Genomic DNA, 72089 nt, shown 5'->3' with positions numbered 1-72089 from the left:
GCCCTTGTTATCTCTTCCTCGTGTCCTAAATATTTTTGAGGGGAAGTTGCTCTTACTGCTGTCTACACTATCAATTGTGTTCCCATTCCTACTATCCATAACCAAACTCCTTATGCACGTTTAGATGACACTAGTCCTCCATACATAAATCTTCGGGTTTTTGGGTCTGCATGCTTTGTTCTCCTCCAACCTCAAGAACACACCAAACTTGAACCCCGTTACCGTCTTTGTTGCTTTCTTGGGTGTGAAATTAAACATAAAGGCTATCGTTGCTGGGATCCTATCTTTAAACATCTTCGTATCTCTCGTCATGTAATTTTTTGGGAGCATAAAGTGTTTTCATCTTTATCCTTGTTCCACTTATCATCACTTTTTACTCCTATTCTATTTATTAATTCTTCTATTGATCCCTTCTCCAATGCCTTTGATGCAGGTTCTTCCTCTCTAGAGACGCCTTTGCCTACACCTGATCTTGTCCCGACTACTCCCTCTAATGGTCACGTTGCGTCTCCTATCACCCTATCAGATCCTCCTCCCACCAATCGTCCACATCAGGTAACTCAACCACCTGTTCATCTTCGTGATTATATTGTCAGGTCTACTGCCTTTTCTACTTAAGAACCTACCTCCTATTGTGAGGCTTGTATTAATCCTCTTTGACAACAAACTATGACTGATGAATTACAGGCTTTAGACAAGACTCATACCTGGGATGTTATTGATTTTCCTCCTGGAAAGATTGCGATTGGCTATAAATGGGTATACAAAATCAAGACCCATTCTGATGGCTCTATTGAGCGTTACAAAGCCCGTCTTGTTGTAAAGGGTTTCACCCAGGAATATGGCATTTATTATGAGGAGACTTTCGCTCCGGTTGCTAGGGTTACCTCTATGTGTAGCTTACTTGTTGTTGCCGTTTCTTGCCACTGGGATCTCTTTCAAAAGGATGTCAAAAATGCCTTCCTTAATGGTGATCTTCTTAAGGAAGTCTACATGCAACCTCTACTCGGGTCTACTTATCCGACTCAAAAGGTTTGCAAACTCTAGTGTGCTCTCTATGGTCTCAAGAAAGCCCCACGAGCTTGGTTTGCAAAATTCAGTTCCACCATCCATGACTTCGGCTTCACCTGCAGCTCATATGACTCCGCTCTATTTGTTCAAACCACTCATCATGGCACTACTCTTCTTCTTCGTTACGTGGATGATATGATTATCACTAGTGATGATGTACCTGGTATTCTTAGCCTCAAACAATTTCTCAATCATCAATTTGAGATGAAGGACCTTGGTACTCTTAATTATTTCTTAGAGCTTGAAATCTCTCATGATTCCACTAGTTATTATTTGTTGCAAGCCAAATATGCATCTGATCTTTTGGTACATGCTGGTCTTACCGATTGCAAGACTACCTCTACTCCCGTTGATCCTCAGACTCGTCTCACTCCTCTAGACGGGGATCTTCTATCGCCAGCTGGTCGGTAGTGTTGTCTATCTCGCTATGACTCGTCCTAACATTTCCTATGTTGTCCATCTTATTAGTTAGTATATGTTGGCTCCCCGCACCCCGCATTACACTGCTCTACTTCGCATACTTCGTTACCTCAAAGGCACTATGTTCCATAGACTCCACTACTCTACTTCCTCTTCCTTCGAGCTTTGTATAATGGCTTGTCCCACATTGATTTGGTAGGAAGTTTTGAGTGGGTTTATAAGGCATGGGATTGGAACTTGGGTAGGCCCCAAGGGGCACCCAAGTTTTGTAGAGAGGGAAGTTATGGGCAAAATGGTCTAGACCCATTGGATCCAAAAATAACCATACGCATGCGCCGCGGTCCGTTCGAGCTGGGCGTGGGTGCATGGTTTGTCGTTGGGTTGGGCTTGTCTAACCCCATACTAATCTTTTTGGGCAAAAAATATTTGAATTTAATTTTATTTTTTGAAATAAAATATGTCCAAAGAATTCGAAATTAATTATGAATTTCTGTCCAGGTTAATTTCAATTTTTGAAATTCAAAACAGTTTGCTCCTCTGTCTAACAAATCCGAATCTGTTACAAACCCAGTACAGGTTTTGTTCAAAATTCAAACACAAACAGATTCATATCTGTTTGAATTTAAACCCAAACAGTATCAATTCAAACCCAACAAGTTCAGTACCTGTTCAAACAAGTATGCTCCCTGTTCAACTCAAAATAAAAGGGTGCCACTACATCTATAAATATACTAGCCCTCATTTGATGTTTTCATTCAATTTTTTCATCCAAATAATTCTGCAACTATTCTCTACATATTGCTGCATTATTCTCCTGTGAGAAAGAGTATAAACACTTTATGTGTTCGTTGTACAAAAAATTTGTAATGCTACTATTTTTCGTTGAATATTCATTTTATCCTGGCAGATAGATGTCCATATTCTGCAAGTACTGTGGGGAGGACGAATTTGTCTTAAGGACACAGTGTCAAACACTGGACTTGATCAGAATATTATTCAAGAATTAATCAAGTAAGTTATTTATTTATTTTCTGTTTTTATTTAAATCAGATTTTGTTTTTATTTTGTAACAAAATAAAAATCTGTTTTTATTTATTTATTTCTTTGATTTTTGTAATCAGAAAAATTATCTCCTTCCTTTATTTCTTCTATATTATGTTTGTTGTTATACACAACAGAATTTATTCTTCAAATACAGTGAAGATTGTCCAACAATCTTAAAATAGAATAATTTGTGGTGTCTCCATTGTATTTAATTTTCTGTGTTTTCACAAAATGATATTCTGGTTGAAAAACAAGTAGTAGTAATATACTATTTGACAAATAGTAGTAATATACTGCTGTCTTTAACAATTACAGAATATTAATTTGTTACAGAAAATTATTGTGGTATTTTATTTTTCTAGTTTTAGTAACAAGGAAAATAAAATTATTTTGTGTTTTAATTTATTTTCTGATTTTAGTAACTAGAAAATTAATTTGTGTTTTTGGTTTTTTCTGATTTGTGTAATCAGATATTATGGCTACTGCAACTAAAACTGCAACTGGAAGTGGTACTCCAATTGTTACACCAACTCTGGTCCCTATCCAGAACCATGTTCAAATTCCAATAAATCATGGAGAAAAACAGAAAAATGTAACGGTACTGAGTTTAAGAGATGACAGCAGAAAATGTTGTTTTATCTTACAACTCTAAACTTGGCCTGGTTTCTCCGTGAAGAGGCTTTAGTACTGAGAGATGATGAAAATGATCGGCAAGTTGTTGCCTGCTTGGAAGTATTCAGATTTCCTGTGCAGAAACTACATCCTCAATGGCCTTGACAACATGCTGTATAATGTTTACAGCCCTCTGAAAACAGCAAAAGAATTGTGGGATTCTTTGGAGAAGAAATACAAGACAGAGGATACCGGCACGAAGAAATTTGTTGTCGGTAAATTTCTGGAGTTTGTTATGGTAGACTCCCAAACGGTAATTTCTCAAGTTCAAAATTTTCAGATAATTTTGCATGATATTCATTCAGAAGGTATGTCTCTTAGCGAGTCTTTCTAAGTCGCTACTTTAGTGGAAAAGTTACCACCGGTTTGGAAAGATTTCAAAAATTATTTAAAACATAAACGCAAGGAGATAACCATGGATGAGTTAATTGTAAGATTGAGAATTGAGGAAGATAACCGAAAGGCTGAAAAGAGGAATGAGAAAAATCCCATTGAGTCCAAGGCTGATGTGATTGAACAAGTTCACAAACCACATAACAAAAAGAAGAAGTTTACTGGAAATGGTCCTAAACAAGGTGACAACAATGACAACAAGAAGTTCAAAGGAAAATGCTATAACTGTGGCAAGACTGGTCATCGAGCTTCTGACTGTCGCCGCCCTAAGAAGGATCGCGGAAGTACAAGCAAGAAGACCACCAATCAGACCAATGTGACAGAATTAGATTACATTTCTGGCGGGGTGAATGACATCAACCTCTCTACTGTGGTGTCTGAGGCTAATTTGATTGGAAATCCCAAGGAATGGTGGATTGACACTGGGGCAACTTGTCATATTTGTGCGGACAAGAAGATATTCACTACCTACAAGAGGCTGCAAATGGTGAACAAATTTTCATGGGAAATTTTTCTACTTTTACTGTGGCTGGACAAGGAAAGGTGATCTTGAAGATGACATCAGGAAAATAACTGATCCTCAACAACATACTGCATGTACTTGACATCCGGAAGAATTTGGTTTCTGGCTCTTTGTTAAGTAAAAATGGTTTTAGGCTTGTATTTGAGTCTGATAAATTTGTATTATCAAAGAGTGGTATGTATGTCGGTAAGGGATACATGAGTGATGGTATCTTCAAATTAAATGTAATGACGGTTGTACCAAAAGTTGCTATTAATAAGAATAACACATATTTTGCTTATATTCTTGAGTCGAATTTATGGCATGGTAGATTAGGACATGTGAATTTTGATGCTTTGCGTAGATTAATTGGTTTGGATTATATACCAAAGTTTTAAATTGATCCTAATCACAAATGTGAGCTTTGTGTAGAAGTGAAACTAACTAAGGCTCCATTTAAATCGGTTGAAAGAAAAACCAAACCTCTAGAATTAATTCATACAGATGTATGTGATCTTAAATTTGTTCAAACTAGAGAAGGCAAAAAGTATTTCATAACATTTATCGATGATTGCACAAGATATTGTTATGTTTATTTATTTAGAAATAAAGATGAAGCCTTAGAAATATTTAAACTCTACAAAACTGAAGTTGAAAATCAACTTCGAAAAACTATTAAAATGGTTAGAAGTGATAGGAGTGGTGAATATGATGCACCCTTAAATGAATTTTGTGCACAACATGGCATTATTCATCAAAATACAGCACCCTATTCTCCACAACAAAATGGAATTGCTGAAAGGAAGAATAAAACCCTTAAAGAAATGATGAATGACATGTTACTAAGTTCGAGCTTACCGCAGAACTTGTAGAATATTGTCTGCTAATTATGTTCTTAACAAAATACCCCACAAGAAAACTAATAACACTTCTTATGAATTGTGGAAAGGTCGACCGTCTTCCTACAAATAGTTAAAAGTGTAGGGGTGTTTGGCAAAAGTTGAAGTTCCTGTTCCTAAAAAGATTAAGATTGGACCAAAAACAGTGGATTGTGTGTTTATTGGTTATGCTCAAAATAGTAGTGTATATCGGTTTCTGACTTATAAATCAGAAATACCTGATATAAATATGAACACTATTATAGAGTCAATGAATGCTGTCTTTTTTGAACATGTCTTTCCTTACAAGAAATGACAGGAATTAAGTTCACAGAAACGAACTTATGATTGTACACAAAGTCAAGAGACTAATGACAATCAAACACAAGAGACTAGTAATGGTATTGACCAATAGGATTTAACTGATGATAAACCAAGACGAAGTAAGAGAGCAAGAACATCAAAATCCTTTGGTCCAGATTTTCTAACATACCTATTAGAAAATGAACCTCAAAGCTTTAAGGAAGCAATGATAGGTCCTGAAGCACCTTTGTGGAAAAAGACTGTTAATAATGAAATTGAATCCATTATGCAAAGTCATACTTGAGAATTGGTGGATCTTCCACCTGGTTCTAAACCTCTTGGATATAAGTAAATATTCAAGAAAAAAATGAAAGCAGATGGTTCAATAGATAAGTATAAATCAAGATTTATAGTAAAAGGTTACAAACAAAAAGAAGGTCTCGACTATTTTGACACATATTCTCCTGTGACAAGAATAACATCCATTCGCATGCTTATTGCTATAGTAGCGTTGTTTAATTTAGAAATACATCAAATGGATGTTAAGACAGCTTTCTTAAACGGTGATTTAAATAAAAAGATCTATATGAAGCAACTCGAAGGGTTTGTAGTACCAAGGCAAGAAAGAAAGTTTGTCGGCTTGTAAAATCTCTTTATGGATTAAAACAAGCATCTAAGTAATGGCATGAAAAATTTGATCATACTATGCTTACTAATGGGTTTAAGATAAATGAGTGTAACAAATGCATCTATGTTAAAAACACTGACCAAGGATATGTCATAGTTTATCTTTATGTGGATGACATGCTTATCATTGGAAGCAGTCAAAATATGATCAAATCAACTAAGCAAATGCTTAATAGAAGATTTGATATGAAAGATATGGGGGTCACAGATGTTATATTAGGAATGAAAATTACTAAAACATCTGACGGATATGCATTATCTCAATCACATTATATTGAGAAAATTCTTGATAAATTTAACAAGGATGATATGAATGTAGCTAGAACACCTGTAGACATCAGTCTTTATTTAACGAAAAATAAAGGTGATGCGGTATCTCAGTTAAATACTCCAAAATCATTGAAAGTCTAATGTACCTAATGAATTGTACTCGTCCTGACATAGCTTATGCAATCAGTAAATTGAGTAGGTACACTAGTAATCCCAGAGAAGACCATTGGAAAGCAATCATTCGGGTTCTTAGATATTTAAGATTTACCCGTGATCATGCTTTGAACTTTACTCGATATCCAGTAGTACTCGAATGTTATTGTGATGCCAATTGGATATTGGATACCAAAGATTTAAAATTCACTAGTGGATATGTCTTTACTCCGGGAGGCACTGCGGTTTCTTAGAAATCTACGAAACAAACATGCATCGCACGATCCACAATGGAATCCAAGTTCATTGCTTTAGACAAAGTAGAAGAAAAAGCAGAATGGTTTCGTCACTTCTTAGAAGGCATCCCAATGTGGCCAAAACCTGTGCCAGCTATTTGCATTCATTATGATAGTCAATCTGTAATAAGCAGGGCACAGAATCATATGTATAATGGTAAGTCACGGCATATTCAATGTCGATATAATACCGTAAGGCAATTGCTCTCAAATGGAATAATCTCAATAGATTATATAAAATCTAAAGAGAATATTGCGGATCCGTTAACAAAAGGTTTGACAAAAGAGCAACTGTATAGTTCATCGAAGGAGATGGGATTAAAGCCTATTACATAAGAGTCATCATAATGGTAACCCTACTTATATGACTGGTGATCCCAAGAACTAAGTTCAAAAGGACAACTAAGTTATGTGTGGCTCGCCAGAAATCACCAAGGGATTAAAATTCCCTACCCATTCCTATGGTGAGAGTGATATCTGCAACATGTGTTGTATACAAGGATCTAAGGATAAGCTTTGCTTTTAATGATTACTTATACCATGATTTAGGCATAAAAAATCAAGACGAGGATAAGGCGATACTCAAAATAAGAATCACTTATATGAGTGTCAAACTAGGGCTGGTTCTATAAGAATGAAGAGGCTATATTTTATAGAAGCATTCATGAAAACCAGGAGCATTCAATGCCAAAATGAATACAACAGTAAGAACCACGATGTGTTAGAAGATATTTTGTGTGAAATCTATTGTCTTGGCTTACACAAACGGCTGAACAATTCAAGGCATCGCGTCCATTGGTTAGCTAGTAAGTCCGATAGGTTATCACTAGGAAAGGTTCAAGGCCGAAAGTTACCTATCCTGATGCAAGATATTTTCGATTTATACTCTTTCGACAAATTCTGCATATTGTTGTATTTCCGTTGTCATCAAATTCCATTCAAGTGGGGGATTGTTAGAAACTATTTTTGAAAATTCTAGAAAACAGAATTTTTTCCAAACTTTGGTCTATTTTTTAGATGGGACCCATGCGCCGAAATTGGCGGGTCAAAGTGGTAACGCGTTCTATGTCGCGTTGTGAATCACGTGGTATATTTGGTTGCTCAAAACCATTATCGGGTGAATGGAAATTGAAGCCAAAGTAAGCTCCATGGAAATAGGGTTTTGGTGGAAATTCCTTAAGGTTTGTATAATGGCTTGTCCCACATTAATTTGGTGAGAAGTTTTAAGTGGGTTTGTAAGGCATGGGATTGGAACTTGGTGTAAGCCCCAAGGGACACCTAAGTTTTATAGAGAGGGAGGTTATGGGCAAAATGGGTTAGACCCATTGGACCCAAAATAACCACACACGCGCGCGTCGCCGGCGTCCATCCGTCCGATCGGTCAGGCGGGCTGGGCTGGGCCTGGGCGCAGGTGCATGGTGCGTGGTTAGGTTGGGCTTGTCCGGCCCAATACTAATCTTTTTAGGCCAAAAATATTTGAATTTTATTTTATTTTTTGAAATAAAATCTGTCCAAAGAATTCGAAATTAATTATGAATTTCTGTCCAGGTTAATTTCAAATTTTGAAATTCAAAACAGTTTGCCCCTCTGTCCAACAGATCCGAATCTGTTACAAACCCAGTACAGGTTTTGTTCAAAATTCAAACACAAACAGATTCATATCTGTTTGAATTCAAACCCAAACAGTACCAATTCAAACCCAACAGGTTCAATACTTGTTCAAACAGGTATGCTACCTCTTCAATTCAAAATAAAAAGGTGCCACTATAAATAGACTAGCCCTCATTTGATGTTTTCATTCAATTTTTTCGTCCAAATAATTCTGTAACTATTCTCTACATATTGTTGTATTATTTTCCTGTGAGAAAGAGTATAAACACTTTGTGTGTTCGTTGTACGAAAAATTTGTAGTGCTGCTATTTTTCGTTGATTAATCATTTTATCCTGAAAGATAGACGTTCATATTCTGAAGCACTGTGAAGAGGACGAATCTGTCTTAAGGACACAGTGTCGAACACTGGACTTGATCAGAATATTATTCAAGAATTAATCAAGTAAGTTGTTTATTTATTTTCTGTTTTTATTTAAGTCAGATTTTTATTTTGTTAACAAAATAAAAAATTGTTTTTTTTTTCTAGTTTGATTTTTGTAATCAAACAAATTTTCTCCTTCCTTTATTTCTTCTGTATTTTGTTTGTTGTTAAGTATACAACAGAAATTATTATTCAAATACAGTGAAGATTGTTCAACAACTAGTTATGTGGCATGGACCCAAACTCAATCCCTAGATTAGCCAATGTCTAAAAACATGCCATCCATGAAGAGATCCCACCTAATAAATCACTGTTCAACCATATCAACCTATGGTGTTTTTGTTTTAGCACAAAAGGTGGGCATGAGAGCCCTCAAAAAATGCTAATGCTTCAAGCCATTACCCTGGCACAAATGAAGCAGTGGAACAAGATCAACAACTCTAAGACAAATTATAAGCATTACTAGCTTAGATTCTTTCCTTCTTCCTTTCTAATTTTTTCTTCTTTTGTATCAGAATTAGCCATAACTAGAGCCATTCTACCATCATACCACCATTATGACTTCACACATGAGCATTACATTGATTATAGTCTATGTCTACTATTGTAGACTATCAAGGGTACAACCTTGGCACAATTTTCATTTATCAACCATTATGTTACATAATGGTAGCTATTTTACAATCTTGGTCCCCAAGACCAGGGACGAAGGCACACTTAGGCCAAAGGGGGCCATGGCCACCCCAACCCTTGGTGCATGGAATTTCCCGCTCCCCTCCTCACTCCAAGAAGAGAAGCTACTGACATGCACTAATTTGCTTCTTTTTCTCTTCGCATTCCTTTTTTTCTCTAAAAAGAAAATGGGATTATTTTATTTTATTTTATTTTATTTTCCTTTTTCAATCTTTCATTGTGTCTCTTTCACTTCATTTTGCCTGCATTACTTCTAGGGGATTTTAAATAAAAAGGGAAAAAAAACTAATACAAAAAGGAACCACATGGGCTCACAAAAAAGCCTCTCTTGGCTCTTTCATTCACACACCACATCTGACATCCACATCCCTCGTGTTCTATCTCTAATTCATAGAAGAGAATGAGTCTCTCTCCATTTTTGAGTAATCCAATCATCAATAGTTTAGTTTTATTTGGGCTTCGAATACTTGATTTATACACTTACCCCTTCTGAACTTGGGGCTTTGAATTGGTTGTCACATAAACCTGTGTTTTTATTGCTTCAGTTTTTCGGTTCTCTCCCTTCTGAACATGATTTGATCATCAATAGCTTCATCTACTATCAAACCACGCATTTGTCATAAATAGTATATCTGCCCGCCCCTTCTCCCTAAAACACAGGCCTTAGAATTCGTCATCCGTCTAGTTCCTATTACACAAATTAGAATTTTTTTTTTAAATATCATTGCTTCAATTTTTTTTCTTTCTATTGCTAGAAATGTCCTTGCTATTTTTATTTTGGTCTAATAAATATAGCTTGTATTATTAGTTGTAATTCTTTTTATAAACATGTTCTTGCCACCACAAAAATAAAATTCTAGACTCGTCCCAGCCTAAGACTCATTCATTGTCAACAAAGCTACTTAGCCCATCAAAAGCACATCAAGCATTCAAGCCAACATCTGATTATTATGTCACAGATGCATATCCAATGTGCACATATCTTTCAATATGCTCTTAAAAGCTTTTTCCTAAAGTTATTTAAGGAAAACTAAGACAATGACCGTAATATATTACAAAGATCTACTTAAAATATAACATGAGCAATGAACATACTATGTGTGAACTGTTAACTGTGATTCAACATGTAAAGTATACAAGCTTACAATTAACTTCCAAAGCCATGAACATTGAATGTCTTATTGAAAATTGAAACATAAAAAATTTACAAGTACCAAATGGCGATTGCTTATGCCCCATCAAAGGCCAACCCAAACTTTTTGCCAGGTTAGAGGTTCCATCAAACCAAGCCACAAGTCTAGAAACTTCAATACAAGAATAGATGTTGAGAAAGATGGCATGGACTTGAAAGTTGGACCCATCCAAATTGCAACCACAAATTAAAAATAAAAATGATAAACATTTGTTTCAAAGAAGCCAACAAACAAAGCAAATATCAAACTTTACTATACAACGAAACTTTTATTCAAACAACAAATATTAGAAAATGTGTGCACAACTTAAACCATAAAACTAAGAAGAAAGTACTGAAGATCTTGCCAATTGTGGAACTAAGTTCCAAATTACTTTCAATCTATAGGGCTATGTATGCAAAAAGGATTAGGCCAGATACCTTAACTTATCCCAATGAGGATGTTTTAGTTATTTTGTGACAAAAGACTTAATCCTGAGATAAGTTGTTCCACCTCCCACATATGCTGGATATAGAATGGCCCTCAAATAAGTTACTCGAGGTCACAAAATCTAAACCAAACATGGGATAATTTATCTCGGAATAAAATAGCCCTATCTTGTCCCCTTGTCCATGAATCAATCGTTGACATGTATGGTGAGTCGAGCATGAAGCAATTAGAGAAATTCCTTAAGAACTGCAGTCTGATTTTTATATTCTAGTACTATCATAATGTCATGCAATAATTTTCCATGGTAAGAAATAAATGCAATGGCATGAAGATGACAGTAAAATGGCAGTAATCATGACGTTAAAGGATGAGAAATGCTATAATACTGATAAGCGCTGCAAAAGTGATGGTCATAAAAGAGGCCAAAAAAGCAACAATTACAAATAAATTGATACCTTGCTGAAAACATTCCCAACATTGGGTCGATGATCCAGTCAGCTTGTGTCACATTTTCTGCAACAAGATAGCGTTTAGTAAACTCCGTCCCTTCGGACAATTCAACTGAGTCAACTTCAAATACGCATGCCCGAACGTGACGATTGCGTCCTCTGGCATTGCGAGATGTGTAGATGCAAACTAGGCAAAACACGTTGCTCCTAAGATGAACCACAAACCCCACAGTCGACTTTGAAGCAGTGACTGTATCGGTTACATGATTCAACCCAAATAGTGGGACTGTAACCAAACTATCATCATCTGGAAGAGTATCATCATCAAATGTTTCAGCTTCTTCTTCAGTCTCTTGTTCTTCGTCATCCTTTCCTGCAGTCAAATCATACGCATACACCTTCATGATCTTTCCAGGTTGATCAAAGACAGTCTGATACAACAGATAGTCTACAACCACAGCCTCAAAGAACCATGGGCCTGCACTTAAATTATGAAGTATCATATCATCTGATCCAGCACCGGCAGCGCCACTACTGTCACCGCCATTATGCATCTTCCATTTGTTTTCAATAACATTAAAGGAATACAAGTTACACGATGAGATGAGTGAAGGAATAACACATAATTTTTAAGGCCAATGACTGTGCCCGCGAAATTGCATGCCGGAAGAGTTCTTATATAAGGAATGGGGAATGGAGGATTGGGCAGAGGGGTCCAAACATTGGCAATTTCTGGATCAAGGACCTCGAACACATGGCATATTGTCTCAGTTTTTCCACGGTCAAATATGGAATTGCCGGCAAGAGCATATATTTTTTTATTCACAGTAACAACAACCGGATTTGGCTACTTGGCGTTCAACCGAGGACCCTTCTTCCACTGTTTCTCATTGCAACTGAAATCCCAAATATATACTTCCCTGGGGTAATTTCCAGTTTCCTGATCAATTTCACCACCAAGTGCATAAATTTTAGACCCTAGCGAGGCAAAACCCACTCGCGATGTTGAACTGGCATGTTCCAGTGGGCTCAGTGGACAAATACAAAGTTCTTCACTTGTATCAATGGCCAACACATTGATACGCTCTTGCAGAGGCAATTCAAACAACAGGCATAGACATGCACTCGGCTTAATCTTGCTTCCTTCGCCGTTGCCGTTGCGCTTCTTCTTGCTGTTTTGATTCCAACCTTCATTGTCACTGGCAACTCACTGAACAGGGCACAAATCAAATCAAACCCTACAACGGGCCGTAACATCTCTCTCTCTCTCCCTCTCTCTCTCCCTCTCTCTCTCTCTCTATATATATATATATATATATCTATATAAGATACATGAAATTAACAAACAATCTCACTTATGAAATCAATGACTTCATTTTCTTGATTTAAGACTCATCATGAACAGTGCACTAGAAATTCTAAATAATTTCACAAATAAGCCAATTGATATCAGGATTAAAAAAAAAAAAAAAAAAACAATTCATTGCTCTGCCTGAGCATCTATCACAATGTTAATTATGATGTAGCAACAATCTTTATTTTTATAATGTTTTTTTTGATTGGACACAGGTTGTAGCACTAGTGTATGAATAAATAAATAAATAAAATGGCGAATGAGATGAAAACTTGTTGAATGGAATCCAAAAATAAGGATTATACTTAATAAATAAATAAAAATCTTAAACATTGCGAAGAGCTTCGTGTAGAGGAGAGCAAGAAACCTTAACCTTTATGAATAGCGTCGGAGTTCTGGCGGGGATTGATCTTTGACGATAGTCTCTCTCTGACGGTACGGTACTATCGGACAAGGGAGTGGAGGAAAGCGTTCTTTGCTTGAGGACAAAAATTGGTTTCGTGTTTTTTTTTTTTTTTTGATCGGAAAATTCGTTTAGCTGTATTTTAAATTTTAAAAAGAGTTTTCAAAATAAAAATTTTGTTTGGTTCTAAATTTTGAAAAAACAATTAAGGCTCTGTTTGGTGAAACTCTGGAAAGTTAGTTCCAGGGCTTCATTTGAACATAATGTTTGTTTAGGATTTTTAAAAATTAATTCCACACTCATTTTTGAAAACGCAGTCGGACGCGGGAAAATTTAGGCTACCAGTCGTCCCACCGGATTCCCACTGGTTGTCCGGCCGATTGACCAGAACAGTGCAAATTTTTATTTTTATTTTTTTTTTGCAATTGATACGTGTTAATTTTTATATATTTAATAAAAAATATTTTCTGAATTTTTAAAAATTTTTTATGACTTTTAATAGAATTTTGAGTTGTGTGTTTGGTTATGAGTTGGAAGTTTTTGTATCAAATATCATATGTTACATCAAAAATTCTCAACTCAATTCAAAACTCTTTCACCAAACAAATTTTCTACACTCAAATCATAATTTCAAAACTCACAAACTCAAAACACAACTCTATTCTCAAATCATATTTAGAAAACTCTACCAAACGCAACCTAAGTTTTGAAAAGAATTTTGAATTGTATTTTGAGCTTGGAGTTTTTGACTTGTTTTTTGAAATTATTTTTTTTAATATTTAAATTTTTTTTAATTTTTTTTTAGAGTAAATATTTTTTATTGTAAATATTAATTTATTTTTTTTAATGTGTGTTGTATTTACTACACGCACCAATTGATATATCAATTAATGTACTAACACATGTCATACCATTAAAATTTCAACCCTACCCATTATGCAAAGAAATAAAGCTATACGCATTAATTGTTACATACCTACCAACTTAGCAATGATGCAGTTTTCACCCAAAGCAATTTTAACCCGTCAATTGATATACCACTAACACATGCTATAGCATTATAATTTCAAAATTATGAATCCAATCCAATATACAAATTATAAAAATTTAAAGTCAATAAAACTATCACACATCATTTGTTAGGGTTGTTTGGAATGACTTAAATAGGTGTACTTTTTGTCTTTTTACGAAAAGATATACAAAAAAGTAGAGAGGTGAGGTGATGAAAAAAAAATAAAAAGATAAAAAGATTAATTATTTTTAAGTTGTCAAACTTGATCTAAATAATATGGTGCCGTTTGGTAACACTTACGTTTTTAATTTTCTGTTTATATTTACAAAAATTTTAAAAACTCAAATAAAAACTTGTTTGGTAAAATTTTTGATTTATAAATCAGTGGTCTCAGTTTATAAATTTGGCTAAAAAATGAAAACACAAAAAATGTGTTTCCATTTTTAGTTTTCAGTTTTTTTTTTTTACCACCCAACACTAGCCACCACCCGCCACCATTTTCCACCACCGTCTTCCGCCTCCGCCACCACCACCCCACCACCACCACCCACCTGCCATCCAATCGCCACCACCCACCACTCACCACTACCATCCACCGCCCGCCACCACCACCTACTTGCTACCACCACTCACCACCCACCTGCCACCACCACCATCCACCACTTGCCACCACCCGCTGCCCACCACCACCAGCCACCTGCCACTCACTCGCCGCCGCCGCCACCACCACCACCACCATCACCCACCACCCACCCACTTGCCACCATTACTCGCCACCCGCCACCACCACTCACTCGTTGCCACCTATCACCCGCCACCGTTACCCACCCACCCACCCACCACCACCACCACCATCCGCCACCTACCCGCCACCACCCACCACCACCCGCCATCCGCCACCCACCTGCCACTACCACCCGCCGCCACCACCACCACTACCACCCGCCACCGTCACCCACCCACCCACCATCACCACCCGCCACCACCCACCACCACCCGCCATCCGCCACCTACCTGCCATCACTACTACCCACTACCCGCCACCATCACCACCACCACCAACTCGTTACCACCCACCACCTGCCACCGTCACCCACCCACCCACCTACCCACCCACCATCACCACTCGCCATCACCTATCGCCACCTATCATCCACCACCCACCTGCCATCACCACCCACTTGCTACCGTCACCCATCCACTCACCACCACCACCCGTCACCTGCCCGCCACCACCACCACCACCACCCGCCGCCGCCACCACCACCACCACCACCTACCACCATCACCCACCCACCCACCCACCGTCACCACTTTCCACCACCGTCTTCCGCCGCCACTTGCCACCACTCAACATTTCTCACTCTTTTTTATATTTAAAATTTTTTTTAAACATTTTGTCAATTACCAAACGCATTTGTAGTTTATGTTTTTCTAAAAATAAACAAAAACCAGTTTATAAAATTTTTGTAAATATAAACTGAAAACGTAAACGTTACCAAACACACCCTATGTATCTAAAACCTCATTTGTTTTCGGAGGTAGTGAATGATGTGTATCTAAAACATCATTTGTATCTAAAACTATCACACATCATTTGTATCACACATCATTTGTTTTAGTTATATCATGTCTAAAGCATGTTCATTATTGGCTTACATCCGCTTTTTATTGTCTACAGGAAAGCAAGTCTGTAGGTGCTGAAATAAATTGGGGTGTGAGGTTCCATGATCTGAAAGATGATATTTTGAATGCATTATAAAAACATTTAGGTTCCGTTTGTTTTTAGATGTAGAATGTAAGAGATTGATAGTGAAGAGATTGATAGTGAGAGAATTAAGTAAAATTGTGTTTGTTTTGATGATAGTTGTTAGTGTAGGGATTGTTAAATTATTTTTATATAAAATAATAAAATAAATAAAAAAATACAAAAATATTAAATATTAATGTTTAAAAAAAATGCCCAACACGTAAAAAATTTAAAAAAATAAAAATAAAATAAAAACTTTCCAGAAAAAAATAAAATAAATAAAATAATAATTTTTACTTAACACAAAATTAAACATTAGTGTCCAAAAAAAAATGTCCGACATGTAAAAAATAAAATAAAAAATAAATAAAAATAAAAAATTTCTAGTCCGCCGGACTATTTTTCTAATATCAAGTTCTGGAGACCCATCCGAATCCTCTTGGGAAGGCCCATCCTAATCCGGGACTCACTATCAATCCCCACCACATCTCTCAAAACAAACACAATATTAATAGGTCTCACCTCACTACCAATCCTGATCTCAATCCCTCCTCTAACTCTCCAAACAAACGGCCTTAACATTCTCCTCCCTGATTTTACTGAGTGAAAGTATTGATGCCTTGTTATTCTAGTGTCACATTTTCTCATGAACCTTTGCATGGAGATCTCATTGCGTTTCGGTTGTGTTGAAAATAGAGTAATTTTGAATTTGTTGTGGTAGTTTTAAAAAAGTTACTATTGAATTGCATGGATTATTGTTATTGGTTAATTTTGATGTTTGCTTTCAATAGTTAGTGAAATATTTGAAACATTTTTTTAAATAAAAAGATTATTACATATGTGTATATGTATATATATTGTTTGAAGTATTTATCCAATACAAAAGCAAAAAGCAAAAAATATATATACATTAGCAATCCGCAATTATATTTTAGGGCAAATTACACTATTAGTCTCTATAGTTTGGGCCTTGTGTCAACAAGTCTACGCAAAGAATTAAAATTAACATGTTCTAATCTACCATGCCATAAAAAAGAAGACTCAACAATATAAACAGAAAATATGTTTTTATTATTAATAGCCAAATTTGGTACAACGGTATTTACATTAAGCTGGAAAAGCCCATCACTCATATAACCTCGCCCCACATACATTCTACTCTTGGAGAGTATAACCTTATCAGATTCAAAGACTAATTTAAACCCATTATTGATCAACAATGGCCAAGAAATCAAATTCTTGTGAATCTCTAACATATGGAGTACATTGTTAAGTGTGAGTTCTTGCCCTGAGGTCATTTTTAGCATAATCTTTCCTTGTCCTTCTACAGTTGAAATGAAGGAGTTTCCCATAAAAAGTTGTTCCCCACTTTCCATCACTTTGTAGATTGTGAGCATCTTCTTATCTGCACAGATATGGCGAGTTGCTCCAGTATCCACCCACCACTCCTTGGGATTGTCCACCAAAGTTGCTTCAGAGACTACTGCAGCAAGATTGATGTCTGTCTTTCCATCGGAAAAATAAAAATCCTTGGCTATGTTGGCTTGTGCTGGCTTTTTGCTTGAACTCCCTCTGTCCTTGCGAAAGTGACAATCCTTAGCGCGATGCCTATCTTTGCCGCACACAAAAAATTTGCCTTTAAACCTCTTGTTGAACCCGTTGTTAATCCCTTTATTAATCTTACTAGTGGATCCTTGTTTGGGACCATTGCCATCATGCTTCCGCTTCTTGTTGTTGAACTTTGACCCTTGTCCATATTCAATAACATTTGTTTTAGCCTGCATGACATGGTTTCCTGACTTCTTGTCGGAACCACGGTTGTCCTCCTCAATTCGGAGCCGCACTATTAGTTCCTCCAATTTCATCTCCTTGCGCTTATGCTTCAGATAATTCTTGAATTCTTTCCATGATAGTGGCAACTTTTCAATGATTGCCGCTACTTGGAAAGATTCACTGAGAACCATCCCATCCGCATGTATGTTATGGAGAATTAATTGGAGATCTTGAACCTAGCTAATAACCGTCTTGGAATCTATCATTTTAAAATTCAGAAAACGGCCGACAACAAATTTCTTTATACCGGCATCCTCTGTCTTATATTTATGATCTAAAGATTCTCACAGTTCTTTAGCAATACTTTTGATACTATACACATTGTACAGTGTATTGTCCAACCCATTGAGGATATAATTTCGACATAGAAAGTCACCATGTTTCCATGCATCGACTGCGGCAACCATTTACTAGTCAGTTTCTCTCTCGTTCAATGTCGGAACTTTTTCATGGGTGAAGCAAGCCAAATTCAATATGGTAAGATAAAATATCGTTTTTCGTTGCCATCTTTTAAAATCATTTCTATTGAATTTTTCTGGCTTCTCCCCATGATTTACCGGTACTGCCGGAGTCATCACTCGCACAACAGGTGTAGGGGTTGGAGTAATAACAGTCTCGGTACTATTTATTTCAGTTGTCATAATTCTGGAGAAATATTAAGACACTAATCACAAATTTATACAAAAAAGAATTTACACACAAAACATACAGAATAATATTTTGTAAGAAAATTCCAATGATAAACAGTATATTACTACTATTTAAGAAATTAAACAGTATATGACTACTATTTAATTTTTCAAAACAAAATATTCGTCTGTCTAACACAAAAAAATAAAAAACCGAAAATGTACTTTAAGATTGTTATTCCCTCAGTGATGTGTGTATGTAAATTAAATGAATAAATTAAATAAACAACAAAATAAAATAATTATACAAATTAAATTCCGAATTAAATGCTTATAGAAATTTTAAACGTCAAGGCTTGTATTGGACACAATCTCCTTAAAGTAGACTTCGCCCTCGCTTCGGTGTTTCGAGTTATAACGGCGTCTACTTCCCAAGATATAACAACTAACAATTGAATTTTGCAGCACTACAAAACCAAGCCTTGTGAACCAAAATATGTTGTAACTCCTTCTCTTTCTTTTCCTAAAAATAAATGCAGAAACAGATACAGGAGCAACAGGAGGACGAACAGAAGGAGAAAGGGAAGAGATTTGGAAATTTTCCTATTCAAATGTATTGCAGGAAGCAATCTATTTATAGAAGGAATGAAGGTTGTTCCGAACAGGTGCCAACAGATAGGCAACTGTTTCGGACAGATAGAAAATCTGTTTGGTTTGTTTTGAACTTTTTGAACCTATTCGGATGGAATCTAACAGATAGAAAACTATTTGGGACCTGTTTGGGTGAGGAAAAACTTGGGACTAATTTATTTTGAATTTTGAAACCAAAATAAAAAATAAATAAATAAATTACAAAGGTTGGTGGCCCAAAAAGATAAGTATTGGGCCAGACAAGCCCAACCAACCTCACACCACGCACCCGCGGCCGAGCCCAGCCCGCCCGATCGACCAGAAGGACGGCGGCGGCGGCGCGCACATGCGGTTTTTGTTTTGGGTCCAATAGGTCTAGCCCACTTCACCCATAACCTCACCCTCTTACAAACTTGGGTACCTTTTGGTGCCATCCCAAGTATCCTAAGCTTAGATATATAAACCCAAATAGACCCTTAAGCTTTTCCAATGTAAGACAAGCACATTTCACAAATGTGTAAGAAACCCACCTAAATTCATTTTCACGAACCCGAAAATGGATGTTGAATTCTCATTCATCCGAAAATGGTTTTGAGCAACCAAATATACAGTTTTATTCACTACGCGGCATTAAACATGAACCCAATTAAAAACGTTAAAAATAATGCTTGGGTCTCACCTTAATTAATGCTCAAAGTTAGCATAAAATAAGATTTTTCAAAAGCTTCCAAAGCCATTTTCCAACACTAGCTTCCACGAAAATAGTATCCTTTATGACCTTCCTCCACATTTCAAGATAATATACTTGGTTTCATTTACGCACAATGGGCAAAGCCCTCTCTCCTCACTCTACCCCGTTGCACTCCACAATTTCTCTACATCTTTGGTTCTCAAAATTTATAGAATGAAAATATACAACCTAAAGCAAGAGAAAAGGACAAAGTGTTTTTGTCGTGAACTTGAAAACTAAAACCTCTTAGAATATAATCAACAATTGTGATCCTTGCTCTACATCATAAATAGGTTCACATGTCCTGGCACAAATTTGGTGGTTCGTTAACAAAATATGGCCTAGACTGTCAATAGAGCATTCTACCCTCCTCAATCCTACAGTCTTTCCATTTAAAAATCTGGTAACTTGCCCATTCCAAGAAATTAGTTATTTGGCATGGACCCAAATTCAATCCCTAGATTAGCCAGCGTCCAAAAACATGTCATCCATGAAGAGATCCCACCTAATAAATCACTGTTCAACCATATCAACTATGGTGTTTCTGTTTTAGCACAAAATGTGGACATGAGAGCCATCAAGCTAAAATCATGGTTGGCAAAAATCAAAATATTAGAGCAGGAAACACAGAGATAAAGGTTGTCTATCAGGGTACATCAGAGTAATAGTATGGGATGAGCTGCATAGATCAAGTCAAAATGAGGGACCTAAACTCCGGCAGGGGCACGGGCATACTCCCTCCTCCGCACCATATGGACCAGTGACTCAATCACCTCAAGGCACCACTCAGTATAAGCTACGGAAGGCTACAAACAGAGATTAAAGCATGAGTAACTCGGGATAAAATAGAGTAAAGCAGTATGTGAATGTCTAAGGAATCTATGGAAAAGTAGGATATACATATCTCATGTCTGGAGCTAGGGTGAGGACCTTGTCCTTAGGAAACTAAAGCTCTAGAGGAAATAAGGCAACCAAAGAGAGTCTTGAATTGGTCGAGGATAACTGTCAAAGGTTGAATCATATTAAAATCATCATAAAGGTGAGCTCACCCTAACCCAGGGAAAAGTGCCTGATAGATAACTTGAGTAAATTGGGAGAAAAGTATGGTTCATGCCCCTTGTTTAGTTGATAGCCCAATCAAAGGTACTCATGCCCCTGGTGTCTAACCACCATTCATATTTTTCAACATTATGCAGGTGCCTGTGATGGGAATCAACATATCATAGAACAGTCACCACCCAATTTGCTTATGTTTCTCCCATGTCCCCCAGTGTGTGGAGAACTTATTCTAGTTGCCGAAGTAGTGATGGATTTCTCACATGCACCTTGCAATAATCATGGACTTGATGCCCCTTGCGCGGGCACTCTCAGTTTGTTTATGACTTCCACACATGGACTTGCTTTGAATTTAGAATGAAGATTCATGTATGAAATTTTGAGCACGCCACTCTATTGAACTTTAAGCCATACGCACACTAACAGACACAAGAGAGACTCAATGAGTGCAGATCGAGACACATCCTCGATATAAAAACAACAAGACTCGCAACTGACCCCAAATATTGAAGAAAAAAAGGAAATACTCAAGGTAGCTAATCATTCATTATGCCCCTAATATTCCTTATGCTCGCTCATTTATTCAAGAATCGCCTTTAGAAATAGATTTTGCAAAAGGTCAGCTTCAATTCCCTTTGGGCTCAAGTTGAAGATTTCACTAATAAGTTCAAGCATTGAAAATTGCTCTACCCGCTAATTCAAACTAGTTCCTCTTTACTGATGTGAATATGCTATGTGTGGCAGTCATTGTAGCTCATGGAGAGATGTGAAGCTAAAGTTATGAGCTAGACAAGGATATTGGGTCGAACCTCAGAAAGAGGTTGCCTACGTATCTTAACATGAGAATCAGATCTCACGTAGTTCAAAGTTAAAGTGCACTCAGTTGTTAACACTCTCATTTTGTGCTCTAACTTTTGCCAGAGTCACCCTTTTAAGTTTTTGGCCCTGTAAGCTTTTATTTTATTTTTTTTCATTTTTCACTTTTTCATGCTCGAAGTTTTGCTTGGGTTTCCCTTTCAAGTTTTTAGCCCAGCAAACCTCTCACTGAGCAGTGCATATACATGGTAAATTTCATAAATATATTAAACATCATCCTTCATACATAGATACATATCCAACAAACTTAAACATTTTACACCATTTCCAAACACAAAGCAAGGTTCCCAAATAACAAAGGCAAAACTAAACAAAAAGGGTTTGACAAGCTTGGCTCCTCTTCAGACCTAGTAACACCCCATCACGGAGGCACTTCACGAGCAGCTTCACCAAGAGTGGACTCCCTAGGCATCTATAAACTTGACGTTCAACTTGTTCACCTACATATATATAAGGGAAAGGGGTGAGTTAAAGCCCAATAAGTAATATCAAATTAAAGAGGTTAGATGAATGAAGTCCCATACATTACAAATCATGCCTTGCATTTTCAAATATCGAATAACGAAATCAAATCGAACATTTATCATATCAAAATCTATTAACCAAATGTCATATATGGTACATCCAATAGTGTAACAAAAGGGCCCGAAGTCCTAATCAAAGGGACCATAAAGTCTAGCAAAGGGACCATGAGGGTCTATACAAAGGGACCATAAAGATCTAACAAAGGGACCATGAGGGCCTATACAAAGGGACCATAAAGGTCTAACAAAGGAACCACGAGGGTCATTCATTAGAGATCTTTGTAATCGAATAATCAAAGGGCCATGGTATTAGGCTAGGGCCTCACTAAGGATGCCACAAGTACTTTTACAAAATGGACATTCATTCATTCATATAAAATAGCATTTCAAAATAACATTCAAGTAACAAATCAAAATACTTTTCAAAATATCTTTATGGAGATACTACTCACAGTAGGCTTGTGCAGATGTTAAGCTTCGGATGACCACCTACACAAAACATATAACAAAGGTACACATTGAAACACATTGTCTAAATCAAATGTTCTATCTTAATTCAATTTCTTTAAATGTGTTTCTAGCTTATTCTCTCATTAATAATGCTAAGACAATGCTCAAGAATGCCTAAATGTGCATGAAGATGAAAGTATGCACTTAAAAGTATTTTTCAAAAGTTACTAAAACAGGGCAGTTCGCTCAAGTGCACTATTGGCAGCTCGAGCAGACCACGTGTCTACAAAAGTTCTAGATGCCCAAAATCTAGGCTTAATGATTGCTCGAGCCAATATTCAATGAAATGTGAGTTCGCTCGAGCGGTCATTAGGTCACTTGAGCTATGTGCAATGTGTCTGCAAAAATACTGGATGCATGTAAAGTGCGCTCAAGCGATGACTTCATTACTCAAGCGAAGTGGCCGAATTTTAGAATTTCCATAATAGAGTTCAAGTTCAAAAACATAAGTTCAAGTTGTGTAGCTTGCATAGTTGGACCCAAAAACATGAAAACACTTAGATAACCTTGAACATAAAACCAATTTAGAGCTATGAGTTCAAAAACATCATAAACCTTGCAAAATTGAAGTCAAGACTTCCATGCATGTAAAGTTCTAAGCTTTTTCTTCAAAATTCATGAACTCAAGTCTTTAAGCTTTTCAAAACCAAAGGTAAAGATGCAATATTTAACCTCAAAACTAATAAAGATGAAAGAATTCATGCTAAAGAGAAGGAAATATGATGAAATTATGCATGCATATCCATATTTAACCAATTCTCACCAAATTCAAGTTGATTCTAACATCTTATTAACAATTCCATGAAAATTACTCTTACAAATTCTTAATTTTCACCTTGATTACACTTCCTAATTGGATTAAATTCAAGAATTAGAGGTTAAGTACATACCTAGAGCTTGAATTTAGAGTTTTACTCACAAATTCTTCAATTCCTCTACTCCTTTACCCAAATTCTTCACTTCTCTCTCTAGGGTTTGAACTCACTCCCTCCCCTCTCTCTCTCTCTCTCTCTCTCTCTCTCTCTCTCTCTCTCTCTCTCTCTATTATTTCAACTCAAAAATGATGAAATGAACTCAATGCTAAGCTTGTAGCGCGCGCGCGCACACACACACACACATATATATATGGTAGATTAGATTAGGCTAATTAAGTGTGCTTATGACTAATTAAACAAGCTTAAGTCTAATTAAACTCACTCAATTCTAATTGATTTATCTAATTGATTTAATCTGAATCAAATTTTAATCAAACTTCCTATGTAGTTCTAAATATTTTCATCAGCCAATTGAACTAACCAATTTCGTTTTCTGAATTCACTAAGTCTTTCAATTTTTGATTCGAAGTAGGCATTCAAACAAATTGTCACGCCCCAAACTCGCCCTTAAAAGTTTGGGCATGACCCGTTTGAAAACGAACACTTAACCTGTAGTAAATAACATATGGGGCCTCATCGGAAGCATAAAGTAGGAAAATAACTATACATATAAATTCCATTGAGCTACATCTACATGCCAGGACCTCTTATACATCACATTCATCATGGAAAATAGATAAAGCTCCAAACCATATGTTGTAGCATCGGTGATAAACAACCATATGTACAGACCCAGCCCCATCATTGGGCTTATATAAAAATCATTGAAGTTCTACCTCTTTAACTTTAAATGGGTAATCAAAATTAAGCCAACATTTCAATAGACTTTACAAAAATAAATGGCTTCGTGCAGTGCCTGAACCCACGAAGGTTGACAAAAGAAAACGGGTGTCATGACTAGGACTGACCACTTGGTTGGTTACCTACAGAAACATACATTAGACAGAGTGAGCCAAGCTCAGTGAATAGTAATACATAAATAAAACGATGTTTAAATTGAAACATAACACATAGCAATGCATATAAAGATGTAGAGTTCACATAGTTAGTCTGATTCTGTGCTACGTACATAACGGCCTTAAGTTCAATCTTGCAACATAAACATAGTGGCTATAAGCCCTTGAAACATGGTGGCACGAGGCCCTTGAAACATGGTGGCTATAAGCCCTTGAAACTTGTGGCACTAAGGCCCTTGAAGCATGTGGCATAAAGCCCTTGTAACATATGGCATAAAGCCCTTGTAACATATGGCACTAAGGCCCTTGAAACATATGGCATAAAGCCCTTGTAAAGTTGGCATGAAGCCCTTGAAAAGTTGGCATGAAGCCTTTGGACATGCATATATGAACCCAAGAGGTGTCTCACACGGACTCTAGAGGTAACTCACAATGTAGCACTTAGTTCCGTGTAGCACTTTGTTTCATTTCATAACAACTTATACGGATGGCTACAAGCCTCATAACTTTCACATATGTATGGACTCAAGAGGTGTCTCACATGGACTCTAGCGGTGGCTCACAATGTAGCACTTAGTTCCAAGTAGCACTTTGTTCCATACCAACAATCATTAGGTCTTACAGACCAAACCATACATGTAATGTCATACCCCGGAAATAAATTCATACATATGCATTATGCTTGAATCATAAATAGAAATCAGAATTCGTACTTGCTTATACTTTGCGCTGTAATAGTGCTAGCAAATCAATAATAAGTATTTTTTTTTTTTGTTCGTTCCATAAAGGAATCCCCCAACATTGTGAACTTGTAGCATACTTGAACATGTACATACATAAACTTGTGACAGACTTAAACTTGTAACATATACTTGAAACATACCTGAACATACTTGAACTTGTAACATACTGGAAACATGCATGAAACATACTTGAACATCATTCATTAATTCAAACGGAACATATCATAACTAGAGCATTTCTTGTTGTATCGTGTCATTATCGTATGCTTAACAATGAGAGACTAATTCACATTCTCATGAGGGTCACATAATGATGCTAAACTTTGCACTTATATCGTAGATTCTGGATCACTTCCAATTCATAAGCAACATAACAAATTAACTTCAATTCATCTGGATACATGTAGCTACTCTTATATTTACTCAGAATCCATTCTTCAAGAATGAACATAAATTCTTTTGGGTAAATGACTTACTTTACGTGCTCTCTTGTCAATAGCATACACCTTTGTTTAATCATTCTTATATGTTAACATAGTTGCCTTGCCTTGTAATTAACATAGTCCTAATGGTAACTGTTACATCATTCCCATGAGTTGACATAATTAACGTAAAGTTAACAGGACATTCCTGATAATTAGTAACGAAAAGTAAGTACATTCTCATTAGATTATAGATGACTTTATTGGTTTCACAATTTCACAGTTCGGCCCTTGGCCTGAGGGGTTCACACAATCACAAGTTCCTTTGATGTTTTCATAATTCCATAATGTTTCTCACATAACATACATAACTTCATAAACTCTTTTGAAGTTTCCATAATATCACGGTGTTTCTCACTTAGCATTCATAACGTTTATGTCAACATAATTCTTACGACGAAGATTTAACATCAATAACGATAAATGGTTAAAGGTACATCAAAGTACTACCACTCACAGTGATCGGTTCCCGGTGGTAATGGTACAATGTCCTCGTCTCGACCTACAATTACAGTGCACAACACATAATATGAGGTTATACTCGATCCTTTACTTATTTTCTTTGATCGTTCAATCAATTAGTCATGGTGGTACCAAGCTCATTATTCTTTAATATGTTGTAATCCATGTCTTAGAAAACAGGAGAAATCAATAGGAAATGGTTTAGGTGAAGAAATGGTACATAACTAATTGACATAATGTGAACAGTCGTCACTAGTTTGGGTATAACTTTTTCTGTTTTTAGAATTTGGGAGTGAGACTAGCTCCATTGGAAACTAGACTTCTGGGGCTTGATTTTAGGCTCAAGAATCACTCAAAACGGAGTCCGGATGCAAAAGATATATCTATTCAAAGTTGGCTAGACAGAGCTGTCTCCGCACGTGCGGGTGAACAGTGCCGCACGTGCGGCCCTGGACAGCAGCAGTCCGAAAATGGCTGAAATTGTGGGACTTCTCATTTTCAAAAATCAAACCTTAATTGCATGTAAATCAAAGCCCCAAACCCATTAATACATGACCAATTTCACATTATTATTCTTCATCAAACACCATAATCTCACAATAAACAAATTTAATGATTTTACTTCTTCAATCAAGGAATTCTTAAAAAATCAAGATTCATGGGTTCAAAGCTCACATCTTCTATATCAATCCATGATTTCAAGTAGTAAATGGATTCTATACAAGGTTAGTAATTAGAGCCACATACCTTACCCAAACCTTTGTTCATCCCTTAGTCTCTTCAATTTTTCCCAAGCTTTTGGTTGATCTTTCCTCTCTCTTCTATCTTCTTCAACCATCTTCAAGCTTCCATGGATGTTGAATTCTTTAGGGAGAAGCTTTGCCTCTTCTCTCTCTCCCTCTCTCTCTCTCTCACGATTCTCCTTTCCCTTTCTCTAGATATTTTTATTTTTCGTTTGGTTCAAAATAGATGAGTCCAACAACTCATAAGGCATATATGCATACATAAAAGCTTCCCACAAATAGGAAGGGCCAAACACGCCGTTACGAATCGCACAAAATCACATTTCAATTAAACTTCCCAGATAACTCTAAAAATTATGCTGATCATAAATATGTCCCCTGTTCCGGTATCTGAAGTCTTTAAGGCCTTTAATTTGCAGTATAAAGTTAATCACCCAAACGTCCATTAACGAATCAGACAAATTAGATTTCAAATTAATTTTCTCAAATAATTCCAAAAATTCCCATTAACATATCCAAGTACTCAATTTTGATTTTTGAACCCATAAAGGTCGGTAATTCCCATTTTAAGTCCGTAACTCAACTGATAATGCTTCAATTCTAATGGATATAATTAAATTAAACCACATCATTTCATAGGGAAATAAAGATGATTTCTTATACGCATTTTGGGGTCATTACACAAATATTCCAAAAACAAACAAATATAAGCACAATTAATCACATGAATATGCAAATCCTCAGACTAATATGTTATGCTATGCAAATTCTCATACTAGTATGTTATGCAATAATAAATACAAGTCGTGGTTGTCACACTTGTGCCTCATCCTCAAGCCAAAGCAAGCACTCGCTACAAAGAGCATGACTAAAGACATTAGCAGAAGCCAGGAGTTATCTCATCCTCCAAACAATTGCATACTAAGAGAGGTGCCCAGATCGAAGTAGAAATGAAGTTGGATACTCGATCCTATCAGTAGAGTGAGTCTGGTAATGTCCAAACTATTGCCTGAATCAGAAAGGGAAGTAGAAGACACAGTGTGTCAGGCCGATCAATTGCACACCTGGCTAACGGAATATACTGTATGTCATTGCAGGCAAGTTTAGCCAGAGGCAATGCCAAGCTGCACATACACCCTCCAAAGGTATACGATAGTCCGTTCCCTAAGTGGTATCAAGTACTAAGGTTTGTTCAATACAGAGGCTTTGGTGATCCGCGGGAACACATAAGAAGGTTTCTCCGACAATGTGGACTGTCCGACGTAAACCCGTTGCACATCTATAACGACCCAAATAATATTACTAATGAAAAATTATATTATAATCCATAATTAAATATCTTAAACCAAATTAGTTTTGTTAAATATAATATAGTTAACTAAATGGTTAGAAAAGAATATAGGTAATAAGTTTGACCATATGAGCTCCCTTGTTAATTGGTATAAGTTAAAAAGTAATCACCTCTTAAGTTGTCAAAGTAAATATATACCACACTAAATACAGTATTACATGGCATAAATAACTATATATGTATTATAATTTAATAATTATATAATATTCTAGAAATGGAAATATGAATTATTAGGATGGAGTGTTTGAATATAAATATAATGTGAAAGAATGTGAAAGAATTTAAAAGAAGCATATGTGATTAAAATTATGAGACTTAAAACAATTAGATCAATTTTAAGGAAAGCAATTGTATTAAATTTTAACGAATAAAATTGAACTAAAGGACAACTTCAAACATGAAATTGCAATAATTGGGCATCTTAGAAACTTTAATTGAAAAGCTTAATAGCTTAATTTAATTTTTAGAACATTTTAGAGATTTCGTTGGAAAAATCAACTAGATTAACAAGTTAACGAAAATTAGATGAGATTAATTTAACTTAATTGAGATTAATTAAGTAATGTAGGATTAAATATTAAACTTAGTTAATTAAACTAAATCAAAGCTAATGAGTTAATCAAAGGAATTAAATTAAAAGAGATTTGTTTTGAATCAAGAATTGAATGATTAGCTAATTCATAAACCATAATGAGAAATTTACTAAGTTTGGTATAATGTGTAAAGCTCGTGGGAACTTAATTAAAATTAAAATAAATCAACACTTGATTGGGATTCAATAGATTAATCAACATGAGAATTATACATAATTAATTAAGATTAAGAAGTGATTAATTAAGCTAAGGAATAATTAGTATGTTAATCTAACGTGAGTCAATTAAATGAAAGATAAAAAAAAAAATTAAACAAAGTCAATTTTATGAATAGAGTTATTATTTTAAATCAAAAATTAAAAGCTGAGATGATTTGACAAACCAAAATGCTTTGTTTGGTTGAAAAATTTCGGAAGGGATTTGAGAAGGGAAAAAGAAAAGATAGGCAAAATATAAATAAAATATGTCTATGTTTTATCTAATTTCACATACTTCTTCTTTTTTCCTTTTCAAATCCCTTCACAAATCTCCCAACCAAACACAACGTAAGTGATGTTGGAACAAAGGGTCTTGAATTCTTCAAATGGTGGTCTTCGGGTCTTCAAAATTTGGCAATGACCTTGTCTATATAGAACAGAAAATTAGTGCTTCAAGTCACATTACTTAGTCGCTTTCCTAATGACAATATTTGTACCCACCAAAAAGTGTGCAAGGGGTTACAACAAATTTGCCTCAAGGATACAATAAAGTCTTATCTAAAGATCTAGTCTATTGGCATCTGCACTGATGACAATAGATCAGAACACTCTTGATATAATCAAGAAACCAAGACACTGATAATCAAATATGCAGAACTTGATTATCAATAAGAAAAACAGAAATTTGCTTAAAAAACTCTTGATCGAAAATTCAAAATCAAGAAGGAAAGAAAGAGAGAGAGAGAGAGAGAGAGAGAATTGCAGGAATGCTTTTCAGGATTTTAGATAGAATGAAATGGCTGATTTCATAGCCTATTTATTAGCCTTAATGGATTTGATCGAATGGTCATGTCCCTTGATCGCATCCGATCAGATTTGACTGTTGGATCGACGATCTATGGTGCAGATCATTATGACACCGAATAGATGCCTTGACTAATCACACCTGATCACAATCGGGTGCCATCTCATCCGTACGATCGCACGCATCTCCAATCAACGACTATGATCAACCCGCTCCAAATCGGACACACAACTGTTTGATCGGTTGGTTGACTCATCGCCAATGAATGACACGTCACTGCCACGTGGAGCTGACTGTATTCCACGTCACCCATGCCATGTCGGATCCACGTCATCGCTATAACCTGTCCGATGCAAATAAGAAAGCGCCCTCATGGTGCCGATGCATCCCTGCTAAGTGCAAAGTGCGCCATCAAACACCACACAGCCCACTGCCCACGCCACGCGCGCGTGTGCTTGTGCGTGTACGGATAGTGCAAAGCACCATCCTTGCGGTGTGGGTGCATGCACACTAGCTTTCATTCCATAATTCCATATTCAAAAGAATATTCCATGTAGCACTTTATTAAGTGCTTCATGTTTTGCTCTCTTTCCAATGTGGGACAAAGTCCCCAAGCTTAATTAATACTTTCCAAAGAAAAACAATGAAGGTTTTGAAAACACCCAAAAAATAAACTATAAATTTTAAAAACCATTTTGAAAATTCCTCAACATTCCCTCACTATTTTCAAAATACCAGATGAGGACTCTTGGTTCACTTGGCAGCCTTGTGCATAGGTGAAGATATCTTACGGTTTGAATCATTCACTTAGTGAAGACATCTCAAAGTTTAGTCAAAATAGCATAGTAGACTTGTCTTTGAACTAGCAATCTTATACGACTAACCGGACATGTCTTACGCACAGTACAAGTTACCTCAAGTATTCAAACAAACCGACGTGGATTGGCCTTGTGTCTATATCCTGTTTCATGAGCGCTCTAGAGTCAAGCCGTTGGACTCATAAGAAGCGGCACCACCTCCTACACTCATATAGGTAAGCTTACTAAGAGTACCCCTATAATTTACAGTACCCTAACAACCTAGTTGTAAACTTATTAAGAGTTTGCTAACTCATTCTCTTCTTTTCACATTACAGGTACCAAGCACTTCAACCTCGGGATGAAAATGAAATAAACTAAGTGCTTGCAATCACAACGTATAGTGTACTTGGGCTCATTGAACTCAAGACTTGATGTTTCTTCAAGCGTTGAGTCGAGTTTCCACCATGAGTGATTATGTTAAGTGGGCTTGAGACCCATCCCCTTTGATGTTTTCCACACTAAATCCCATGCAAGTCCCTTTGTTAAGGGGTCAGCCAAGTTTTCACTTGACTTTACATAACTAATAGTAATCACACCTTCTGTGATTAACTACCTAACACAGCTATGTCTCAGTCTTATATGCCTGGACTTTCCATTATAGACATGGCTATGGGCCCCGTGATAGAGTTGCTTCACTATCACAATGCGAAGATATTGGTGGCATAGGTTTTGGCCATATCTTAATCTTTAACAAGAGATTCCTTAGCTACTCTCTCTCTTTGCTACAAGAAGTCAATGCTACAAACTCTAACACCATGGTTAAGTCTGTTATACATGTTTGCTTCTTAGAACCCCAGGAGATAGCTCCTCCTCCAAGAGTAAAAATCTAACCACTCATGGACGAGTGATCTTCACGGTCAGTTATCCAACTAGCATTCGTGAACCCTTCCAGCACTACTGGATAGCCATTATAGACTATTCCATAGTCTATTGTTTTCCTCAAGTACCTAAGTACTCAATTAACAGCATGCCAATGCACACTACAGGGATTACTAGTGTATCTACTAAGTTTTCCCACTGCAAAAGCAATATCAGGTCTAGTGCAAGTCATGGCATACATCAGGCTACCTATTACTCTTGAGTATTCTAGCTGATCAACAGCTCTTCCAGTATTAGGATACAATTTCAAATTTGAATCAAAAGGTGTAGACATGGGTGTACAATTATATTGATTAAATTTCTTAAGAATTTTCTCAATATAGTGTGACTGGGTTAGAATCAAATTATTGTCCTCTCGTTTGATCTTAATACCCAAAATTATATCAGCCAAGCCCATGTCTTTCATACTAAAGCTAGACGACAAGAAACTTTTAGTACTTTCAATGACATCATTCTCAATAGCAAAAATAAGCATGTCATCTACATCCAGACATATGAGTACACCTCTATTTCCAGTAAACTTATTGTACACACACTTATCAGATTCATGTATCCTAAAGCCATTTGACACTATTACTTTGTCAAGTTTCTCATGCCACTGTTTTGGAGCTTGTTTCAGTCCATATAGTGACTTCCCGAATTTACACAATTTGTGCTCTTGACCCTGTACAACAAATCCTTCCGGTTGTTGCATGTAGATTTCCTCATCTAACTTTCCATTTAGGAAAGCGGTCTTAACATCCATTTGATGGATTTCAAGCTTATAGATTGAGGCTAAGGCAATCAACACTCGAATGGTGGCGATTCTAGCCACTGGAGCATATGTATCAAAATAATCGATACCCTCCTTTTGCGTAAAACCCTTAACAACTAATCTTGATTTGAACTTGTCAATTGTGCCATCAACTTTCATTTTCTTTTTGAAAATCCATTTACAACCAATAGGTTTGGATCCAGGTGGCAAATCAGCAAGTATCCAAGCATTGTTACCCATGATAGAATCCATCTCATCGTTTATTGTTTCTTTCCAGAATGCAACATCTTGAGACTTCATAACTTCCTCAAAGGTTAATGGATCTGAATCCATATTCAAAGAAATCATTGTTTGCTTATAATAAGCTTTTCTAGTTCTTTCTACAAGGTAAACAATGAAATCAGGGCCAAATGACTTCTCAGTCCTAGCCCTCTTACTCCTCCTTTGTTCAATAGGCTCATTAGGTTCATTAGGCTCAATAGGTTCATGTTGTTCACTTTTCTCTGTAGACATCAAAGGGGTTGATTCATTTTCTTGATTAGAATCCAACCTTGGAATGGTTATGAAACGATTCTCATAAAATAACGCATCACGTGATTCAATTATGGTATTTGTTTCTACTGAACCATTGGGCTCTACTACAAGAAACGTATATGCTTTACTATGTACAACATAGCCAAGGAATATGCATTCAATTCCTTTTTCACCTAATTTCTTCCTTTAAGGTTCAAGCAATCTGACTATTGCTCTACAGCCCCATATTTTCAAGTAACTAAGATTAGGTTTCTTGTTTTTCCAAAGTTCATAAGGAGTAATATTTCTTCCCTTGAGAGGAATTCTATTGAGTATGTGACAGGTAGTGAGTAAGGCTTCACCCCTAAAAACCAGAACTTAAACTGGAGTAAGAAAGCATAGCATTAATCATTTCTATTAATGTCCTATTATTTCTTTCAGCTACTCCATTTTGTTGTGGTGTGTAGAGTGCAGACTTCTTATGAATAATACCAACATTTTCACAATATTCTGGAAAATGGTATTCACTGCCTCTATCAGACCTAAGTCTCTTTATTTTGACATTACTTTGATTTTCTACTTCTGTCTTAAAAATCTTGAATTTATCAAGCACCTTATCTTTTGAATGCAAAAGATAAATATGACAGTACTTAGAAAAATCATCAATAAATGTTACAAAACATTTCTTACCACCTCTAGTGGGGGTACTCTGCATGTCACATACATCACTATGCACAAGTTCAAGCAGAGACATGGTTTTATCTATTTTAGGAAATGAAATGCAAATAATTTTAGATTGTACACAAAATTTGCATTTTCAAACATATCAATATTATACTTAGGAATTAAATCTAAATTAACCATATCATGCATTTTCCTAGTATTAACATGACCTAAACGAGCATGTCATAAAGAAATAGAATCAACAATATAAGCAGAAATAGATATATTATTGATAACGTTTAGTTTGAACATTCCTTGATACATGTAGCCCTTCCCAACAAAAATCCTACCCTTAGACAAGACAAATTTGTTCGACTCAAATACTAACTTGAAACCATGCTTATTAAGCAGGCTTCCAGATATAAGGTTTTTACTGACATCAGATACATGATAAACATCATTAAGACTTAGGACTTTTCCAGATGTAAACTCTAGATCCATCGTCCATTTGCCTTTGATAGAAACAGTTGAAGAGTTACCCATGTAGAGAGCTATTCCATCACTCATTTGTTCATAAGTAGTGAAACGGCTCTTGTCATTGCAGACGTGCCTTGTTGCTCCTGAGTCAATCCACCAGTCACCAGCATCTTCGAGCATGTTCACCTCGGATACAATAGCCATGAACTTGTTCTTGGCATTTGATGCTTCTGGCTTCTTCTTGTATGACCGGCATTCATTTTTGAAGTGCCCTGGCTTGCCACAGTGCCAGCAAGCGCCTTTCGACTTCTTAGCATTTTTCTCGAACTGGGGTTCATGCTTACGCTTCTTTTTGTTAAACCTCTTACCATCATCCACCATGTGGATCTTGGACGTCTGAGCCAATTGGTTATCTTTACTTTCAAGTAACCTTGACTCTTCCTCAACTCGGAGGTGTTGAGCCAATTCTTCTAAAGTAAGATATTCCTTTTTGTGTTTCAGAGTTTTCTTAAAATCCTTCCAAGAAGATGGTAGTTTCTCTATTATAGATGAAACTACAATAGATTCATCCATGTTCATATTCTTTTGTTGAAATTGACTCAAAATATGTTGGATCTCATGGAATTGTTCCATAATGGGCTTTGTATCAATCATTGTAAAATGCATAAAATTACTAACAGGAAATTTCTTACTGGTGGCATCCTCGGTGAGGTACTTTGACTGTAATAAGTCCTAGAGTTGCTTTGTCGTTTCCAGATGTTGATACACATCGAATAGAGAGTCTGACAGTGCATTCAAAATGTGTCTTCAGTAAATGTAGTCGTCATTCTCCCATTTGGTTCTGGCATGGGTTTGCTCCACAGTCTCATCTTCTTGCTCTGTCGGATAGGGGGTAGTTAGCACATAGACCACTTTGAGAGTGGTGAGCAAAAAATGCATCTTCTTTTGCCAGCATCAGAAATTTCCTCCATTAAAACGGTCAAGCTTCATGAAATCTTGAGTCATTTTCTGAATAAACATCGCCATATCCAAATATTGTCTTTAGATTGTTGGAACAAAGGGTCTTGAATTCTTCAAATGGTGGTCTTCGAGTCTTTAAAATTTGGCAATGACCTTATCTATATAGAATAGAAAATTAGTGCTTCAAGTCACGTTACTAAGTCGCTTTCCTAAAGACAATATTTGTACCCACCAAAAAGTGTGTAAGAGGTTACAACAAATTTGCCTCTAGGATACAATGAAGCCTGATCCAAAGATCTAGTCTATCGGCGTCTGCACTGACGACAATAGATCAGAACACTCTTGACATAATCAAGAAACCAAGACACTGATAATCAAATCTGCAGAACTTGATTATCAATAAGAAAAACAGAAATTTTCTTAAGAAACTCTTGATTGAAAATTCAAAATCAAAAAAGAGAGAGAGAGAGAGAGAGAGAATTGCAGGAATGCTTTTTAGGATTTTAGATGGAATGAAATGGCTTATTTCGTAGCCTATTTATTGGCCTTAATGGATCTGATCGAATGGTCATGTCCCTTGATCGCATCCGATCAGATCTGACCGTTGGATCGACGATCTATGGTGCATATCCACTACATGAAAAAACACATTTGACGACTAAATTTTTAGTCGCCAAAAGTCAATTTTTTAGTTTCCCCGACTAAATTTTATAGTCACCGATTTGGTCGCCGGAAGACTGTCGGGAAAGGTATTGGCGACTAAAAAACTTTTAGTCGCCAAAAAGCAAGTCTTTAGCGACTTTGGTCGCCAATAGTCAATTATATTTTTTAAATTATACATTTACCGACCAATGTTTTAGTCGCCAATACTCAAGGAATCGGCAACCAAACCTTTTAGTCTCCAAAAGATCATTTGTGAAAAAAAAAACAAAATTACACTCACTACCTTCTCATCTGCTCTTGTGGAGATTCGAACCATTAACCTCCCACGCCATAAACCTTATACAACACACTCTTTCCACTACGCCTCTATAACACCATATGCTTATATATGCAACATATATTATTTATATAGTACATAGACCCGTATTAATATAAAAGTATATATATAAAGATAATTATTTTTTATTGAACATAATTTATGCAAAAATAAATTATTTACTAGAAAAAAAAAGACCACTTTTGGCGACTAAACTTCTTTTTAGTCGCCAAAAGGCCTCACTTTTGGCTACTAAACACCTTTTTGGTCGCCCAATGCCTCACTTTTGGTTAAATTATTTTTAGTCGCCAAAAAGCCTCACTTTTGGCTACTAAAATTTTTTTAGTCGGTAAAAGCCTCACTTTTGGCGACCAAACATCCTTTTAGTCGCCTAATTCCTCAATTTTGGCTACTAAATTTTTTTCAGTCCCCAAAAAGCCTTACTTTTGGCTACTAAAATTTTTTTAGTCGATAAAAGCCATATATCGGCGACCAAATAGATTTTTAGTCGCCAAAACCTATACTTTTGGCTACTAAATTTTTTTAGTCGCCAAAAATCTTTACTTTTGGCTACTAATGCTTTTTTAGTCGCCAAAACCTATACTTTCAGCGACCAAAGGTGCTTTTTTTGTTGCCAAAGATGCTTTTTCTTGCAGTGATCATTTTGACACCGAATAGATGTCTTGACTAATCACACCTGATCACGATCGAGTGACATCTCATTCGTACGATCGCTTGCATCTCCAATCAACGGCCACTACAAGAAAAAGCAGAATTGGCGACTAAAAATACAATTTTCGTCGCTAAAAGTAGCAGAATTGGCAACTAAAATGGAATTAGTTGCCAAAAGTGAAGACTTTTGGCGACTAAAACAGTTTAGTAGCCAAATGTATAGTTATTGGCGACTAAAAAATAGTTTAGTCATCGATTATATGGGTTTTAGCGACTAAAAAAATTTTAGTAGCCAAAAGTGAAGGTTTTTGGCGACTAAAAAAATTTAGTAGCCAAAAGTATAGGTTTTGGCGACTAAAAGATAGTTTGGTCGCCGATTATATGTGTTTTACCGACAAAATTAAAATTTGTAGCCAAAAGTGAAGCTTTTTGGCTACTAAAAAAAAATTAGTAGCTAAAAGTCTACAATTGGCGACTAAAATTCAGTTTAGTCGCCAAAAGTGGAGGTTTTTGGTGACTAAAATTCAATTTAGTCGCCGAAAGTGGAGGTTTTAGGCGGGAATTAATTCTTTTAGCGACTAAAAAAATAATTAGTAGCCAAAAATATAGAATTGGCGACTAAAAAACAGATTTAGTCGCCAAAAGTGGTCTTCTATTTTTTTTAGTAAATAATTTATTTTTTACATAAATTATATTGAATAAACATAATTATGTTTATATATATAGTTTTATATTAATACGGGTCAATATACTATATAAATAATATATGTTGCATATATAATCATATGGTGTTGTAGAGGCATAGTGGAGAAAGTGTGTTGCTTAAGGTTTAGAATGTGGGAGGTTGGTGGTTTGAATCTCAGCGGAAGAAAAGTTTTTATTTTTTTTTTTGTCACGGAATGAGCTTTGGTGACTAAAATTATTGGTCGCTAAAAGTGTTTCTTTTGGCGACTAAAAGGTTTGGTCGACGATTCATTGACTATTGGCGACTAAAAGATTAGTCGGTAAATGTATAATTTTAAAAAGTGTAATTGACTATTGGTGACCAAAACTTTGGTCGCTAAAGACCTATTTTTTGCCGACTAAAACTTTTCTAGTCGCCAATACCTCCGCCGACCATGTGTTCGCGACAAAACCGGCGACTACAAAATTTAGTCGGGAAAACTAAAAAGTCGACTTTTGGCGACTAAAAATTTAGTCGCCAAAGGTGCTTTTTCTTGTAGTGGGCTATGATCAACCCGCTCCAGATCGGACACACAACCATTGGATCAGTTGGTTGACTCATCGCCAACGGATGACACGTCACTGTCACGTGGAGCTGACTGTATTCCACGTCACCGCTCCAACCTGTCCGATGCAAATAGGAAAGCGCCCTCATGGCGCCGATGCATCCGTGCTAAGTGCAAAGTACAAAGTACAAAGTGCGCCATCAAACGCCACACAACCCACTGCCTATGCCACGCGCGCGCGCGCATGTGCTTGTGCGTGTGCATGCATGCACACTAGTGCGGTGTGGGTGCATGCACACTAGCTTTCATCCCATAATTCCATATTCAAAAGAATATTCCATGTAGCACTTTATTAAGTGCTTCATATTTTGCTCTCTTTCCAATGTGGGACAAAGTCCCTAAGCTTAATTAATGTTTTCCAAAGAAAAACAATGAAGGTTTTGAAAACACCCAAAAAATAAACTATAAATTTTAAAAATCATTTGAAAATTCCCCAACAAGTGATGAGTTTAATTGAACCAGTTTAATATGTAGAACGTTATGAGAGTTTAATTAAAAATCTGATTCAGATTAATAAAGTTGAGAATGATTAAATTAATCCTTAATTGAGATTAATTATATTAATTAAGTTTTATGGTAATCATAATTGACTAGGATTAGGTAAGATCTGTATAAATTTGGAATAATTAAATCAAGCCTTAATTAAGTTTAATGGAATTAATTAAATCGAGTGTTAACTATAATTAATTAAGATTAAGTAATGTTCAATTAAATTAATATACAATTAACACACTACAAGAAAAGTTGCCTATAATGGCCCTTGAATCAAAGACGTTTTATAAAATGTCGTGCTATATTTCAATAGCCAACACGTTTTCGAGGCATGATGCCCTGTTGATGGTCTCAATGAGCCAAACCAGTTTTACTTAACAGACACTTAACCCATTCCAATTACCATAGGTAACAAAATCTCTCATGAGCTGCTCTTCTCTCTTAATATCGATCTCTCACTCACTGTAGCTGTTCTTCATCGGACTCAAATTCGATCTTTCTCACTCTAGCTGTTCTTCATCTCTCTCTCTCTCTCTCTCTCTCTCTCTCTCTCTCTCTCTCTCTCTCACGAATCGCAGATCCAAAATCGAACAAGAAAGTCGATCTAATCTGATCGAAATCCAAACTCGATCTGATCTGATCTCTCTTGCATTTTGTTAGATCGGTTCTTGCTCTAGCTTTTCTTCATCGAACTAGAACTCGATCTGTCTCGCAGATTGTAGATCCGAAATCGAACAAGAAAGTTGATCTAATCTAATCAAAATCCGAACTCGATCTGATCTGATCTCTTTCACATTTTGTTAAATCTGCTGATTGACAAGGTTTCAAGCAAGTCATTTTTATTTTGTTTTTCATTAACAAGTGTTAATCGGTGTTTGATTTCTCTGTAGGTGCCGATGAAGTGTAGAGATTGGTTACATGAACTTTTTTTTTTTTGATGGATTTCCGGAGTTGTCCTTGACTGTTGGAAGACTTGCAGTTTTCTACAAACAGAGAGATTTGTACTTCTATCCAGCTTGGGCATATGCAATCCCAGCCACCATTCTGAAGGTTCCTATTTCATTGTTTTCAGCTCTAATTTGAACATCTCGTTGGATACAGTCCTGAGGCTGGGAGGTTAGTGTCACTTGACAACGCTTGCATTTTATTCTTCCTTATATATATATATATATATTGTTTTTCTCCAAATATGTCTTTGATTTGAACAAGTTGTCACTGTTTTACCAATATTTAAATCAACTACTCAGATTAGTCATTTAGCAACCAGAAGCTTTACTGGTACTTTCAAATAAACATTCACACCATACACAAACACACCCTTCTGAAACTGAATAGGAATTTTGAATTAATTTCTATCATTGCCTTGTATCTTAGGTTCTTTCTCCAGTGCATTCTATTTTTAGCTCTACACTTAGCAGCTACATCCATGTTTCGTTTTGTGGCATCTGTCTTCCGCACCGCAGTTGCTTCTACAACAGCTGGTAGTTTGTTTGTATTGTTTGTCTTATTATTTAGTGGCTTCATCATCCCAAAATGTAAGATTTCAATAACTTTTCCAATTTGATTTTTGGATAATTATTTAGAAAGATGAACTTAAGCTAAGCTATCTTGTTATTGGAAGATTTCAATAACTCTTCCAATCTGATTCTTTCTCCAGTTCATTATTTATTTAGGCATTTTTCTTTTTAGCTACGTGAGTTTTTACTTCACATCACATACATACATATATACATACTCGTGTATTGTTGGTATATAACATTGTATTTAATTTATTTGTTTGTTGTGGTATAGATATGGAGAAAGTGAGCCAACTGACAATTCTGCAAGGTTCTATAAATGGTTTTCAGAGTTAAATTTTGATTAATTTCTAATTTTTATTGTTACTATGGTTCTTTTACCAAGTGAGATTTGGGTTTCATGGCGTGTTATATGACTGCCTATAGGGTAAAGGAGAGAGAAATGGCTTAATCTTTCATACAAAGTGTTTGGCCTTGGCAACAGGCAATATGAGCATTTCAACAAGGTCTGGATTTCATTTCATTTCATGTTTTGGTCTGTTCACTGGATTTAATTTATTTGTTTGTTCTGGATTTCATTTCATTTCATGGCCTAATATTTCAGCTTCGACTTTCTCTTCTCAAGACTACACAGGGGCATCCTATGGTGAGAGTCCTGTCTTTTGAGAGCATTTTTATACTTATGCAGTCTTTGTTTGGTTGCTGAGAAAATGTTGATGTAAAGAAACTAGGGTTGAATTTAAATTATTGCTCTGCTTTGTTAGAAGGAAATATAGGAAAGGAAATTTATTAAAATATGATGTTAGGTTTCTCACGATTTTGGCTCGCAAATAGCCAAGAATCTAGCAGCCAACAAGTTTTGCCTGATTTGAAATTATTTTTTTATTATTTTTTAAATCATGGAGTTTTTTTGCTTGTTGAAACAAAAAGAACATGAATTGTAGGAGTTAAGAGTTGAAATTTAATTTATTATTTTCCTAGGAATTTCCACTAATCGCATGGAGGGTCAGGTTTTGAGAGTTTAAGTTTGTCAGATTAGTTAGTAAGGGGTGGAGCTTGAAGAAGCGAAGCAAACTTATAGTAATCAAGCATTTACTAAGAGATGTGATTAATGATTCTTGGCAATGTGATTAACAAACTAAGTGATGGTGCAAAGCAAAGGTATTTGCCTCCTTAAGTTAATAATCCATCTCATAAAACAACTGTCTAAATGAATCAAAATATAAATGCAGGGGACACATTCCTTATGGGGATAGTAAGCTCACTCGCATACTTCAACCTGCTCTTGGTGGCAATGCCAAAACTTCTATAATTTGCACTTTAGCACTAGAAGAGGTAGGGTATTAATATGTTATCGAGTTATACGTGTGTATATATATATATATATATATCTTACATCAAGTTTAACATTATAGTATGGTTTTAATATGGCTACTTCATCCAGATTCACATAGAGGAAATGAAAGAAACCCTCCAGTTTGCTAGCAGAGCCAAGAGAATAACAAATTGTGTTCAAGTGAATGAGGTTTGTTAGTTATTTGGTTTAATAACACTTAATTCTTTTCCAACTTAGTAAGATTACAACATTTTACTTCAACATATACTTTTGTTACTGTAGCTGCCATATTGTTTGTCCCTAACATACTTTTTAGTAAAATCTAGCTGTAAAAGGTAATATATAATATGGGTTCAATAGAAGTTAGTGTCTGAAGTGTCCCTAGAATTTTTTATTTTTGAGATGAGGGCATGTTGAATATTCTTAAATTTTTTTGTATATTGATTTCTTTCCTATGGTTTGTAATTTATCATGGGGAAGTTCATAAATTTTAAATGAGTTGAGCCAAAGAGAAAACCTAAATGTGATGGTTTATATGATTCATGCTGTATCCAATTGAAAAGTAGCTTACAGTTGGTTGGATGGTTACCTCTTTCTTAAGTTTCCAGTTTCAATATTGACTTCATTTATGGTTTTGGTCGTTGTAAAATAATGATTTGTTAAAAATAAAAAATAAAAATAAAAATAAAACTAGGAACTTTACACTTGAACTAGTTCAAATGGGCTAAACTAGAATGTCAAAAATGTTAACGTGGGTGGCATCAAACTAAAATGACTTTGAAAATATTAAGTATGGAACATTTTCCAATGTTTATAAATTGAAGGATCTTACTTATATCATATATTGCATTATAGCACCACTTCCTTGTGCATTTGCAGTTTAATCACCAAGTTGGTTACATAGATTTTTGAAAGCCAAAAAGTTAAACATTTCTGGATTTGTTCATTGAGAGCTTGCCTTGATTGTGTAAATTATCGTGTTTTAACTTAACTGGTCCCTCTGGGTTTGACATCATTTTGTTTGCAAATAGTTTTTAAATAATGATTAAGCATATTATCTAAAGTAATAATTATTATGTTAAAGTTGATTTCTTGCTCCTTTCAAATCTAATGGTATGGCTAATTGGAGTTGATTTTTTTTTTTTTTTTGTTTCTTTTTGTTTGTAGATTTTGACAGATGCTGCCTTACTGAAGCGACAAAAACTAGACATAGAGGAAATCACACAAAGCACGAGATCAATGCATTAGGGAACAACAAATGAAAATTGACAATCTCAATAGTCTTGTCACCATTTCGGATTCCGATAAAAAGTCTAGCCAGGTAAACTTTTACAGTGCAATGTCTTTAAAATGTTTATTGATGCTGTTTAATAAACCATCTTTATCCTCTTATCCTGTTCACTTTCATCAGAATAGATGAGTATGTAATATACTAAGAAAAAGTTCATAGATATCAGTTCACTTTTAATCAATTAGGCTTTATTTATCCTAACTACTTACCTGGGCAAAAGCAGTCATTTTTCCATTGGTTTTCTCTCTTAGTAAATGCTTGATTACGTTTCTTATTTGTTGTAAAATAAATAATTAAAGCCTTTATTATCACTTTATCAGTGAACTGGAGAGGCCTAATTATCCCTCCTCAACAGAGTGATAACAAGTCACTCCTGTATGATTATTCCAAATGCAATCTTTGCTTCCCATTGTATTGGTGGCCTTTTTCTTAGCATAAACTCTGTTTGTTTCCATTTTTCAAAATTTACTTTTCAAAAAATTCTACTTTTTTATGTTTCATATTCTTTTGTTTTTATTGAATTTTATTAATAGTTTAAGTAATTTTTTTAACTTTTAGACACACCTAACATAAATACACTTAGAAAATATAATATTTGTGAAAAAAAATCTTTAAAAAATTCTCTAAATACCAAAAATACAAAAAAAAAATGAAAATTCAGTACATTTTTCATATTTTTATGTATTTATTAATTTTTGAAAATATTTTTTCACAAATAATTTATTATTTAGATACATCTAAATAAGGTATATCTAAAAATGTAGAAAATTTGCTCAAATTTTAAAAAATATTCACTAAAAATAAAAAAAAAATTATGAAAAATAAAAGAAACTCAATTTTCAAAAAATTGAAACCAAACACATTGAATGGGATTTTTTTTTTCTTTTTGGGCCTGAAATTAAAAATCAATTTGTTACGATTCTAGCCCAAAAGTGGTTTGGCCCAAATAAAAAAAATTATGAAAAATAAAAGAAAAGGGTTGCTGCAACACATTGGTAAACGATATCCATTCTTTCAATCAACTTTAAACCTTGAGAAGTGCATTTGACAATTCAAGTGCTGACTTTTGTTCAACTTTCTGTGTCTGAAGTTGCAGGATTGGATGAGAGAAGATTTGAGAAATTTTTTTCAGAGTCCCTTTTGCTTTCTTGATCCTAAAATGGCTACAGTGCTCTTTCCCTCATTAAGGTAATGCTTTTGATAATTTTGTAGTTTGTTTTAATGCATACGGTTGGTCTTGTATTCTTGTATTTCATTTTGATACAGATTGGGCATCACCTAATTTGGCCAACATTTCCTCTCTCTCCTTCTCCAAAGTTTCATATTTTCCTATATCCCAACTAGGAATTTCTCAGATACCTCTTTTCCCATTTTTGTAGCTTGGTTTACGAACTGTTGAGCACATTGGACATATAGAGACTAATATATGTAATGCAAGATGTTAGTTTTGGTTAATTAGAAGTCATACCCCGCTCTTGAAAATTGAAAATAGTGAGGAATCTTAATAAATTTTACTTGCAAGTCAAGGTGTGATGTGTGTTCTTTATATTTTGTGCTTTGTATCCCATTCAACACTGCTAGGGCCCAATAACTAAATTTTGTGCATTTTTTCTATTTGTGCCTTGGAATTTATATGAGTAAGCTTGGGCTTCATTTGGCCTCACTGTCTACAGAGAAGGGAAAATACATTCCTTTTATGTTATGCTGCATTCTGAAATGACACCTACGTTGCTATTTTTATTGATATGTGATATAAGTATAGCTGCCTGAATTATGAAAAAATCCACCGAAGTAACATTTGTTTATCGATGTGATGTGGTAGGCTCAATGCATGATATTGTTATTCTAATCCATATTAGTGTGCTTTCTATTATATGCATGCTGCCAAGTCTAGTTCTAGTTTTGATGTATTCCGGAGATGGTTCTCTCTGTGGAATCTTGATTTGATAGGAGTAGTGGGCTACCTTGCTCCTTGTCCAAACCTGAGTCCTCTCTTAAGTTGGCCTAATTGTACTTGACAAAAAAAGTTGACCTCATGGGAGACAGGTTGTTAAGCTCCTGGCAGAGCTTTACTGTTGACTCATTGCATAATTGTATTCCAATCGATTCTCAGTTACAAAAATAGTAGTTATGTATTGCCAGTTTTATTTTTGGTTCATTATAATGTGGTAGGGCTGGCTGGGATCAAACTAGCCTCTCCCTACTGATAACCCAGGTCCTTACTTTTGGCACCTTCTACTATTGATTTTACTCGCAAAAGGTACACTATTTGTGTGGAAATAATAATATGACATGCAACATAGAATGCGCCCTTGTGAATATAGCTACTAAAATCTCTTAATATAAATGGCCAGAGTGTATCTTACTAATATTTGGGTTGATAATATTTTTGGTGGCTTCTCTGATTCGTTTTGCCTTTTACAGGAGTAATGGACTGCAAGTTCCACCCTAGGCAACCATGGTTATTCACTGTGGGTGCTGATTCAGTGATCAAACTGTACTGTCATTAAAAAAAGAAAAAGACGGTGAATTGCCCTGTCTGTGTTTCATATTATTATTGGTTGAAACACATTCTCACTTCAACTAAAATGGATGATGGGGTCAATCAATCTCACCGGGGAGATTGGGCAGCTGAAGTGTGTTTCAGATATATGATTCAATTTTTGAAGGTGAAGATGACAAATCAATAGTCATTTCCCATATCAAAGTTTTTGACAGTTGCTTGTTTCATTTTGTTTAATTGAATTGGTTGGACTGTATTATGCCCCGACATATAATAGATTTTCTTTTAATTTTGCTTGTGTTCATATTATTACGTTGCTTTCTTTGTTGTGATAATTTGAGAAAAATTAGGTCATTACATTTTCCAACTGAGCAATGTGTTTGTGCTCTTTTTCGGCATGGAGTTGGTGGGTTAGCTGGAAAATAGTAACTGAACCACACCACCAATGGCCAATTGACTTGTCAATCGCAGACAACCCACCATTGTTTTATGTGAGATCTATCTTCATTTTAGATTGAGCGATGTTAGGTATAAAAAATAAAAATAAAAATCCTAAAATTCTATACTGGGTATTAGATCAATCCATATTAGTGTGCTTTCTATTCCTTTTTAATTTTTTTGGGCAAATTACACTTCTTGACCATTTTGATTTTAATTGATGTATTTAAAGTCTGAATTGTTGCTATTCTTAGGTATGCAATGCATTGTTTCTTATTTTTAATTTTGTTTTCAAGTTTAGTTTAATTATTTTAATAAACATCAATTATTAGTTCTTAATAATTGTTTGACAAGTATATTTTTTGTTCAACCATATAAAATTAACAAAATTAGAAAATTAAAAAAAAAAGGCTATGGCAGCGTTTAAAAAACGTCACTATATCCCACCCCAACGGCTAAATTTTTAAAATGTATAAATGTCTATGACGGCGTTTTCAAAAACGTCGCTAAATGTCATAGTGACGTCATAGTACAGTTTAGTAGGACATTCGGCGGCGTTTAACGCTGCCTATACTAATATAACGACGTTTTCCAAACGTCATAAAGTTATAGTGACGGCCGCGTCATCGGCGTTTGGTAATAAACGTCACAAAAAGAATTAGCGATGTTTTTAATACTTTTAGCGGCGTTTGAAAATGAATTTTCCAGCAGTGACAATTAACTTAATCCCACTCATACTAATCAGAAAACATGCGTATATTTGGGAGGGGTTGAGGCAAAACAACAAAATATAATGTGTGGGGCGTGGGGTCATTACTATTTGGAAAAGTATTGGTATACCAATAAAATTTGTATGAAAAATTAATAAATATTATTTATTATTAAATTTATTTAGTTTTTAATTCAGTTTTAATGTGTATTTATGTAATAAATATCATGTGTATGTATTTATGTAGGGTTGCATTACCCTGCGTGAGTTTTTTTTTAGTATAAAAATTATTTATTTTAATTCTCTTTTGATGTATTATGAGTACAATACAGTTAAGTTAATGACAATAAGTAATATATACAAATAGAAAATATATATTAAATAATGTGATGGAGTTGCTGTCCTATTATTTTAAAATAAAAATACATCATAATCAAGAATTTCATTTTTATATAATTTTTTTTGAAACAATAACATTTTTCTATTGGCCCAAGAGATTATCAATAAGGAGAAAAAAAAATAACAAAAATAAAATCTTAAAATATTTTTTATGCATTTCAAAATATTTTTACATAAAAAAATAAAAATAATAAAATAGGAGCCACTATTCTCACTCCGCTCTACTTTAAATACACTCAATTCTTTGTCTTTATTATACATAGTTACATTAATACTATTTCACAAAAAATATACTTCCTAAAAAATTCAAAACTTTAAGGATATTAATGTAATTATGTATAATAAGAATAAAGAAAAAAACATATTTAGAGTAAAGTGGAGTGAGAATAGTGACTCTCAACAAAATTTATACATTTAATATACTCTTTAGATGTGTATCAAAATTAATCATAGGCTTTTGGATCATCATTACAATTTTCCTAAAACAAATATTATTAGAAAGTGGGTAAGAATAGTTTAAGGATCAAGCCATGTTTCTTGGACTTTGATCATGGATAATATGTATTGTTTAGGGAAATTTGTAATTGAATGTGAAGAGCTGCTGCGTAGCTCGAAAAGCACTTGGTCCGAAATGACTCGAATCCATAATGATGTCATTTTGAATTTTTTTTTTTTCTTTTTTCTTTCTTTCTCTTATATCAACTGTTTCTTCTCCTCCTTCTTCTTCTTCTTATGTTTACAAGCACCAAACTGAAATCAAAATCAAAATTTTTTTTCAATCAGACCACACATCATCATCATCATCAACACATCTCTATTCTTGCTCTATACGAAAAAATCAAATGGGTTTTTTTTTTTTTTAATTTCTTGAATTCAACTGGGTTTCAATGGTTTAACGTTGGTAATCTTGATGCTCCTTCCACACAGAAGAGGGAGAGAGAATTATGTGTTCTAGAGATAAAAGAAAGATGGGCCTTTTAGAGAGAGAGATAAAGAAAGAAAGAGTATGGGTTTTAGAGAGAGAAAGATGGCATTTTTAGAGAGAGAAAGAGGGAGAAAGAGAGGATGGTTGGGTTAAGCTAACAGGGGAAAGAGGATGGCGCCGATGATGGCGGTGCATCATCATCATCATCATCAATAACACATCATCATCATCATCATCAACAACACATTGTTGTTCTTGCTCTGTACAGAAAAATCAAATGGGTTTTTTTTTTTTTTAATTTCTGGAATTCAACTGGATTTTAGTGGTTTAATGTTGGTAATCTTGATGCTCCTTCCACACAGAAGAGAGAGAGAGAGAGAATAATGTGTTTTAGAGATATAAGAGAGATAGGCATTTTAGAGAGAGAGAAAGGAAGGAAGAGTATGGGTTTTAGAAAGAGAAAGATGGTATTTTAGGGAGAGAAAGAGGGAGAAAGAGACGATGGTTGGGTTGAGCTAATAGGGGAAAGAGAGGATGGCGCCGGTGATGGGTGTGCTCTTTGTCTTCTCCCTCCCTCTTCTCTCTCTTTCTCTCTCTCTTCTTCTCTCTTCTCTCTCTTCGTCCCTCGTCTATCTGTTTGTTTCAGAGATATAAGAGGGAAAGAAAGAAAAAAAAAAGGAAAAAAAAAAAAAAATCTACCCAAAACTTGGGCAGTTGGTCATTCGGGACAAATAAATTTCGAGCTACAAAGAATTATTTTTGAGCATATTTTTGTCCTTCATTCAATTAACGACAATGCTACGTAGGTCAAATTTTGTGGCTCAAAAGTGGCTCAAATGGCCAAAACGACGTCGTTTTAAGTACAGAACAACATAAAAATGGCCAAAACGACGTCGTTTTGGCCATTTGAGCCACTTTTGAGCCACAAAATTTGAGCTACGAGACATTTTCCTTCAATTAATGATGGGTTCTTGTGATTATTATAGTATTTAAGTGATAGGGTATGTTTGTCTCCTAATGGACAGCCAGCACACACTGACCCATAGTCTCTCTCCCACCGCCTTCATCCGTGGGTGCGCTCATCATTGTTGCCGTTGTCATTGTTTGGGTGCAATAAGGAGCAACAAGGATTAGTTCAATTAAAAAAATTAAAATTTAGTAAAATATTTTTTTAGAGTTTTAAACTTATTTTTGAAATTGTGAGGGCAAACAAAGTCAAGTTGAAAGTTGGCTTTGAACAATTGAGGGTAAATCTAAACAATTCTTATTCTTTTAACTTATTCAAGCTTATCCAAGTACAAAAGCTTTTTTTTCTTTTTTTTTTAAATCTATTGGTGGCCAAGGGTAGTGTGCATGGATTCTGGCCAATTATGTATGAATCCATTATGTGAGCGAGATTATGGCTCTTCAAGTTGGGTGAATATACACGATGGTTGTGTAAAAGAAAATACTTGAGACCCCCATTTTGGGAGACTCATGATTCTCAAATGATTGTGATTGGTCATATGTGTTTTTGTTTTGTTTTTATTTTTTGTTTTTTTTTCTATCTCTTTGACAGGTGTGCATGGGGGTCACAGGGTGGGGTGTTTGTGGGAAGTGTGCATGGGGTCGCAGGGTGAGGTGTTTGTGGGAAGTTTGTATCATTTATGTTGTGTAAATTAGGATCTTATGTGTGAGAAACGAGAGGGTCTAATTAATCAAGTTATAAGATCAGATTAAAGATTGTAAAATTTTATATTTATAAGAAATAAGATGATAAATCACGAGTTCAATAATTTTACATGCGACTTGATTACTATTTACATACAACTTCATGATAGGAGAGAAATAAATACCGCTACAAATGATATCAAACTCTTCTTTATAAATAGTTAAACTCGAGATTTCACACCACAAAGCCACTAAGTTAAATACCATGGTTTAACTTTACTTGTGATTCTGCAATAACATTGATTTCACATTAAGAAATGCTATGTATCCCAAATATTCTACTAAATATTTTACCAAACCTCTCACATGGGTAAGACTCACACAAATCCACATGTGTGTGGGTCCCACACCTATGTAAGAGATTCGGTAAAATATTTAGTACAATATTTGAAATTTCTAACATAACTCTTTCACATTAATTTGAATAATTTGGGAAATTGGGGTTGCTTAGATGGGCCATGATGCAACAACTTTAGTTTCACATTCATTTGAATAGTTTGGGAAATAGGGGTTACTTATGCAAAATGAGTCCACTGCATCTTCAATTTTTTTTTTTTTTTTTTTTTTTTTTGGCAATCAGTAAAAATTAATTACAAACACAAAAAGAATTACAACAAGATCAAATAATTTGCAAAGAAATAAATAATCAGATACAACTCTCATAATGTAAGGCATATGTTTCAAACATAGCTGTGGTTGGGGTGGACACCATCCCACTAATCCACTCAGTTCAACCCTTTAGGATTTGGGAATGATATTTGGTTCGAGGGCTCAGCTTAGACAAATATTTTAAACCTATTTAACTTTTGAGTTGGGCTTAGGATTTAGATTTGTATCATGTGCCAAAACTAACAGAGTTATTTCATATTTTATATTATTTATTTGTGAAATATAATGAAAATTTATGAACTCTATAATTGTATTTTCTTTTTGATGAGACTTGAAATAATCATTTAGGCTTAATGTTTGAATTGAGTTGAGTTTAAACAGTTATAAAATCTTTTATTAGATCGTTCAAAATCAACTCTTAGCATACAATAGTGTTATTAGAGTTTGCGTTTTTGAATTGTAACTTAGGCCTCGTTTGGCAACAGGTCAGTTTAGTCAAAAAGTCAAAAAATTACTAAAAAAGTCAAAAAGCCAACAATTCATACCAAAAAGTCAAAGATTCTCTTTTCTCTCTACTTTTTGCACATCTTTTCTTAAAAAGCCAAAAAATCATACTAGTTTTTTTTAGCTTATATTTTAGCCAAATAATTAAAAAATTACTAAATTAACCTGTTCCCAAACGAGGCCTTAGATTCATTTTGAGTGTGCACATACTTTTTTATGTATAAAATTTCGTTTTGCAAATATTTTTGTTTATTTATTGAGTAGCCAAATTGTTATATATTAGTTATCTCATGTATGCAGTAGTTACAAAGGATTCTCTATTTCTAATCTTTTATTTAGTTTTTTGGGAGGTTGACCAATAAGTTCGATATTTTGGATTTATAATTTATATAGTTTTATATTTTTTTTATGATTTATTTAGTCTTTTTTAGATGTGTAATGACTCATTTACTAGCCATATTGGAGTGTCACATTTTAAAAAAGTACACTAAAGAGTTTTTTAATGTCACATCATACACGCTACGTTAGAGTGTCACATTTGGGAAAAAAAAAAATATACTAAAAAATTTTTAATTTTTTTAGAGTATCATATTATATCTGCCACGTTGGAGTGTCACATGTCATGTTTGTAAAAAGTAAACTAAGGAGTTTTTAATTTTTTTTAGAGTGTCACATCATACCTGTCACGTTGTCACGTTTGAGAAAAGTACATTAAAGATTTTTTATTTTTTTTAAGTGTCACATCATACCTGCACATTATCATATTTGAAAAAAAGTATACTAAGAAAAAAAAAAATTATAGTAAAAAATTTTGAAGTGTCACATCATATCCGTCACATTGTGACATTTAGAAAAAGTACACTAGGGAGTTTTAAATTTTTTTGGAGTGTCATTAATACCTGTCACATTAGAGTGTCACATCATACCTGTCACATTAATTAAAAGATATAATTGTCTACCAAAACATTACCAAAATCAAAAATAGGACCATACAAACTTTCCACTAATAGGACTTAACAGATCAATAGAAAAAAAAAAATTGAGGCTAATTAGAGTACTTATTTGTGATATGGGATTTATTAATAAATATTCCTAATTTTTTATACATTTTTAATTATTAAATTATGTGTCAAAATTGACATGATTCACATAATTTAATAATTAAAAGTGTATTAAAATAAAATAAAACATTTGAATACAATAATCCAACTCAAAGCTTAGGCCTTCGTAGGGAAGGTGAGATTTTAGTTTGAAAAAAAAAAAAAAAAATTATTATAAGTTGTCAAATTATTTTTTTTATTTTTTTGTACAATTTTTTTTTTAAAGTCAAAAAATTATTAAAATGATCAATTTTCAAACACTCCTTAACATGATAAAAAGTTTACGAAAACACATTGACAAAAAAAACAAAAGAAAACAAGAAGCAAAACAAAACAGATCAAGAAAGGTATCGTTCAATTTGGGAAATTTATACCACTTGGCCTTTTTTTTCATTTCAACCTTCTTGTGCAAATGAAAAACTCACAACACACAACACATGCACATACTCGAAACACTTAATAATTTGATCTAAACCGTCAATTTATATCATTAGATAGGAAAAATACTCTTCATATTCATGCCAATGAACGGTAGAGATGCCATTGATCTCTATACAACTTGTCTAATTTGCTGCTGCTGCACACTGCAACTGATGCTAGAGCACGATCGGACGGTGTCTCTGGCCAGTGGCACCACAGGAAGGTTGTCACAGTTGCAAATTTCAATCATCGAGCCGTCGGGATCATGGAAGAATAGTTGATCAACGTAGATTCCACCCTCCTCTACCCTGTTCTTCAAGTACTCTATTTCCATCTCCTTCAGTTTTTTCTCCACTGCTCCCATGCTCTCACACTGCACACCAAAGTCAATTTTATCATTTCAAACATAATATACACATAAGTGTTTTTTTTTTACTGTGCCAAACCCACCTGATGTAAAATATTTTAATTTATTTTCCAAAGTTAAGTAATTTCATCAATATGTGAAGTCATGTTTCGAAAACCCCATTTAACACATTTTGAGGTAGTATTTTTAAACTTGTATATTTATTGAGTTTTTTTTTTTCCCCCATCCCAAACATAACATATATTTATTGAGTTTTTTACATTTTTTTCCAAATTCATGCGATTTAAAATCTTATTTCATATATAGAGTAGTTTTCAATTTATTTCCCAAATTCTACTATTTTTATGAAGTTTATTTTTTATTTTTTATTTTACACATGAAATGTTTTAAAAAGCACTATTTTCGAGTTTAAAAAAAAAAATTAAAAATTACATGAGTTCAAATGGCTTGCGGAACTAGAGGGCGTTGTCCGGCGTTTAAATTGCGTCATCTCAATATTTTTTATAAATCAATGATGTATAAAATTTGTTTACTCATTAATCTATTAAATATCAGATTTTATATTTTTTTTTTTTTTTTTGATTGGCATATCAGATTTTATACTTAAATCTAATATTGAGTTTGTATGTATGTAAATAAAATTTAAATCATTAATTTATATAAATAAATAAATAAAATATTGACGTGACGACCATCCGAAGATCGGGCTGGACGTCCAGTTCAGGCAGCTCATCCCTTCATGAAATACAATTTCAAACCACTAGATTTGACAAATAATAATAAAAAAATTAAAAAAAAACAAAAAAACAAAAACAAAAGCAAAACAAAACAAAACTTGTTCTTGTAATACATAATATGCATGAACTTAAGAATGTGTGTGAGAAAACAGAGAAGGATGCATAATTCTACTTTCATATTACAATCGTACTCATTTACTTTACATAGTCAACACACATGTTTGTTAAGCACGCACACACACCTTCTATGACTACGCATTGGAGTATGTAAATAGGTACAATTATTTTACTCGCACACGGAATGATTAAAAAAAATTCTATTTACACAGAAATTAATTATAAAATCAAATATAACATTCTCATGTAAGTATAGTTTCCAAAAAAAAAAAAAAAAAGTAAACCCATCTCATATAAGACGTTTATGTCTATGTTTGTAAATTTTTTCAAATAGACATATATATGTCACTACTATCTTTTCTATTATTGAGGCATGTGGGCAACTAAAAATTTATTTTACATTTTTAGGGGAAAAAATATGAAAACAAGTACTAAAATTTAATATATATATATATATATAAAATAAATAATAAAAATAAAAACAGGGAAAAACTTAGTAATTTAAAAAAATTCTTAATTATTACTCAATTATAAGAGAATTTTCGAAAGTTGAGAGAGTTGCACAGCCGCCCCCTTATCTATCCCTGTTCACACATGTATGTAGTTTTATTGAGAGAGAGAGAGAGAGAGAGAGAGAGAGAGAGAGAGAGAGAGTACTTGGAAAGAAATATGATTATCTTTGGGATTAATCTGGCAAATCTTGGGCATGTTTTCAGGGTCTTCAGATTGCAAAAGATGTATCCCAATACCATAATTGAATAACCTACATACACACACACAATTACATATTCAAAACAATGAAAACAATCACAAAAGATCAAAGGGTTATTTGTTTGATATGTTTTTGAACAGTTTTAATAATAATAATAATAATAATAAGACAGACTTGAAAATTTGATGTAGCATACCAAGCTCCATCAAAGTCAAAGGAATTAGGCCTCCTGATAGGGAAAAACCCAAGAACATTCTGATAAAAATCAAGAGATTTATCAACAGATCTACAAACAACCGATATGTGATTCAGTGACTTCAAGTGCAATGGGTTTTCCATGCTTTCCTTCCTTTTTCGTTTCTTCCAAACCCTCTCAAGAAAATAAGAATGGACAAAGAGAGAAAGTTTAGAGAGAGACAGAGATGTTCATGGCTATGGATGACAGCTATAAATAGAGAAGTTGGAAAGCTCTATCTTTTGTATTCTTCTTCTTATTTGGTTTCAAGTGTTGATGTGCATGACACGTAGATACCATGTCAGATATTTCAAAACAAAGATTAACGCCCCCCCACCTAATGGGGAAAGGATATGTTTAGGGGCGAGGGGAGTTTCATGTTTGAGTAATGTCAGAGAGTTTAAAAATTATTTTTATTAAATGTTTTATATATATGTTTGGTAAAATATTTGGTAGAATTTTTAGGGTCTCTAACATTTTTGTTCATGTTTTCCTCTAATTTTTTTCCTTGTTTGTTTAGGATGAAATTGATAGAAAGCGAAGAAAAGAGGGAAAAAAATATTTATGAGTTTGTTTAGCTTAAAAGTAGTAGAAATTAGAAAGAAATAAAAAAGAAAATTTCTTATATAATCCATATTAATACTGTAATTAATTTTTAATTTCGTGTAAAAAAAATATAAGAAAATTTTAACGTATGAGTTATCTATAAGTAAATTAGCATAAAACCCGTGTGATGCACGGTTTTAATTAATGATTCAAAATTTTATTTTTAAATTAATTAAAATAATTAAAAAATAAAATGTGGATATGATTAAGTAAGTTTTAACTATTTTTATTGGAGTTGCACTAAAACGAATTAATTTCTTTTTTTTTTTTTTTTTTTTTTTTTGGTACTTCTATTGATGTTTTGTTCTAAATATTATATAAGAAATATATGTATTATAACTCAATTGGAGAAATTAAAGCAAATACATTTGCATAAATTACAAAAAAATATATATTTTTCATGAAGCATAATTACATTTTGTCTATGAAATTTTCGTAATTATAATTAATCCTTTCAGAATTTGTCAAGTGACGTAACAATAATATTATTATTATTATTATTATTATTTTGTTCTCTCATCTCTTTCATGTGTACTCTATTTCTCTTTTTTTTTTTATTAAAAATGTTTAAAATTTTGTATGCAATTTGACTATTGTGGTAGATTTTAATTGTAGAAAGAAGTTATCATGCTGGTAGTAGTGGATTTTGATAATTGTTTTTGTCGCTCCTCCTGTTTTTTATTTCTCTTTATTTTTTTTATATTTTATTGAAAATATTTAAATTTTTTTATACATATTTTAGTTGTTGTGATAGATTTTAGTTATTAAGCTATTGTTTGGGAAGTGGGTTTAGGTGGTTTAGGGCTAAAATAGTCATAAAAAATAAAATAGTCTTTTGTAGCTTTAATAAGACAAAATATCACGTCTAATCCATAATTATTATATTCTTTCTCTCAAAAAAAAATTAAAAATTCTTTCTAAATTAATTTTTTTAACCTCACATTAAAATAATTAAAAAAAATTAAAAAATCAAAAAATTAACTCACCCCAAACCAAGCCTAAAGGAACTTGTCATCGTGGTAGTAGCGGGTTTTGATTGTTGGCCGTAGGCGTTAGGATCCTCTAGAGTGATCTCTTTAGAGTGATCTCCTAAAGTAATAGAGATGGGCGCGACACCTGTCCCACTAATGAAATCAAGGGTTGAGATCAATCCCTCACCAAAACGACGTCGTTTTGGTGAGAGAAATTAAAAAAAAAAAAAATTTCAGACCGTCGTCTTCGATCTCTTCCTGGGTTCACTTTGGAAGACAGCCTTCGTCTTCGATCTCTTATGCCGCCGACAACATGTCAAGCTCTCCATCACCTCTCATGTTCTCTACAACCCTCTCTTCTTCCTCACATTTTTTAGCTTTAAACATCACAAAAACAGCAATATATAGACAGATAAGAGATACAGAGATAATATAGATAGAAATGGAAAAACACAATCCAAAATCAGAAAATCAAACTAAGGATGCTAAAGAATAAATATCAATTGGAGATTAAAATCAGCGCACAAGGTACAGTAGAGTAGTCAAGAAATTGCGGTTGTATTTGGCATTCAAATTTGATTTGGTTTTGGGGTTTGGAGACGAAGATTGAGAAGAGTGAGAGTAGAGAGAGAGAGAGAGAGAGAGAGAGAGAAGAGATGGATTTCGAGATATTGGTGGGTTGTTGGGTCTGTTACTGTTCACGCTCAGGTTGTCTTCCAAAGTGAACCCAGGAAGAGATCGAAGACGACGGTCTTAATTTATTTTTTTTTAATTTCCTCACCAAAACGACGTCGTTTTGGTGAGGAATTGATCTCAACCCTTGGTTTCATTAGTGGGACAGGTGTTGCGCCCATCTTTTTTACTTTAGGAGATCACTCTAGAGAGGTCACTCTAGAGGATCCTAACGCTGTGCGCGTGTCCAGTTTTAGGGGTTAACGTGATGTGGCCTAAAAAATAGAATAAAATAAAATATTTAAATTTTATATTCATTTCAATAAGTGTATTAGGAAAATATTAGATATTGCTTAAATATAGTTAAAATTCTTGTTTTGAAATTTTATCTGCAATTTCTTTTCTTTTCTTTTTTTAGTTCAAATTTAGATATGGCTAAATAGGTCAGTTGTTTTACATTACATGTACATTTTCTTTTTCAAAAAAAAAAAATAATGAAGCAAATATGTTCAAAATTTCAAATTATATAAGATTAAAATTACACTTAAAATTTTCTTATAAATATTTTTAAATTTCAAATTAAATGTGACTTAAATATTGATGAAAACATGACTAAAATTTATTTTTGACTTTCTATATAAGTTTTTTTGAAATTTAAAAGTATAGATATAGAATATATCTATAATAGATTTCATAAATAGTTCATAAATTAATATATTTAAAAGTTTTTCCATATTAATAAAGGATTCAATCAAAACATTAAATGAAAGAAGCAATGATGATGTGTCATTTTATAAATTTTAAATTCAAAAATTATAAAAATAGAGTTCAAATTTGAGGCTTAAGATTAAAAAACATTTTTACTTATATAATAGAATAAATGGAACTTTTTTGATAAATCAATTTTTTAAGAGTTTTATTCCATCCAACTTTTTTTTTTTTTTTTTATTCCATTAGATCCTATTTGAGATAAGAAGACCAAAACACTATCAATCCCTCGTGCCCCCTATTAATGTTGATATTTAATGTTGATTGTTATTATATTTTGGTAGTTCCCATGCATCAGGATGTTGACTGTCATTTTATTTGTGATGACCAAGTATGTTATTCGTCTCGTCCCCTTTGAATTATGTTGGAATTACTCTCGTTTTAGTGTTGGATTTTAATGCGAGGTTTTGTTAACTGTTGGGTCAGTTGTTTTTGTGAACTTGCTTTCAATATTCTCGTTCTTAATTATTTCGAATCCGAGTTTCACTTGCTTTGGGAGGTACGAGGTTGGATCCGTGGTGTCATGGGTAGAGTTGCTGAATTCTTTGTCTAGAAGTAGGGCCGCACGTGCGGGGCGAGAGCCGCACGTGCAGAAGAGGGGCCGCACGTGCAGGAAGGGAAGTTGCACGTGTAATGAGGGAGGGATTTTTGGGTTTGGCTACTACGTTGAGAAATGAGTGTGAGAATTGTTGATTTTGGAAAGTTGTTGCTCAAAATGTTGATGTGGTCGTGAAATGATTAAATTGTTAAGAATGCATGAAATGTGAGATTGTTGATTATTCATTAAAGGATTTAAATGAACATATGGCTATCATGAGGAATGTCATTGGAAAGAGAAATGAGTGTTGTGATTTCTATGGGAATATTGCATAGAATAATTGAAAATGGAAAGCGTGTTTCATGGCATTGATAATTGTTGCATTGGCATTTCAATACTTTTGATTATTACAAGTATTGAATTGGGATTTGAAACTTTGCATTGAAAAGGGAACGTTGTAAAATAAGATTTTATTGAAATGTTTTGAGGTAAATACGTTGGTAAGTCCGGATAGGAGGTATAGATGAAATCGATTAAGTTGGCCTGAATGTCTAGAGTGAAAGACTGAAAACACGCACGGATGAGGTTTCAAGTGCCTTTCGGTTAGCTACCGATAAAGTGGGGATTTGATAGTGCTAGTTATGCCTACTTGCAGACACCAACCTAGGGATTACCTGAATCGTATTTACCGCCCCTTAAACTAATTTGATAATTTATTGGATTATTGAAACTTCAAATTTTCATTGAGCATGATGGTTTCCAAAAGATGAAGATGTGATTTTCTTTCAAAAGTATAGCATGGCATGTGCATTTCATCCTTTAAGACTTGTATAAAATATATATACTTTATTAAGAATTTCTTATTGGGCTTTATGCTTACCCTATGGGACTTTGTGAAGGAAAAGATGTAGTGATACCGCCTAACTGAGGGCGTGGATATGCATGTGAGAGCACGAGGCTCTTGTTTTGGTTGTGGTTATATTTTTGTAAGCCAAGGGCTATACTTGTATGGGTTCGAGCGAGCATTTTGTGTAACTGAACTTAAGCCTTGGACTTTGTAGCCCTTAAGGGTGTTTATTTATTTTGATTAGGTGTTTTACATGCTATAGATTCGTGTATTGAGGTCATTGAATGTATATTCACATGTGGAATTACTTTTGTAAACACTTTATGACTATGTATTTAAATGTTGGGGGAAAACTACTTCTGTTGTCGTAAGGTGTAGAGATTGATGCACTTTCATTGTGTATTTTTTTTTTTTTTTTTTTTTGAGGGGGGGCGGGGGTGTTACAATATTCATATTAATTTGAAATAAATTTTTGTCATTATATTGTCAATTGCATGATGTGAATCACATCATGTAATTGAAATGAATATTCACATCATTATATTCACATTAATTTAAAATGAATTTTTGTCATTGTGTTGTCAATTACATGATGTGAATATCCATACTAAAACATACGAATGTGAACATTCACATCGCTACATTAGATGAGAGAAAATGTTCACATGTTGTGAACGTTCACATCACTACATGTTAGGAATAAAAATATATTGTCAATTAAAAATATAATGAACGGTATTTTTAATGTGTTGTCAATTAAAAATAAAAATGTGCACATGTTGTGAGCGTTCACATCACTACATTAGATAAGAAAGAATTTTTTGAAAAGATGTTGTAAATGTTCACATCAGATGAGAGATAATGTTCACATTATTTTTAACGTGTTGTCAATTAAAAATACATTCACATTAAATGAGAGAGAATGTTCACATTATTTTTAATGTGTTGTCAATTCACATTGTATAATAATATAAAATAATAACATCAGTGTTATTTAATTTGTATATGAAATTTCCTATGTCTTGGTCCTTTCCCTTTTCTCTCCTCCCCCAACATTGAATATCAATATTAAATATAAGGGCACAAGAGTCTAAGAAAATAGTGTAAATTAAGAAAAAAGACTTTATGAAATAAAAGTATAAATACATGGGACTAAGTGGGTTACAAAATTTCTTCATGAAATTCTTGAGTTAGAGCACTTCTAAAAGGGATTTATCAATAAAAATTCCTAGAATGAATATAGATGTATAATGCTAGCATAAATATGCATGGTTTTTCAACAAAGAATAAAAAAATATATTGAAATTAAACAACAACAACAAAACTTGAATTTATAACAACAAAAAAAAAATGAAAATTGAAAACAAATAAATTTACTATTTTCATGGATTATACTTAAAAGTAGGACAAATTACATCAGCGCATGCATTTTGGTTTCTACGTTATTTTGGTCATTATAATTTTAATTGATTCGATTTTGACATTAAATTTATAATTGTTTCAATTTAACATAACTGTTAACATTTTTTAATGAGAAATATGAACATAAGTAGCATGTGTCATAATTTTAGAGTTAAATTTATAAGTTTATTCAACTTAGTGAATAAATCTCAACTAATTTAGTGATCAATTTTTCGTCAAAAGCACTAACAACGTTATCAATTAGATCAAAATTGTGTTAATTAAAAATATAGGGATCAAAATGACAAAAGAGATAAACTATAAAGACTAATTACATAATTTGTACTTAAATTTTTTTTTTTATTATGCTGCCATTAATATTATGTAATGTTACAATATTTGCCAATTAAGGAAATGGTATAAGATTTCCTTATATATTGCTATAAAATTTCTATAAAATATTGCTATAAGATTTCCTTATTTGCCAACACTACCTATTGCTATAAAATTTCCTTAAATTTACGTAAGCATCATAAAATTTCCTTATATCTTACACGATTTTCTCAAATAAGTCAGCTTTATGTAGTCATTATAAAATTTAAGGAAATAATACTAATATTATTAATATATTTTTAGCAATTATTAAATACATTTTAAATTAATTATAGAATGACATGTGTATTTTAAGTGTTATAAAATTAAGAAAATATAAGAAAAATACATTGAGGTTTTTGGCCTCAAAAATGCTGTATCGTTTTTGCTTATATTATATAAAATCTAATTTTTTTTCTATTTTTTTCTTTTAAAATTTTTATTTTAATCAAATATTTACAAAAAAATATTTTTTCTTTTCTATTTTATTTCTTTCTCTTTTTATTAAATTTTCTTTCCAAACAAACAAAATATTATTTGTTATCAAGCTTGTAGGTCGGGCTAGTAAGTTAAGCTAGCCAGTCAAGTTTCAAACTCTATGCCCAGGTCTAGGGCAAATTTGTTTACCAACAATGATTCATACCACTAAAAAATAGATCACTAATAGTACTAATGTATTGAGAATATTAAAAAGAAAAACAAGGCATAGCCTATTGGCACATCATTAGTGATGTTATTAGAGCACCACTTTTAGTAGTCTCAACCATTTTTCATTTGTTTACATACAAGTACGAACTTGAATCAAGTAAAATATCTTTGAGTTAGCAGCTTTCAGGCCAAATAATAATTCTTAACCCCAATTTTTAACTCTATTTTTATTTTAAAAAAATTACGTGATAATGTTATTTTTATGAATAAAATATATTTTATTTTATTTTAAGGTGAATGACCCTCGTAGAATTACATCTAATGATACAGCGGGTTCTAGATGGAATGGGTCGGGCTGATCCACACTTCCCAAACCGAAGTCCAAGTGATCAAGCCCACTAGAAGACCTTCCTCTTGTCTTCAACGTCTGCTTATATCCTCCGGTAATCATTTCGTTGTCCCTTCCGACCTGTCACCTTGGCCGAAAGTCTATGCTCTAACTTACCTTGTTCATGGTAAAGGCATTATGTCTCGACGGAGAGGGGTTATCGCAATAAATGTTGTAAGGGGATTCATTAATGGCGATGTGCCGTAGCAATAACTTTGCAGATCTTTGTCTGTTTATTTGGCTTGCCCTTATCTTGCCATGTGTCTTGTTGTCATTGGTTCTTATTGCTATGTGGGGCTTCAGCAACGCTAGGCTTTAGTATTTGAGTTATGTATTGGGCCCTAAATGGTAGGCTATAATCTTCATGGGCTTACCCATGTCAGTAGTCCCCCATTCCCAAGTGCTGCTTTAGCCTAACGAAAGGAATAATGAATAAAACGAGGGTTGCGAGAGACCGGCAGAGTGAAGGCCGACCGAGAGGAGTAACCGACCATGAGGAGGGCCGACCGCGAAGGGTGGCCGAGCGGAGGGACCGACCATGAGGAGGGTCGACCGCAAAGGTGGATATGGGAAAGGTTTTTGTTCCGCACGCCAGTTGTGCTCATTGTCACCGGAGACCCTGTCCCAATAACCCCCTCCTACCACCTATGAAGGTGGATGGTCACAACTAGATCCATGGCTTCTCACCCCAATGTTTCCGATCATCAAGCCGACCCTCCCAATCCAAATAACCCACCACAGTATTTCACTGAGCTCACCAACAGCATTAACCGCTTGGCTGAGCAAAACCAAAACCTGATTAATTCTTTACTCCAAAGAAACCTTCCTATGCCTCCTCCACCACCCCTAGATATTCCACCCAACCAAGAACGAGCCCTGTAGACACCCCATTTTTGACCGTCCTCAAGACTTGGTTGTGCTTATAGGTACACCCAACAACTGGTTCGATTGCTCGCCCAGCACTCGACTGTCGCGGCGGAACGTCACCGGTTCGAGCTTCCCGAACGCTGTATCCTTTCTGCCTCATTTTTGGACCCTAACTTGGTCCTTTCAGAGTGGCCCTCTTGGTGCACTGCCGGCCATGGCTTTGCTCCTGCCGGCCATCAATGAGCCACTGCTGGCCATTGATGATGGCTGGCACCCTCCCTGTCTCAGTTGGTTTTCCTCCAGATCTTTTGAGCCAACTGAATTTTTGTTTGCTGTATGGAGGGATGAAGCCCTTGCAAAGCTTCTTGAAGAAGCTTTAGCTTTTCATCCTTCTATATAAGGAGGATGCCTCCCTCTATATCAGAGGTTCTGAGTTTTGGAAAGGCAAAAAAAACCTCTCTTTCTCTCTATATTGTTGGAGTTTTATGCCTTAAAATTGGATTTCCTTGCACTTTTACACTACAACACCTAGATATACATCACCACCATTGAACCAAGCTTCTTGGGAGGTCTTCTTAAGGTCTGAAAGCAAGCTTCCACCCCCTGAAATTGCTGGTTTCGAAGAGGGTCTTCAAGGGTGAGCATTTTCCCCATTTTTGCACTTTTTTGCACCTTGCTTTAACCCTCTTTGAATGTTGATTTAGGCTTTGCTTATAACTGAAAAAAGTCTTGTTTTTAAGTGTTTTTTAAGTTTGGTTAAGGTCATTTTGCTGTTTGGAGTGTGTAGCCCCCTTGTATGCTTTGTTTGGCTTTGTTTTAAGCCATATCTTGAGGCCTCCAAGCTAGCCTTGGTTTGGTCTTTCTACCACTGAAATCCAGTGGGATTTTGGTGGTAGAGGTGTGGTTTTAAGGTCCTAAATCAGAGGGGGTAGTCCCCTCTCTTTGTGTTCCTCCTTACTTGCATTTTTGGCCTTCCAAAGGACCATCCCTCTATGCATTTTTGAGGCTTGGTTCAGGCCTATTTTTGTGACTTCTAGGACCTGCCTTGGCCCTGTCCAAGGCCGGTTTGGTCATGTCTTGTTTGCATCTAGCATGTGTAGTGTAACTCCATCCATAGCTCATCAAAGTAGCATGTGTGCTTGGCTTTTGTTGAGTCCATTTCAGTCCATTTTTGGTGATGTTTTACCATGCCATGAACCTGTTTTGGGTTGGTTTTGTTACTCCATGCTTGCATGATGCACTTGTAGTGTAAATCTCTTAAACTAGCTTCATATGCTCCATGCTTTGTCATGTCATTTGAGCTTGTTTGGTCTACATTTCAGCATGTATTTGGTCATCATTTGGCTTGTTATGACCCTATCCATAGTTGGTTTAATCATCCTTTGCATGCTCCATATAGGTGTAGAACAAATCATGTTTACTAGCCCCTTTGTGCATGATGTTTTGACTCATCATACTAGCATATTTTGGCTTTGCTTAAACTTGATTTTATGCTTATTTTGAAGTGTTCTAGGACTGTTTTAGGCTGCCATGTCCATACCATTCATGCTTTGTATAGTTGTAGTGTAATTGGCCTTGCAAGCTTCGTGTTTCGGTGATTCGCGCATGCTATCCTTGAGCTATTTAAATGATTTGGCATCATTTATCATCTCATTTCAGCGCATATAGTGTTGTCACACTTGCACATTTGTCACTTCTTAGGCACTTTTGAGAGTTGCCCTTTTAGGCCCCTTTGATGAACCTTTCGCATTTCGCATGCTTGAGTGTGTTGTTTGGCTTAATTCATCGCTTTGGCTATTGATTTGGACCTAGTTGAGAGCCGTCCATCTTTGGTGTAAGCCCATTTTACCATGTTGTCGCATGCTTGTTTCATTTTCGTATATTGTCGCATACTTGTTTAAGCTTTGCATACTTTGCATGCTCACATGTTCATGTTGCATTTTGTCATGTTGTCCAAGGTCATCACCTCACATCATGCTTATATGCTTGTTGCATGCTTGGTTTAGTTGCATGTTTGCCATGCTTATGTGTTGCATTGCTTGGATTAAGTGTTAATCTGAGCACGAGGAACGAGGGACGTTTCGTACTTCAAGTGATGGAACGTGTCTCAATTCTCGGTCGCTGAAACTCTTGATGATTCATGATAGAGTTCTAGGCTTTACTTGCTTTATTTGTACATTCATTTTCATATTGATTTGCACAAGTTGGATCTTTGGCCATCATGCATCAGGATGCGTGATTGATGGTCGTGGATCCGACTAGGCCTCTCCCTTGATGTTTTAAGGTGATTTGGAGTGCCATGGTGCGTACATGTCCTTGGGAAACCCTCTCTTTCCTCTATTTTGTGCTTCGTTGCAGTTTGGTGTCACAGCACACCAGTGGCCAGCAGCCTGCCATTGATGGCAGGCAGTGTGCCACCCTTGGCTGGCAATGGACCATCTTTGGCCGGCAGATCTCCTTTCCTGGCCGGCAGGCCACTGGTGACTTCCCCTGCAGTGTTTTGGTACGGTCTAGCAACAAGCACTGGAAGATACCCCGCAAACAGAGCCTCTAAAAAGCAACCGGAAGGCGTTTCGAGGCGAAGAACCGAACCGAGCATGCATGCCTCCCTTCTTCAAACAGAGCTTGAATAGCACCGTTTACTGCTTTCCTTACCTACTTGTTGTCATTCATTAATTAGTTAATTGATTCGTTAATTAATTAAGTTGTGTAATAATTAGTTGTAGCTAGTTATTCAATTTGGTTCTGTAATAATTAATTAGCTTGTGAGTTAGTTAATTAGGTGGCTTGTATTATTTATTCGGTCCCTCCGAGTGAGGGCAAATTTGTAATAAGTGTGGGTGCGTGTGTGCATGTCTTCCAACCCCATTTCTTTCTCTCTTTTATTTAACCGCTTATAATGGTTAGATTTAGGGCATATTTCAATTAGCATACCTTATGCTATGCATGCGTGTATTTATTTCATTTGTCTTGCATGCACCGGGCTCGGCACATCATGCTAACTGCATCGTATTTCAATTCCGATTTGAATACATGTATCAATTGCATCTCAAATGTCATCTTAGAGTAGCCGAGCCTATTTCTAGTTGCATTCTATATATATTACATTAGCCATTGCTAACATGAACTAGGATCATGCATTTGATTACTAACCAGTTTCTGTTTTGGCTTGGAATACAATGTAAGTATTTATGCTTTAGCATCTCGCATGAGTGTGAATGTTAACATGACAGCATGCTTACCATGTGGCTATATGCTTATGTGATAAACTGCCTGAATGCCTGTAGGTGAAGGTTGGATTGTTTGAGTTGGAACAACTCGTTGAAATCCGTGTTTTAGCCTACTTGCGAGTAGCAAATTTCAAATTGTCTTTCAAATGGGCGGATATGCAATGCTTTGTTTCAAATTAGGCGATCTAGTCTATACTTTTGTGTTGTGCGCATCACATAGTAATTCTAGCTAATTAATCGGAATAGGAATGCATAATGTTTTCAAAACTAGATATCATGGTTAATAGAGGCCGATCTTTGATCGGGCGAGCGAGGGTGCTCACGAGGTGACCTTCCCCAATCGTACCCAAGTTCCCGAGCCGAGACAACTTTGGTAATGACGGACACGTGGCCTTAGGCAACGAGTCAGGGTTTCCTAAATTTTCCAAAATAAAATATTTAGGTGGCGACTATGTATCTGGCAAAGCAGTCCATGTTTGGCACTTCTTTCAAAAAATCGATTTTAAAAAAAAAAACGATTTGCCGGATTTGGACTCTTTGATGATTCATCGGTCTTGCATTTCACTCTGCGAGATTAGATACAGGACCGTGACTTTTGAGTCCTGAACTATAGTGAGCCCATATGAACAAAACGGGGGGGGATTCATCCCTCCCGGGATGTTCGGGGACGTCTACAAGCCCCGAGCCGTACTATCCTGCAGCCTAACCCACCCAACTCGGAAGGCTTGCGAGCTCCCCTCCCGGATATAAACCTGCCACCCCGAGCCCCGCATCCATCTGTCCCGGTACCAACTCCCGAGGGAGAGGCCAGTAGCGTCCAGCCCCCGTTCCCCTCCGGTGGTGACAACATTCCTCTCTAGCATGTAGAACTCCGAGCCATGAAGCTCCTGCTCCAAGGAGTCATGCAGAACATACAGCATAAACCATCCACCACGGCCAACTCGCCGTTCATTGCCTCCATCCGGGACAAACCTCTACCCCCCAAGTTCAAAATGCCCACCATCGACTCTTTCGACGGTACAACGGACCCAGTCGATCACTTGGAGACCTACAGAACCCTCAAAATCCTCCATGCATTCCCCAACGAGATCATGTGTCGTGCTTTCCCCGTACCACTCAAGGTGTCGGCTCGACTCTGGTTTAGTCAACTACCAGCAGATTCTGTCTCAACTTTTCAACAACTCAGTGACTCCTTCCTCAGCCATGTCATTGGAGCCCAGCGCCAACGACGTCCAGCAACTCAACTCCTTAATATCCGTCAGACCGAGGGGAGTCGCTGCGTAGTTTTCATTACCCGCTTCAACACTGAAGCCTTGCAGGTAGCGGAAAATGATGACAAGGTCATCCTTACGACTTTCATGGCCGGTCTACGGTCATCTGATTTCCTTTTCTCCCTCTCAAAAAACCCCCCGACCTCCATGGCAACCCTACTCTCTAAAGCCCAAAAATACATGAATGTCGAAGATTCCCTAGCCGCCCGACAAGACCCAATAGCCAAAAACCTGACCTCCAAAGAGAAGAGAAAGGACTCAGAAACCAGAAATACCCAATACACTCACCAAACACCTCAGTACAATGACCGACCACCCCGAGCCGACTGGTCGGCACCAGCCTGATTGCCCGGCCGGTTCAAGCGGTACACACCCCTCAATTCCCTCATGGAACAAGTCCCCAATCAAATCTAGCGGGACTACCCCCTAAAATGACCCCAACCCTCAATGACTTCTTCCAATCGGAGAGACCAGTCCAAATATTGCCGCTTTCACCAGGACCACGGCCATAATACCGAGGAGTGTGTTAACCTCAAAGATTAGGTCGAGGGCTTGATTCGTCAAGGACGTCTCAATCGATTCACAGATACTCGCCCTCAGCAGAGGCAACAGACTGAACCTATCAGAAATAACCACCGGCGCACCCCTCCCCGACAACCAGCACAACCTAAACAAGGTCATGATCGCCCTCCACAACAACCTCGGGCACAAGGTAACCCCGCCCCACCGGTTGGAGAAATCAGAGTTATTTCTGGCGGGCTTGCTTATGGAGGACCATCCCGCTCGGCTTAGCGGGCAGAACTCAGAAAAATAAGGCAAGGCTCAGACAAAGAAGTTACCACATTGGACCGACCCTACAAACAGCCCAGGCAGTGGACCGAGCCTATCACCTTTACGGACGCCGACTGCACAGGCATCCGTTACCCCCATGATGACCCTCTCGTCATTTCCGCCCTCCTCTCCAATTACAAGGTCAGACGGGTTCTCGTCGACAACGGCAGTTCTTTCGACATCATTTTCTTAAATTGCTTCTGCCAACTCAAGATCGGGGAAGAAAGTCTGTCCCCTCTCCAAACCCCATTGGTCGGCTTTACGGGTGATCGGGTGACCTCCGTCGGCTCCATCGATCTTCCCATCACAATCGGCGAATACCCGCGGCAGACCACAAAGTTACTCACCTTCCTTGTTGTCGACTGCCCCTCTGCCTACAATATCATCCTTGGCCGCACCGCCCTAAATGCCTTCCAAGCTATCAAACCACTTTCCATCTTGCCATCATGTTCCCCACCGATCTTGGAGTCGGCACAGTGATGGGAGAGCAGACTGTGGCCACAGAGTGTTATGTCGCCTCACTTAAAGAAGTCAAGCTTAAGGAGGCTATGATCATTGAAGGACTCGACGTTAGAGACGAAGACGAGCTGGTCAGAGGGGAACCAGTGGAAGAGCTCATTGAGGTCCTCATCGATCCCACCAACCCGGCAAAAATTGCCAAGATCGGCAGCCAACTATCCTCCCAGGCCAGGGCCGACCTCACCGCCCTCCTGATTGAGCACAACGACGTATTTTCTTGGACCCACTCTAACATGCCAGGTATTGACCCCTCCTTCATCACCCACCGTCTCAGCATCGAGCCTCATTTCTGACCCATCCGCCAGAAACAGCACATCTTTCACCCGGAGCGCAATAACCTTATTGCTTCTGAAGTAAATAAGCTTCTTGAGGCACAGTTTATCACAAATGTGGACTACCCCAGATGGCTGTCGAATGTGGTTCTGGTTCGTAAAAACAATGATAAATGGCGACTCTATGTCGACTACTCTAACCTCAACCGAGCTTGCCCTAAAGGCAACTACCCTCTTCCTCGCATAGATCTGCTGGTAGACGCCACGACCGGCCATCAAATGCTCAGCTTCATAGATGCCTTCTCTGGGTACAACCAAATTCTGATGCACCCATCTGACCAGGAACACACCTCCTTCATCACCAACCGGGGAACCTACCATTACCATGTGATTCCATTTGGGTTGAAAAATGCTGGAGCCACTTACCAACGGTTGGTCAATGCCGTTTTTCATCACTAGATAGGCCGGAACATGGAGGTATATGTCGAAGACATGCTAGTCAAAAGCAAGCTCTCCATTGATCATCTGGCCGACCTGCGGGACACCTTCACCGCCCTACGAAAGCATCAAATGAAGCTCAACCTAGAGAAATACGCCTTCGGCGTAGGATCTGGAAAGTTCTTGGGTTTCATGGTCAATCAGCGAGGGATCGAAGCTAACCCCGAAAAGATCAAGGCCCTAATTGAAATGCAGTCACCCAGAACGGTTAAGGAGGTTCAGAGACTTACTGGCCGAGTTACCACCCTCAACTGCGTCATTTCCCGCGCAACGGACAAGTGCCACCCCTTCTTCAAAGTTCTTCGGCAAATTTTGAGTGGACGGTAGAATCTGAAGAGGCCTTTCAGCAGTTGAAACAGTGCATGGCCAAACCCCTTTACATTCTCAGGCAATCACGGGCGAACCCCTCTTTCTCTATTTGGCCGTGTCAAACACCGCAGTTAGTGCAACACTCATAAGGGAAGACAGTTCTGTCCAACGACCGATCTACTACATTAGTCGGGCTCTCAGGGGAGCAGAACAGAACTACCCATTGCTTGAAAAAATGGCCTTAGCCTTGTTCATAGCCTCAAGACAACTCCGACCTTACTTCCAGGCCCACTCCATTATCGTCCTCACCGACCAACCGTTGAAGAAAATCATGCAACAACCAGAGTTGTCTGGCTGACTTATGCAATGGTCAGTCGAGCTCAGCCAGTTTGATATCTCCTACAGACCTCGAACGGCGATTAAAGGGCAGGCTGTCGCCGATTTTATCCTAGAATTCACTAATCCCATTCCGACCACGGCCCTACCACCTCCTCAACCCCAAACTGAGGCAGAAGACCCCTATTCTTGGACCCTCAACGTCAACGGATCATCCCGCAAAGAAGGCAATGGAGCTGGTCTCATCCTCACCACCCCCGAGGGCGGTTATTTCAAATGTGCTCTCCGGTTCTTGTTCGATGCAAGCAATAATGAAGCCGAATATGAGGCATTAATAACAGGTCTCTGCCTAGCCAGAGACATTGGTGTCAGCCATATCTGGGTGTTCAGCGATTCTCAGCTTATTGTCGGACAAATCACGGGGGAATTCGATGCTAGAGAAGATACAATGCGGGCTTACAGGGATATTGCACTCCCCCCTGCTCGCCTCTTCAATACTTTCCATATCAAGCACATTCCCTGGGTGAAAAACTCCAAGGTAGATGAGATGGCTCAATTAGCTTCTGTAGACTAGTCAGATCTCAGCCACGATGTCCGTCTCAAGTACCTGACCCACCCTGCCATTTCCCCCAACCACCAGGAAGTCCACTTCCTCCAAAATGAACCTATCCCATGGGCGCCCGACATCTTTCTATTTTTGACAACAAGGGAACTGCTAGATGACAAACAGCAGGCCGCCAAAGTCAAGGCCCGATCATCCGATTACATTCTTGTTAGTGGTCTCTTGTACAAACGTGGCTTTTCACGCCCATACCTGAGATGCCTCAACCCTGCTCAAGTGACCTACGTGATGAGAGAAGTCCATGAGAGTATATGTGGCAATCATTCGGGTGGCAGGTCCCTAACCCACAAAATACTTCGCATTGGTTACATCTGGCCTACTCTCAATCAAAATGCGACAGACTTTGTGCTCAAATGTGATAAGTGTCAGCGTTTTGCCAACATCCCCCATACTCCGTCTACAGAATTGATCACACTTTGCAGTCCCTACCCATTCACCAAATGGGGGATTGACCTAGTTGGCCCATTGCCCACTGGCCGAGGCCAAACCAAATTCGCCATTGTTGCCATTGATTACTTTACTAAATGGGTGTAGGCAGAGCCCCTTGCCACAATTACTGAGCGAAACACAGCCAGATTCATCTGGCAGTCGATTGTATGTAGATTTGGCATCCCTCAAGCCATCGTCTCTGACAACGGCAAACAATTCGACAATGCCAAGTTCAGGAAATTCTGTGCAGAGCTTCAAATCCAGCCATGTTTCTCTTCCCCAGGTCATCCCCAAGCCAATAGCCAAGTTGAGGTCACCAACCGTTCTCTTCTGAAGATCATCAAAACCAAGTTGGAAACTGCTAAGGGACTCTGGGCTGAGGAATTACCGAATGTACTCTGGGCCTACCGCACTATCGCTCGAACTCCCACAGGGGAGACCCCCTTTCGCTTAACATACGGTGCTGAGGCGGTTATCCCAGTGGAAATCAGTCTTCCTATCCCAAGGGTTCTACATCCGAATCCAAAACTAACTGAAGAGTTGTGTCGGGCAGACCTAGACCTAATCGAAGAGCTTCGAGAAACTACTACAGTCAGACGGGCCTCATACCAACAGAAAATGAGAACACACTACAATCGCAAAGTCTGATAGAGAGAATCCGCAGTGGGGGACCTTGTTTTGCGAGAAGCAACTCTTGCCACCAAAAATCCGACTGAGGGTAAACTGGCAGCCAAGTGGGAAGGACTTTACGTTTTGAAAGCCAGACCTCGTCCGGGTACTTACCGACTTTAGGATATGGAAGGTCGAAACCCCCATCCGTAGAACGCCGAAGACTTGAAGCGTTATTTTCAATAAATTCCTATGTCTGTTATTGATCACTTCTTGTATTTTCTTTTTGGCAATCTACACACTTGAATGTTTTTCTTCTTCTCTCACATGATGTAAATTTCTGATACAATGGGTTACACTTTACATGACAACAATCTTACATCTCAATTATCTGTGTGGTACCTCAATAACGTCCTGATTGCAGCACTCAGCTACAAGCCTCAGCCAGACTGAGCATGACAAACCTCAGCCAGACTGAGCATGAAAAGCCTCAGCCAGACTGAGCATGACAAGCCTCAGCCAGACTGAGCATGACAAGCCTCCGCCAGATTGAGCGTGAAGAGCTCAACCAGACTGAGTTACTTGAAGAGGCAGCCTGATCGATTTCATCATGGCTCAACCCGAACTAAGCACGAATGAAGTGATCGGACAAGGCCACTATTGCAACTTTATGATCGTGGCATAGTTGCCATACTTAGTCAAATTTCGATCCAACGTCTTCCAAGTCAGACTGGCTCCATGTTAGGTCATGATTCACAACTTCACTTTGCATTGAGTTTTTCTTACATTTTAAACTTCATTCTACATTAAAGTTTTCTTACATTTTAAACTTCGCAGTGACTTATACACAAGCCCTATGTAGACCACCACTTTCATTCTTTGCAGATCCTCAAATAATAAAGACAATAACATAAAAAC

The 72089-nt window shown here is 36.0% G+C and overlaps 1 protein-coding gene and 2 long non-coding RNA genes across 4 annotated transcripts; 1 reads left to right on the top strand and 2 right to left on the bottom strand.

Annotated features, from left to right (window-relative positions):
* Positions 1 to 24258: 24258 nt before the first annotated feature.
* LOC114313454 (uncharacterized) lies at positions 24259 to 27286 on the bottom strand. Its single transcript, XR_014330409.1, has 3 exons — positions 27059 to 27286; positions 26307 to 26351; positions 24259 to 24591 (listed from the first exon to the last, which is right to left on the bottom strand). It is a non-coding gene; the product is annotated as an uncharacterized LOC114313454 (long non-coding RNA).
* A 16364-nt stretch (positions 27287 to 43650) lies between these two features.
* On the top strand, positions 43651 to 45906 carry LOC145790950 (uncharacterized). Of its 2 annotated transcripts, XR_014330408.1 has the most exons (4): positions 43651 to 43677; positions 43773 to 43870; positions 45107 to 45351; positions 45536 to 45906. It is a non-coding gene; the product is annotated as an uncharacterized LOC145790950 (long non-coding RNA). The 2 variants fall into 2 exon arrangements; XR_014330407.1 differs by lacking the exon at positions 45536 to 45906 and having other exon boundaries at positions 45107 to 45489.
* Positions 45907 to 51937: 6031 nt separating this feature from the next.
* LOC114278924 (glyoxylase I 4) lies at positions 51938 to 54554 on the bottom strand. Its single transcript, XM_028221079.2, has 3 exons — positions 54129 to 54554; positions 53878 to 53983; positions 51938 to 52372 (listed from the first exon to the last, which is right to left on the bottom strand). Exons 1-3 carry the CDS (start codon positions 54269 to 54271, stop codon positions 52130 to 52132), a joined length of 492 nt encoding a protein of 163 aa, XP_028076880.1. The 5' UTR covers positions 54272 to 54554; the 3' UTR covers positions 51938 to 52129.
* Positions 54555 to 72089: the final 17535 nt, after the last annotated feature.

Source organism: Camellia sinensis, chromosome 5 (assembly GCF_055761805.1).
Source record: "Camellia sinensis isolate YWXY chromosome 5, ASM5576180v1, whole genome shotgun sequence".
In the NCBI taxonomy this organism is placed as follows: Eukaryota; Viridiplantae; Streptophyta; class Magnoliopsida; order Ericales; family Theaceae; genus Camellia; species Camellia sinensis.
This window is presented reverse-complemented; position numbering and strand designations above follow the sequence as displayed.

What these genes read in the sequence shown, in the direction of transcription:
- LOC114278924 (XM_028221079.2), bottom strand. Translation starts at nt 54,271, where the DNA reads ATGGAAAACCCATTGCACTTGAAGTCACTGAATCACATATCGGTTGTT. An exon ending in TTTGACTTTGATGGAGCTTG is followed by an intron (nt 53,984 to 54,128) that starts GTATGCTACATC and finishes GTGTGTATGTAG; the next exon opens with GTTATTCAATTATGGTATTG. An exon ending in ATAATCATATTTCTTTCCAA is followed by an intron (nt 52,373 to 53,877) that starts GTACTCTCTCTC and finishes TTTGGTGTGCAG; the next exon opens with TGTGAGAGCATGGGAGCAGT.